The 72,089-nt window shown below is 34.2% G+C and overlaps 1 protein-coding gene and 1 long non-coding RNA gene across 2 annotated transcripts; one reads left to right on the top strand and one right to left on the bottom strand.

Annotated features, from left to right (window-relative positions):
- Positions 1-11,854: 11,854 nt before the first annotated feature.
- On the top strand, positions 11,855-13,636 carry LOC149491047 (uncharacterized). The gene is made up of 3 exons (XR_016316046.1): positions 11,855-12,400; positions 12,527-12,588; positions 12,663-13,636. It is a non-coding gene; the product is annotated as an uncharacterized LOC149491047 (long non-coding RNA).
- Positions 13,637-42,400: 28,764 nt separating this feature from the next.
- Positions 42,401-62,974, bottom strand: LOC149491046 (calaxin-like). The gene is made up of 5 exons (XM_089698862.1): positions 62,854-62,974; positions 59,479-59,548; positions 54,526-54,706; positions 53,424-53,534; positions 42,401-42,586 (listed from the first exon to the last, which is right to left on the bottom strand). Exons 1-5 carry the CDS (start codon positions 62,972-62,974, stop codon positions 42,401-42,403), a joined length of 669 nt encoding a protein of 222 aa, XP_089554988.1.
- Positions 62,975-72,089: the final 9,115 nt, after the last annotated feature.

Genomic DNA, 72,089 nt, shown 5'->3' with positions numbered 1-72,089 from the left:
TGCATTTCCACCTATAATGTGCGAGGATGTGTACGTACATTATTGGTGGAAAAGCACCCTAATGCCGTATGACATGCGTTGCAGAGCTTTATTTTTGAAGTGAAACTTCTTTATCGGGGTTGGAAAAAAATTTAGTGTAACATTTTTTCGTTACGCGCCATCTTGTTTTTATCCCTACCGCAAGTAATTGACGTATTTCTGTGATGTTGCATATAGTAAATTATTTTTTGAAAAATAAGGTCATAAAGAAGTTTCACTTCTTACGTGTGTACACTAGTACACGCACACATTTTTTCTTTCATACAAGTAAGACTGGCATGCATGACCGATTAGATTGGTTGCTGTCATGCAAAGGGTTGTTTGAGCACTATACTACAGGTTGTACCCGAACTGTATTAAATGCATGGTTTGATAATTTTCTCATGCAGCATGACAATTCACGTAAACGCATATTATCATGCTTGCATTACCGTCTTGGGACTACTTTAGCTCTCATTATTTATGTGTAGTAGAGCTAATAACATGTATGCGTCTTTAATATAGGTAAATATAGGTCTTATTATGTATAGGTAGATTAGTTCATTGCGTGAGGCTTGTTTTTTATATGTTATTTTTCTTTTTTTGTTTGTGAATTTTAGAACTTTTTATATGAAAGCATATACGATTATTATGTTCTTATATACAAACAAAAATAAAAAATAAATACAACAATCATGAGTATTATAAGATAAAGAATAATAAGTCCACGGTAAGACGTTATTTGGGAGTGTATAATACGTGTTTTATGGGAGAAAAATATGTTTATTTACCTACCTTCCATGGTTCGTCAGATGAAATTCCTTGTAATCTTCTCGGGAATAAATGTTTCTTTATCCCTCACAATATACTGACATTAGTATATTATATATAGATAACTAGCGGTCCGCCCCGGCTTCGCCCGTGGTACATATTTCTCAATTAAAGTTAGCCTATGTCCTTTCTCGGGTATCAAAATATCTCCATACCAAATTTCATGCAAATTGGTTCAGTAGTTTAGGCGTGATTGAGTAACAGACAGACAGACAGAGTTACTTTCGCATTTATAATATTATACTATGGATAGATAACTAGCGGTCCGCCCCGGCTTCGCCCGTGGTACTTGTCTACGTTTTCTCTCCATAAGAACTACCCTCGTACTTCAAGGAATATAAAAGAATTCAGGAAATCGGTTCAGCCGTTCTTGAGTTTTGCGCTTACCAATATTCGGCGATTCATTTCTTTTTTATATAAAAACTAGATTTCCGCCCGCGGCTTCGCCCGCGTTTTCAAAGGAAAACCCGCATAGTTCCTGTTCCCGTGGGATTTCCGGGATAAAACCTATCCTATGTGTTAATCCAAGTTACCCTCTATATGTGTGCTAAATTTCATTGTAATCGGTTCAGTAGTTTTTACGTGAAAGAGTAACAAACATCCATACAAACTTTCGCCTTTATAATAGTATTAAGATCTTGAATCCCTCTTACTATAATCTTATTGTAAATAAATGGGAAAAGTAGTAATATTAAAGGTACCTGCAGGATTATTCAAAACAATCTGCTTGCTGTAAATGCAAAACCCGATATCGTACACTTTCATTTGCTTGAAGAAAACAACATAGTTATAAGAAGCGACAATATCGTTAGGCTATTGGATTTTGATCTTTGTTACAATTATACAGGGTTACTTGTAAAACACCAGCAACCTCGCAGGACAAGATAGCTAACATAATAAGTAACAACATTTGTTCTACGACTATTGTCATAACGCAATAAATTATTTTTAAATGATTTTTTAAGCTTTTATTGCACTCTCCTAAACATTTGTAAGTCTATGTTCTATTCATTATCGAAAGGAAGACGCGCGGCTAAGTTCAAAGGCGCTAGCGCCGCTCCGCCCCTACCTTCCCCCTCTCGTTCGCTTCTTGTGTAATTTTTGGGATGCGCGTAGAGTTTATAATATTCAAACGGAAAATTAAATGAATATTTATTTTTGTATGAAAATAAAATCTAACAAATTATCAAAAGTCGTTGAACAAATGTTGTTACTTATGATGTTAGCTATCTTGTACTGCGAGGTTGCTGGTGTTTTACAAGTAACCCTGTTTAAGTCGCGAATTCAGTTATTATGTATTGCTATATATGTAGGTACATAATATGTATTGCTTCTAGAAAAACATTTTAATTTTAACATAATCTTCTTATATATAAAATTCTCGTGTCACAATGTTAGTCTGCATACTCCTCCGAAACGGGTGGACCGATTCTCATGAAATTTTCTGTGCATATCGGGTAAGTCTGAGAATCGGCCAACATCTATTTTTCATATGTACCACGGGCGAAGCCGGGGCGGACCGCTAGTATTTATATATTATTATGACATGTTATTATAACGGCCGTTGTTTTTATAATATACTAGCAATGCCCTGCGGTTTCACCCGCATAGATAGCGATATCGTTACAGTGAAAAGTCTACTATAGGTCGGACTATAGGTTTAATTTTTAATCACATGAAAATCACCTTTACCCCGTCCCGCACTACGGCCTTTCTTTTTTTTTGTTTTAGTGGGGAAATCTTTCATAGATACCCACGGCCTCCGGGGGAGGGGCCGTGGGTTATGTCGGATTCCTACCGACCAAAACCCCACTGTGTTCCGTCAAGACGCATATTGGTAGAATTCCTCCGTGACCCCCGCACTACGGCCTGCTCGAACAGTATGCCTACTATTTTCTGTAGATTGACACTTTTAAAAATTCGTTATATCTTTTGAATGGAATATCCAATTCTTTTCATTTAAAAAGTATTTTGCTGGTATTGAAACAGTCTATAATAAAACATCATTTAATGGGATAAGGATTAATATATGTGTATGGATAACATGGTTTGATTACTGTCGGCACTTCTATTTACTTTGAAAACGTAAAAAAGTTGTTGTAGTAACATAACTACTGAAGATGGACATATGGTATCGCGGACTTTCTTGTAGATATTGATCCATTCTATAATACCGTAGAACATTTTTTTGTTCTATCTTCAATAGATTCCGCAGCGCACGCGATGACAGAAGTTTTATTGAGGATTTTTTTACACCTTGGGTTACATTATTGCATTTTTGGTAAGGATCTCTAATTTTTTTGAAAATGCAATATAGCCTATGTTGCTCAGTAAAGATGCAGCTTTCTAATGGTGAAAGAATTTTTGAAATCGGTCCAGTAGTTTATGCGTGAAAACCATACATACATACATACATACATACATACTTACAAACTTTTCCTCTTTATAATATTAGTATAGATGTAATATAACAACATATTTGCTGCTCGCCCCGGCTCCACTCGAGTAGATGATATTTTTAAAAGTTTTAAATTCTTATAAGCTTTTATCCTTAACCCAGTGAAGATGAATCCAACTAACCAAAAATCATTAACATCCGCTCAACCGCCCTGGCTTCGCACGGGTTATAATCGGGCGTTAAAAGAAAACCTTTTAAGCTATTGCATAGCTTCTATCGCGGGCCTTGAGCGCGCGGACCGAATCCAGAAATTTAGTAACGAAAAACCTCACGCTCCCCACTCCGACGGGCACGGAGGTGTGGCTTGAAGGCATAGCATGCAATAGCTTAACCGCGGCAGTCCCCGAGTGCCACACGTCTTTTTTTATTTTACTTTGGTTTAAGATGTGGCTTCCTTATATTAAAGAGTTTTCAATAGCAATCGATTGGTTTTGACTCGTAAAAATAAACACAAGTATATATTTTCTTTTCATTAATGAGTATGTGGTAGAATAGATATACAAAGAGACATAATGAATAGTAACTAATTGAAAAGAAAACCGCTATAATAATATTGTGGCTTAAAATCTTTTAATCCAACTAAGAAAGTTTGGTTGTATAGAAGTTAGTTACTGTATCACACAACTTCCCGTCAATATGCAATAGTTACTGAGATATATTATAGTTAGAGAAATACTAGCCGTGCCGCTCGGTTTCGCCCGCGAACGAACCTGAAGATAAAATTTAATACTTTTATAGCTCGTCTGTTATTATTATGTCTAATCTATTTTATTCTAAAGTTTCATCTAAATCCGTTCAGCAGTTTTTGCGTGAAAGAGCAGCAAAGATATATACTATATGTATAGTCCTCACAAACTTTTGCATTTATAATATTAGTAGGATATATAGAGTGGATTATTATCTAAGTACCTATTTGCTTATACAAAATTATCCTTCATATCCTTAATGTTTCCAGACAAGAAGCGGTACATATTTCTGCAATCATAACTATTTGCATAACATATTTTTATATAACATATTTTTTTTTTACTTTCTCTGTTTTTTTTAATGTAATCTTTGTTTCGTACTGAACATGTTCTCTGGGAAGGAACTGTCTTCCTTAACACGGGATTTTCCTAGCTAGGAAGACAGAGCCACACTGTAATTGTACTGTATTAATTTTTGTACTCAATAAATATATTTTTATTTTATTTTTATAACTACAGCTAAGTGAAGTTTTTTACTTAAAACTCAGCCAGATAAAGTCCTATATATTCTAGTTGAAGAAACATAGGCATTTGCTGTGCATACACTGTACCATTTCTATGAAGGAAAAAGATATTACTTCCGTTTGAATGCAAGTAAAGGTTTTATTTAATGAGTTATCTATGAATTCAATCATTCGATCCTTATATCTAGCCTCTAACATAACATAATTTCTTTTATATTATAAGCATTTGTAACCTGTTGTGTAGACCAAAATAAAAAAAAGACGTGTGGCTCTCGGGGACTGCCGCGGTAAAGCTATTGCATGCTATGCCTTCAAGCCACACCTCCGTGCCCGTCGGAGTGGAGAGCGTGAGGTTTTTTCGTTACGGAATTTCTGGATTCGGTCCCCGCGCTCAAGGCCCGCGATAGAAGCTATGCAATAGCTTAAAAAAATATTGTGTAATACTGTGAAAACAGCAAATACAATATCAGCTTAACAGCATAAGCTGTACATGTACATTGTACAACCCTGAATAACTTCCACGAATGGAGACCAAAGCACAAAGGTCACACATGCTTGCCTTACAAGGCTCACATACCGTTACAATATTTTAGACTGGACTCCTCTGAAAAATGCTTGACATATTCAGTTATATTTGTGAAGGAATGGCAGAATATTCCAAATAGTCCATAAAATATATGGAAGAAAAAGCTTACTACGCTTTATACTTTATTTGTATGTAATTATATTTATATGAAAGCGTTAGAACATACTTTCGTGATTTTTTAGTGTAGGTAATCGAAAACTCGTATTCAGTTACACTAAAATAATTTGAAATACTATAATAATTAGAATGAGCATTTGCTCGTTTGATCTAAATACACCGTATCGCGATGACAAGCGTTTCTTTTTTTATGTACAATAATTATAGTGGTTGCCTATTTACTTACTTTAATATTACAATATAATATGTATTAGATTAATCATCATCTCTGTGACTATCGATCCGATTTTTTTTTTTTATCGCTTAAGCAGGCACACGAGCTGGCGGGTCACCTGATGGAAAGTGATGCCCGCCGCCCATAAGCATTCGCGATGTTAGGGCCACCGCGAATGTGCTGCCGGCCTTTGAGGTATAAATATGCCCTTTTCTTGAAGGTCTCCGTGTCGAATCCGTTTGGGAACACTGAGGATGGAAAATCGTTCCACAAGGTTGTCGTTCTTGGTAGAAAGTGTCTGAAAGTGTCTTGTCCGATTCTGAAAAATCTTTCACATAGAGAAATCTCCATACTCATAATGCAATATTAATCAACGACGCGAATTCACAACGAAATTAAGTTCTTAAAATATTTTAATATATCAGCTAAAGTTCAATCAGTATATTAAAAAACACATGAATATTGGTATCATATTCTGCCAAGTAGGTATATGATGAAAGGTCTCTGCAATTTTATTAATTGGTCCTGATATTTCGAGCTGTTCTAGATTAAATTTAAAAATACGTCCTTGTTTTATGCCTTGCCTTTTATGCTTTTGTCTTCACTACATAGTATAAAACAAAGTCGCTTTCACTGTCGCTATGTCCCTATGTCCCTATGTCCCTATGTATGCCTAAATCTTTAAAACTACGCAACGGATTTTGATGCGGTTTTTTTAAATAGATAGAGTGACAAAGCGGGCGAAGCCGCGGGTGGAAAGCTAGTTATTACGATAATAGACAAAATAAAATGAGGCACAACTGAAACATGAAGTTTATTTTAAGGAAATCCTTCTGTCGGCTAAAATAAAAATAAACATAACTCAACATATAAATAGGTATAAAAACATAATACCATACTTATTAGTGTAATAAATGTCGTTTAAGATATAACAAAACACTATATTTAAGAGTATATAATAGAAATGGAAACCAATCATATAGAATTATTATGTCATAGTCAATTGATAACAATATAATTATTTTATCACATTTTTCACTCCTTCAATATCGCAAAACCACAGTTTCTGAAGAGAACAAGCTCAAAATTAATCGAAACTTTGTGATTGCGTTCGCTTCATAGATTTACATACTTTTAAATGGGTTCGATAAGGAACTTTAAAAATATAGACTTTGTCGACGATCAATATTTAATTTTGAAGAAACTGAACTTATATCTTACTAGCTTTCCGCCCGCGGCTTCGCCCGCTTTGTCTAAAAAATAATAAATTATATACTAAAACCTTCCTCTTGAATCACTCTATTAAAAAAAACCGCATCAAAATCCGTTGCGTAGTTTAAAAGATTTAAGCATACATAGGGACATAGGGACATAGAGACAGAGAAAGCGACTTTGTTTTATACTATGTAGTGATGATGTATACTTTACAATCTTGAGAACATTTTTGGTGATCGTGATATATGAATTGATTTAATAACTGCGCTTGAAAAAGAGAGCCTTTAACAAAGCCGCCAAACACTGCAAAAAAGTACTCCGAAAGGCTCAATTCGACCGAATCCAGAGCGTTGGCAAAAGACTAATATCCTACCCATCAGGTAGTAAGGCCTTCTGGTCTCTTGCCAAGATTGTCGAATCGAACTTTTGTCGCCCTTCACTACCACCTTTACTAAAGTCCGATGGTTCACTGGCACATAGCGCTAAGGATAAAGCAGATTTACTAGCATCACTTTTCGCAGATAATTCACGACTAAATTGTGGGAACAAATCTCCACCCCTCATTCCCCATTGTGGCACATATATGTCTGATCTTCATCTCACTCAGAAGACACTTCTTAAAACCCTTCGCAATCTAGACGTGAACAAATCCAGTGGACCAGACGGTTTACCAGCGATAGTATTTAAGACTTGTGCACCAGAATTGTCTCCAGTGCTGACGCGCCTTTTCCGCCTTTCATTAAAATCAGGAATAGTACCCAAAAGCTGGAAGCTTGCCAATGTTCAGCCCGTGCCGAAGAAGGGTAGTCGTGCTGATCCTACGAACTATCGACCCATATCAATAACCTCCATACTCTCTAAGATTATGGAGCGTATATTGAACGATCAACTACTTGCATACCTAGAAGCCAACGACCTCCTAAGCGACCGACAGTATGGTTTCCGCAAAAAGAGGTCGACTGGCGATCTTCTAGCGCACGCTACGCACCTATGGGGGGAGGCCTTGGATAATCACGGTGAGGCACTTGCCGTCTCCCTAGACATCTCCAAGGCTTTCGACAAAGTTTGGCACGCGAGCCTTTTGAGCAAGCTTCCATCTTATGGAATCCCAAATGACCTGTGCGTCTGGATAGCTGATTTCCTGAGAGAACGTACGATTCGTGTCATTATTGACGGTTGTTCGTCAGATGAAATGACCATTAATGCCGGTGTTCCTCAGGGATCTGTTCTCTCAGCGACTTTATTTCTTCTGCACATAAACGACCTCCTCAAACCCAACATGTTCGGTTATGCAGATGATACTACTGTCGTAGAGAGGTACCTATCCAGCGCTCAAGCTTCTCAGGTCAGTATCAGATTTGAACGGGAGGCCATGATTTCGCGTATCAACTCAGCCCTGCTGGACGTCACGAATTGGGCCAATGATAATCTGGTTGAATTTAACGCTACCAAAACACAGGCATGTCTTTTTACTGCGAAGCGGAATCCACTTCACCTTTCTCCTTCTTTTCATGATGTACCGATAGCATTAACCCCCAACCTCGAATTACTGGGTATGTCGATTTCTGCAAATCTAAACTTCCGTCAATTCATTGAATCCAAAGCCCAAGTAGCTGCCAAAAAGCTTGGCATATTAGCAAAAGTGAGACATTTCTTCACACCGGCACAGCTCCTTCAACTCTACCAAGCTCAAATTCGGTCGTGTGTGGAGTATTGTAGTCATCTTTGGGCGGGTTCCACCAAAACTCACCTTGGTGCTTTGGAATCAATGGAGAGGCGTGCTTGCAGAATCATTGGCGATCCCTCATTAATTCGTCGTGGCCTCCAAAGTCTAGACCATCGCCGGCAAGTAGCATGCCTATCGGTGTTCTACAGAATTCATTTTGGTGAATGTGCGAATGAACTCCACCACCTAGTTCCATCTTCCCCATTTCTTCACCGCACATCTAGACGGGGAATGGGATTCCATCCCTTCACAGTCGACATTCCTCATGTACGTACGCAGCGTTATGCAAATTCTTTTTTCATCCGAACTGCGAAGGAATGGAATTCTCTTCCATCGTCGGTGTTCCCCGTAGACTACAATATCCAGCTCTTCAAGTCCAGAGTGAATAGGCTTCTTCTGGGTAGACGTGCTCCTAAATAGATCGCATCACTGCTTTATATCAGGCAGGATAGCGGTCAAACGTCTACCTATTTACGATAAAAAAAAAAAAATAACTGCATGGATTAGTGTGTGTGAATGTAACGCATTTACATAAACATGGTTATATTATTATACAATAGGGGTACGGTACAAAAACAAATTATTTGGACCCCAAAATACAGGCTGTCCTAGTTTGGGGTTCAAATGTGACATGTTGGTACCTAACCCACAAATTGTTCAATAAACGATTTTTATTTTTTTATTTTCATTTATTTAAATTGTGCAATGATTACAAAAAAAATGATAGTGAAGGTACTCTTACTATTTCTCTAAATAAGCTGAGAACACAAATAATTTTTTTACGCTATACATTTATAGAAGGTACAATTAGTATGCCTTGATATTGAATAAAGTAAAACAAGATATTTTCAATTCTGGAATGAAATGTTTTTATCACACCTACCTAATAATTATGAAAAAAACATTCTTTAAATTTTTCCTCGTACATGTTTCCTCTTTCGCTTCGATAAACTTTGTTTTATTATGTTCTTTAGGTTAAATATTTTAAATTATAATGTACTCAAACATTGTTTGAGTACTTGTTTTTATATGTATTCTTATTTTTCTTCCTTCTTTCTTGTAAATAAACACTTTCCTAAGAAAGCCTAGACAGAGTCCGATATATTTGTAATTTAATATTAAAATCATAATAATATCAATTTCAGTAAACAATGTTTTATTTTTCTACACAACTGGAATTCTTAAGCACACAAAATAATTATAAATAGTAATAATTGTACGAAGCGAAAATATGTTTTGGGAGAAACAAATGATCGTGCTATGTTTTAAATCGCAATGTTATTTTTTATGAAAACATAATACAAGCATTTTTACAATATTATGTATATAACAATACTAGCTTTCCGCCCGCGGCTTCTCCCGCGTTTTCAAGAAAAACCTGTTCCCGTAGGATTTCCGGGATAAAACCTATCCTATGTCCTTTCTCGGGTATCAAAATATCTCTTTACCAAATTTCATGCAAATTGGTTCAGTAGTTAAGGCGTGATTGAGTAACAGACAGACAGACAGAGTTACTTTCGCATTTATAATATATAGTATGGATTATTTCTATTATACAGACAACTAAACATGAGGAAGTGTGAATATTCCAATCTTAAGGGAAGATAATGTTATAGATAAAAAAAGGTGGCAAGTAAAGTAAAAAGTATTTATCACTTTGTCTGCATATTGTCATAGACATTATTAGATAGAAGTTGAAATCTCAATTAAACTTTTACACAGCTACAAACGCATACTTAACACATCAAATGAATTATAGCCCATTAAAGAGTGTACAATGTACATATACGTTTGAATTCTTTTAAATACTACTAGATTCTAATTAAAGTCTCAAGTATAACGAACGCTAGTTATGGTACGGGAGCTATTAACGTTAAAAAAAAAGTCATTTTAGTATAGTTGGTTTTTTGATATACTGTTCCTCTTGCTATTTCGGTTAGAGTCCGGGCTGTCTGGCTGGTCGCAGTGGTTGCGTTTTTTAGTGCGCATCTCATCTGCACAGGATAATTTCCTTAATTTAAAGTCATTTTTTAACGCGTAATTTTTAATATTTTGCCTTTAGATAGATCCATCAGACATAATTTTGAAGCTCTTATGGTATTATAAGTGATAATATTTTTAAGATGGATATTATTAAACTATGCATTGATGTTGAACATATTTTTAACATAACCCCCCTTACCATGTTTTATTTAAAATCAGTGCCGTTATTCCAATCTATTTTCAACGAAAAATAACCCAAAATGCCGGAACATCGTCAACAGTCACTAACAATCTTAATTCTATTTCATTGCTCAACTGCATTTCTTAAATATTTCTTTTTATTATTCTTTTTCTTACTGTTCTCGTCCCGCCAATAATTAGTGATCTTTTGCTTGTTTACCTTTTACCGTGGCTGCCTGGAAGAGACCACTACTAAGTGATAAGGCCGCCAAATAAGTTGTACTCTGTCTTTTTCTGTAATTAGTTCTTAGGTTTCCTGTCTGTACAACACTATTGAAGTGTTAAATAAATAAATAAAAATAAAATGAATAAAATATTCTAGCCTTATTATCTTGCACGTGTCAATAAAAAGCGGAATCAATAGCGCTTACAACAACGATTGCATATCTTCGGAATTCCTCTTTTCATTGAAATCACTTTATAATTGTATCTACGCCCGAGCTCAATTGAATCGTAACATTGGCTCCACTGAGCGATTTTTTACATTTTACTCCGAGTGAAGTGTTGCCTTTTTGACGTGAAGAGGCATTTTTACAGTTGCATTATATTTTACAGTTGATTAACTTTACGTCACATACATGATTTCAGATCCATATAAATCTTAAATGGTTTCATCTGATATGCATTCACAACTTTAAAAAAGGGATATCTCTAGAAGTATATAATAAGAGCAACTATGGAGATTCTTGCCGGTTCTTCTCCATAGATACTGCTTTTCGAATCGGTGGTAAATGTTAAAAATATTTAATGACTAATGACGATTCAAAAGTGCTTCTAAAAGAGGTCTAATTGAATAAATAAATGTTTGAGTTTGAGTTCAGGAAGTAGGTAGTAGTAATATAGTAGTAGTAAGCCTCCAGTAGGATCAAGAAATACTTTTTACAATCTAGTCTTTAATTACAAATTCTTACAATGTAAACTAATAGGTTAATTTTAAGAAGGAAACATTTGTAATATGTCATAGAATTATGTTGCATACGACTTCTGGGAATAGGGAGAAACTTTGGAACTCATGGAACGTCTGACTTTATTGGAATTATATTAACAACTAGCGGTCCGCCCCGGCTTCGCCCGTGGTACATATTTACGTTTTCTCTCCATAAAAACCACCCTCGTACTTCAAGGAATATAATAAAAAAAGAATTATCGAAATCGGTTCAGCCGTTCTCGAGTTATGCGCTTACCAACACATTTTGCGATTCATTTTTATATATAAGAATTATTGAAAACGTATTTAAGGGGATGAATTAATTTTTCTTACATTTACGGCCCTTTTCAAACCTTCGTAATTTTTATATTATTAAAGTTGTCGTGATGAAAATTCTTGACAAGAAAGTTCAATAGTAACACAATACGTCTACCGTTTTAGAAACATGATTCCATGATATTTTCTCGATAGAAAAAAAATACAAAGTTATCATTGTTATTTTTTTTTAATCTCTGGCATCTTCAAAATAACAAACGTAAAGTTACGACTTTTTGGATATTAACTATAAAATATACAACCTATACGTCTACCGTGTTAGAATTTTGAAATATGCGATGGTTTTGAAATAAACAAGAAATACTTGAAATTAGCGCGCGACCAGCCAATATAGCGAGAGCCGCCCTGTACCTTCCTACCCCGATCGCTGCACGAGTCATTCCCGCTACGGCCGTCACACGGGGAACTTGTGTCGCTCGCGCAATCGTAAAAAAGGGTGACAACACGATAAGACAAATGGGGACAATAAAGAAAATAAGAAGAAGAAACATAAAGGTTGGAGGTAAAAGAATGCTTACAATTCGAACAAATTAATGAAGTAAGTTGGTTTTATTTTAAATTTGATGATAATTGTATTATAGACGATGTTTGATATGTACCCCTGTTTTAAGTACATAACGAATGTGTAAGATTTTTTCATTTATAGCATAAATAATCTGTTCAGAAATCCGGAATCCAGAAGGAAAATAAACCCACTGATTGTTCACAATGTGAATCCACTCCTTCGTAAGTACCTTTATTCAGTCAAAAATGTATGTTATCAAAGCTCTACTGGTTTTATCGCATGATTCCATTTTTAGCAAAAAGCAACAAAGTGCAAAGAAATAAAAAATCATGGTGAACTTAGTGGAAGTATGGCGGACATAATATGGAACAGGAGCTCATTGGAGTAGTATTATATTTAAAAAAAATACGAAATAATTTCAAGAATTACATTTCTTAGAAGGTGGTAGATAAGTATGTTGTATAAATAATTTGATGTTGATATTTATTTCATTTATACTTACTACACCTGTGCGGGAAATTGCTTAGTAATAAAACAGGTTTATATTCATATTTACATATTAATGTGAGTTTTCATTTCTAAAAATTTTGTGTAAGTATATTAAATTGAGTTCCTGGGTGATCTGGAAACACAATTGGGCCCGGAAGATGGCGCTGCAGTCACTCCTCCTAATGACATGAACCGATTTGGATGAATATTTGTGTGCACATTTCATTTTTGTGGGATGATTGGTTGATTCGCTTTCACATTAGCTAATATTATGTATTTTTGTTGTTAGAAAGTAAACTTAATTTAATGTTTATAATACATTATTATTGGTATAAATAAGCCAGTGTTCGTCTCACATTGCTGTACCTGCCTACCTACCCTACCAGGGCCTAACTTTGTTCTGGCTATTTTATTTTGATTATTTGTAATGAATAATTACAATTATAATAGAGTGCAAAAAATAAATACATGCGTCAATATATTTTGTGTTTTTTTTAAACAATTTTTTTATTTAAAAAAATATCATTCCGACCGCGGCTTTGCCCGCGTGGAATTAGATTATATCGTGAATCCTGTCTTATCCCACAGAAGTGTTCAGTTCGGATAAAAAGTATCCTATGTGTAAATCCAGGCAATTAGCTATATTTTATCAAAATTGGTAATGTAGTCTTGACGTGATTAAGTAACAACTAACAAAAAAAATGTTGTGTGGTTTTATGAAACCACGGTAAAAGTGAAACTGTTCGAACGGTTCCGAACACTGCTTTGTGTAGCGCATGTCGCGTGACGGTCGGCTGCCGAGTAGGTATACCTACTCGGCAGCCGCGATACACGCGACATGCGCTACACAGACCAAAAAGTTTGAGACGATGTAATAAAAGTTTCACTTTAAAAATATACAAATTAACATCCAAAGTTTCGCATCAGTTTTACTGTATTAGTGATATCTTCCACTCTTGACTTTGACTGAGAAGAATTAGGGTTTATAACTTCTTTCAGAAATATTACCTTTCATTTCTGGGCATGACGTAATATCTACGTCAGCATCAAATTCTATCTAAATCCATTCAGTAGTCCGCGTTATTGAGTACCATTTCATTTTTTCAGAGTAACAATATTTTTTGTTATTTTAATGATTATTTATAACCTGTATTATTTTGTAATAAAGTAAACATTACGAAATAATAATAATTATTAATAATGTCTAAGTAGTTGTTAAAAAGATGTTATTTGTTTATAAGCAAGAAAATAAAACCAATAAATCAACAATTAAATATAATATGTATAAGAATATTATAACTGTATGACGACTCCATACATGTTTGTCCCGAGTCGGCCAGCGGCAGCGCGGCGAGTTTGCAAGAATGACTTCGCGCACACCCGCGTTCGCGATAGCGAGCTATTAGACTCCGCCCGCCAAGCAGTAGATTTTTTTTTGTGTATCGTCTTAATAAGCTAAAAGTGAAGTACCATGTCCCTTAGTGGGGTAAGGGCAGATGCATTATACATCTGTTTCACAGATGTAAAAGATGACAAGTAGGTGATCAGCCTTCTGTGTCCTACCAGACCAAGACATTTATTTTTCTTCGTCTCCACCGGGAATCGAACCCAGACTAAACCCAGAACCCAGGCTACGCTCACGCGTCAACCACTGTACCATGTGATATTTAAAGTTTAAATTGGTTGGGATCTATGCCCAACATGTCCTTCTTTAATTTATTGTTTAAAAACTGTTAAATTATTTTGATAATGTTATTAGCAAACATTGGATTTGTAAATTAAGCTGTAGAAATAAATGTATGAAGGTAATAGGTAATTATAATACTAATAGACCGGGAGATACTGACACAAAATTTCGAGTCATTTGTAACAAGGATGGCGGTTCTACAGGGGTCTTAGTACGCAATGACAAAAAGAAAAATGATGGTGTGAACGCTGGTACCGGTGGCTTAGTCGCGTGGGCGTTTGTCGAACTCGTCGGAAAAATAGCGAAAGTCAAACGATTTGTAACACAAAAATTTTAGAATTTACCGATAGCCCATAAAAAAGTAGTAGGCGGTAGTGTCATGCCATACTTTTCCGGTGTGACTTACAGCCCGCCATACCGACGCGAATGTGTTGATTTAAATAAAACAATTATTCAACCATTTGTACCAGGCTAACTTTTGCACAGGTAACTATCGTCATGCAGCCATTTACGAAAATCGCCATGCCATACTTTTCGGACGATTCCAAATGGTCGCCATACCGCCGAAAATCTGCAAAAAATTTTTATTTCGCCAAACGTTTTGTACCAGTATTGCATTTGGATTTTTGGAGAGTATTTGATAAAATGTGACCATTATTATATTTGCCATACTTCTAGTAGGGGGAAAAAGTGCTGTCATACTTGAAAACTTAATTTATTATTAATTTATATAAGTGAAGATTTCCAACACATAGATCTTTGAAATTTTGTATTTATATTTGTTGATCATCAAACTTACAGGAAAAATAAGTGCCATACTGTTACAAATCGTTTGACTTTCGCTATTTTCCGACGAGTTCGACTAACGCCCACGCGACTAAGCCGCCGGTACCAGCGTTCACGCCATCGTTTTTCTTTTTGTCATTGCGTACTAAGACCCCTGTAGAACCGCCATCCTGTTACAAATGACTCGAAATTTTGTGTCAGTATCTCCCGGTCTATAACACTAGAATAAGATTATTTTTACTAATAGGTACTATATGGGCCTTATGGGCTATGTGACCTGAAATAAATGAATATTATTTATTTATTTAGGTAAAAGACTGAAATGAAGAAGAAAAAATATTAATCAATCAAAAATGTAGAGTTATCATCCAGTAAAAATATATTTTAATCATAATTCAACATCAACGATAATTTTGTATCGATTAAAAGAATTATTCATAAGAAAAAATTCGATTTCGATTATTTTCCTCGAAGTTGTTATCTATTAAAATATAAATTTAATATTATAATATTCATTCCACATTTACCTACGCAACAGATTGTATCTGCAATAAAACCTTGACACGATAATATTTCTTAAAAGCACAAATGGTCTAAAACCCGGTATCAAAAAATAGCCATGAGCAGTTTTTGATAAACAAGTGATCATAGACTAGTTAATAAATTGTATATTTCATAAAAAAAATAAGTCTCATCTGGTTATTAGGGTTATCAGATGTGTGAAGGTCGATCTTAATTCGGATCTCGTACTAAAACTAAGATAGATTGACAAAGCATTTGCCCACTGGACGGCATGTTATTTTGTTGTAAGCAAATACACACTACGAGCTAAACAGCTTCACAAAAAGCTCAACCTGTTGCTTCGCTCACACGAATACGTAAACATATTTCGTGGAAACACGATTCTGTTTGCAATACGTGGATAATATTTGAACGGGATTTCATAAAGCACCGTTTAGTATGTTTGATATAGATATCAATGTTCAGTTGGTTTGTGGTTCAAACAAAACAAAAACAAAACACAATATTACAATTTATAGGGTTTGATTAAGGACGGCTGTACACGGACCGCTTCAAGCAGTTGAGACCGATGGCTTGAAGCAGTGACTGCGCGGTGAATTAAGGACATTCATTCGCTGCCGTACACAGACTGCTCGAGCCGTCGCGCTGCCGTCGGTCTCAACTGCTTGAAGCGGTCCGTGTACGGCCGCCCTAAGATTTTATTATATCATCTTTGGTCATGAAATTTTTTACTTTTACTATTGAATTGTCGACTTTAAAAGGTGGTAAAGATACAGGAGAGGATGGAAACGGACAAAGATGATGAGATACGGGCTTCTGGCTCCTCCATTCACCAAAAGAAATACACCAATTTGTATTTTAAAAAAATATCAAGATTCTAGAAAAAGCTTAAGATCATAAATAATAAAAAATATAACCCTACGTCTCATGTCGTGTAATTAATTGGTTTTTTTAAGTCTTTGCATATAAATAATATTTATTTTGCACGCGACGAAATTTTCTTTCTTACTTACATTATTACATTAAATATCTTCTTTATATATTTGTTTATATATTGTTAAATATACTCAACCAAGAACGTATGTTTTATGTTTTATAGTACGCTATCATGGCATTCCCTCATATGGGGCCTCATTCCCATAATGGTTCATTATTCGAGGCCATCATTAGAAAAACAAGCTGAATTTATTACCATGAGGCGGAAAATTTGTAAGTAACAATACTTATTTATTTATTTAGACATACCAACAGTATACACATAAAATTTTGAATTAAATCTAAACAATTATATGTATTTATTTATTTATTTGGTCAACCAACATTTGTTTACAATGATTCTTAAATATAATTATTATATAACATATAGTTCTTGCGATAAAGTAACTAATAATTAGAGGTTAACACAGCATGCGCCAATTATACAGAGCTATTTCTTAAGAGTACAATACAAAATTACTTTTATTATTAAAAGAATAAGAATTTATATTATAAAAATATTTTGTATTATAAAAACTCAGGTAGGTATACTGTTTATTTTATTAGTATAACCAGGAGAAGTAAAAGAATATCTTTAAAATTATTTTTCAGAATTATTAGAATCTAATAAGAAAAATATACCCATAAAAAGTTAAATAAATGTTCATAACACTATATAATTTTATATGTACAGATAATTAATTTGTCTCAAACTACGAAATAATAGCTTACTTTATCCGTACTTACTCTCTTTATTAGTACTTCTTACATTTCTTAGGGCTGATTAAATCTGACTCGACACAAGAACACTAATACAATTATTAGACTACTTGTAAAATAAGCTCTATTAGCTTTGTAACTAACTTTTTAAAGTAATAGAAAAAGTAACAATTTTTTCAATATATAGTTTTTTAATTATTTATTTATATTATGTATAAGTGAAACCTACAGTAATTACTATAAAAAATCTGGAAAACTTAAATCTAGAAATATTAAAAATTACGGTGTTACATATTCAAATCTATTTATTCTTACATGTACTTAGGTATTCATAGTCACATTAGTTAGAGATTCCATGTACAGAAAACGCAAGTATTACTTACATTAGTATAAAATGAATGCAAAAATGCGCGGGTAATACAGTGTGTTCCTAACCTACGGACTATTGAATTTTATAGCACCCTGTTGCGTTCAAATACTTGTTGCGTCAATCCGTATTTAATTTGCTCCAAGTTTGTAGTTCATTTCTGCTTTCACCGTTTATCATTTTGTTGGATACAATAAATAAAGTCTGGCTTACTGTGTTCTGGGAACTCGCTGTGGTTGGTACTTGATTTAAAGTACCTTTTACCAGATTTTAAACTTTATTCATGCACGTTATTTATACCTTTACATTAGATCGAATAGGTACTTTTTACGTTCGCGTTATAACTACGAGTTATAACTATGCATAAAACGTGGTTTACATTTTTTTAAAGTTTTACATGTATGAGAGTTTAGGCCCTATGAGGGTTTAGGCTCTTCGCTGGCCAAGTGCAACTTGGCTGAATTTGACTTTTTCTACTTGGACATATGGGTCACTCCTCAATTTTTCTTCTTGAAGTTTGGAACATTGGTCTTATTGATATAGAATAATTCAAATTCGAAATCTATACTAACTTATTACTATCTATAATAACAAGCCTAGCACATGTAAAAATTTTCGGTTATCTAAAGTGGATTCCATTATAATGTTGTTATGAAGTTAGTTTCTTTAAAAAAAATTATGTACTCGAACCGTAGCATTTAACAGCAACATTGCTCTACCAACAAAAACTTGTAACTAATTAAGGAGTTACCATATAAAGTGTATTTATCCAGACATGACAATTAAAACTAAGTAAACAATGGAGCAGAATTGCCGAGACACATGTAACATTCCTGGAGCGTTTCCGCTCTCTTGGTTCTGTATAGGAATTTAATATCTTCAAGTGCAAGAAGACCTCGTTTTCTTCGCTATTTTTATTTGTTAAATACATTTACCTACTTTAAAGATCATGTAATATTATAAGCAGGTAAATTTTAAATTCATATTGCAACTACTCGACAGACTAATTCTTCTAAAATTATTAAGCTACATTTAATATCATGTAATATTATAAGCAAGTAAATTTTAAACTCATATTGCAATACTCGACGGACTAATATTCCTCTAAAATTAGAAACATACATCTTTAAGATCATATAATTTTATAAGAATGTCATTTTAAACTAATATTAAAATTACTCGACAAACTAATATTCCTCTAAAATTAGAGCTACATTTTTACAAAACATGGGCTAAATTTATCCCACAAGAAAGCTGGATGAGCGGTTAGTGTAATTTAATCTCATACCGCAGTAATATTAATTCTATATTTAGAGGTTACACGTGGACATGGCAATTTCCCAGTATTTCAAATGTCATGGTTACCAAAATGTCATAAATTTAATTTCAAAGTAATAATACGCAGAATCGAGTGAATGCATTAATTCTGAGAACCCTTTTGGTTGAAGAGAACGACCTTCAATATACCAACGTCTTCATACTCTCGCATATTATTGAAGGCTCTATTAGAATATCACGTGTTTTGGATTAATCTTCGTTCTAAACATTTCTATGCATTTCTAGCTCTGTTCTTTATATATTTTAGTTCAAACATTCGAGAAGGTTAGTTAGTCGTCACTATTACTAATTAAATTTTAAGATGCTTAGTGTAAAGGTTTTTCGGATTTCAATCAATTGTAAAGTACTTTTGGAGCCATAGGTGTCCCTTCCATATTATATTAGCTATATGTTACCTTGTTAAAAGTTATAAAAAATGTTATATGCGTATAAAACTTGTTTAAAATAAAAACAATATTTTCAGTGTATTGTGTTTTGGGATGACTACCGTAAAAGAGCGCTTACTGCAGTTGTCGTACGCGAACTGGGTCGCATAAAATAAAGTATAACGTTTACTTGGCTAAGGGCCGATTTTTCAATGCTTGGATAAAACTTATCCGTCCAATAAAGTATTAACCGATAATATTAAAATGTCACGTAAACTGTCAAATACGGGCAATTAGAATACGTTTTTAAAATGGTAGTTTTATACATTATTCGACGAATAAGTTTTAAACAAGGATTGAAAAATCAGCCCTTAGTTTTCAATTGTCTTATTTCTCAATTAAGATAACGATATCTCATTATAAACTACATGATAACACCTATTATGATGTATATCTAATAGGACTATTATTCTATTAACTAAATGAGTTTATTATTAAATATTATTAAATAGTAATAAAAAATCATAAAGTTTGTTATCAATTACAATTATATTATTATTAACTATACAATACTTTATTATAACAATTGCATTTTAATGTTAATATATACGTATTAAAAAATTAAACGCCATTTAATGATATAATGGATGAAAGAAAAAAGATAAGCATGTAGGTAAAGTGTACTTAGGATCAACCATAGAGATCTAGAGAGATGCCAATCGCTTGCGCTGAGTACGAAACCTGTAGAGCAGGCTCCAAGGAGATGTTCGTTTGCAAAAATAGCGGACCTAAATCTGACTTCTGATATATATTGTATAGATCCCAGACATCCTATAGACAGATGTTGCCAACCAGTTTTTTGGTCCCCCTCCCCCCACCCCGGTAATTAAATATGGCATACAAAGAAAAAAATAAAAATTTCCAAAACATGCCGTGTGGGGTATCAAATGAAAGAACTTATTGAGTAGATCACGAATATATAGCATACTATAACATTTCTTACACTTTCTCTAAGATTTTTTAGAAAATTTACGAAAATGGTCCATTTTTGAGTTAACTTTAAACCACTATAGATTGAAAACTCATGAATATATTTTTTAAATTATTATTTTAAATAATTAACAATAGTCCATTGTTTACGATTCAATAGTTCGTACAGTGAAATAGTTGCATGGGGGAGTGGGGGGAGCATCCAAAGATGGCGAGTATCGTAATAGATCTTTCTTTCTTTCTGTAATCTATACAATATATATCAGAAGTCAGATTTAGGTCCGCTATTTTTGCAAACGAACATCTATTTGGAGCCTGCTCTACTGGTGTCTCATTACAAATTTACGCACACAACAGGAGTAAACAAAATCAAAACAATACTTCGCGTTGTGTGCGTGTCATCACACAAAAATATGAGAGCGACTATTCGTTCGCACACTAGATTGTAAGTGACGTACGTATACAGCACCACTACAGCTTGTTCTTTTTTTGGGCATATTGCTGCGACACCGGCCCCGCCCCCTAACCATATCTCCCTTTAGTTTCTGTGATCTGTGGGATCAACGCTACTAAATTAGCTTCTCCAATAAGAAGATTTATATTCCATATTAAATAAAACAGATATCATATTATTTCATGAAGCTCAATCCATGTATGTCTCTTTAATTAGTGATCTGTAGGTCTGTAGGCAGTAGAACATTTGAACGTGCTTGCCCGAGGTAAAATCAATGCAAAAACAGTAAACAGGGGATATCGCAGAAAGCCTACTTCGATTACTATAATATGTTTTGATTATTCTTGACAAGTTTTTGTTTACCATTTCTGTATTACCTGCGCATCAGTTGATATGTTTTTAATATCAAAATAAACGATACTGTTCCATGTTTGTCATAAACATAGAATTCCTTTTTAAAATACCGTTTAAAACCGGATTAGGTAATGATAAACAAACATAATATTAATGACTAATGCATTTTCCAGATCTTCAGTATCTTAAAATTATAGGTTTGGCATTGATTATAGGGTCCAGTTTGCGCCATGAGGGTGGGAAATTAGAGGAGGGCCTGGAATCAACTGCTGGAAGAGACAGGTTAGATTGCGAAGTAATCCCGCTGTCTTGTCTAAATCAGCGCGTTGGTACACGATGGTTTAGTCAGTAGGCATCCGACGTAAGCCTCGGGTTCTTTTTTGGAAGTAGGTATCTTATGCAAGATGTCACCACCTAAAAAAAACAGAAACTCTGTCAGAGTAATATCATATATGCCAATTTGTAACACTACCAATATTACATAATAAGTGTTAATATTCATTATTGCAAATCGGTTTCGAAAAAAAAGATTTCACTCGCAATAAAGGTATTCATTACTTGTTTTATTGTTTCGATAGTTCAGCTCAATTGCATTGCTTAAGGGTGCGTATAAAGCAAAATTACCAACCTTCTATTAGATGATACGTGTAATATTCAAGACCAAATCTAAAAAATAAAATATATATCAAACTAGATGATATGTTCAACGATTCTGTTTAATCAAAAACATAAAATATTAAAATTTACTCGATAAAAAAAAAATCACCAAGTTAGCTCTAATTTTCACACTTTTACGTTTTCTACTTGACATGGTAATACTTATTATGATTTTATTTTCATAAACAATTATATTAAAACATTTGCAAGATATTTGTCAGAGCATTTTGTGTAATTACTTTTAGTTTTGGTTTTATCTGCGATAAACCACTTTTGGCGCTCGTTTTTTCTCGAGATAAACGTTTGGTTTTGTCACGATAAAAGTGGTTTATCGCAGATAAAACCAAAACTAAAAGTAATTACACAAAATGCTCTGACAAATATCTTGCTAATGTTTTAATATAATTGTTTATGAAAAAAAAATCATAATAAGTATTACCATGTCAAGTAGAAAACGTAAAAGTGTGAAAATTAGAGCTAACTTGGTGATTTTTTTTTATCGAGTCAATTTTAATATTTTATGTTTTTGATTGAACAGAATCGTTGAACATATCATCTAGTTTGATATGTATTTTATTTTTTAGATTTGGTCTTGAATATTACACGTATCATCTAATAGAAGATTGGTAATTTTGCTTTATACGCACCCTTAATGAATTGGATTTTCATAACAGTACAGTTCGCATAACAATGAAGCGGTAAATATTGAATTACCAATCAAACAATTCTATGATGAAACTTAAGATTTGTTTTCAAGTTCAAGAGCAAATTAATTATGCAGTTGGCTGCAATATTTTTAGATCAAGCATTTCACCGTCTTATTTAAGTGATACAATATTCTGGTCTATTACCTATCAACAATTAATTAAATTATATTGAATTATTTACGCTAGCATTCACAAAACGTCTCTTAAATAATAGCAGGAAGAAGTCTACGCGCGTCAATTTACAAAATTTGTTCAAAGTTTCAAGTATTACCCATTAGTGGTATACACCCGCATGTGGGTATAGCGAGCTAACGAGTTCGCGCCAATGCCCCACTTTCGTGTCGATCCCTTATCCGAGCATGCGTGAACCTGTTGCGCTAACCTCCACCTTAAATGTGTCAAGTTCAACATCACTTTCTTTGTAACGGAGATTTTCGGTTGTACACGTTTTACTTTTATTTTTAGTACTCAATGGAGGAGTTAAGGCAGACTTGTGTTTTTAGCAGATTACGCCAGATGGAGCTGTGGTTTTGGTTGTATGTGTTGTATACATATTATGTATATAAATGTATGTGTTTCTTTGACACTCTCTGTAGCGTAAACGGCAAGTAAACGGTTTATTATGTTTTCACGCCTGAATCAGTGAACTGATTTAGATCGATTTTAATGTTTAATTTGATATAGAAGATAGATAAAGAACGGTAGATTTGGGACGAAACCAAAATACAACAGAAAAAAGCATTTGAAACGTCGAGATAAACCCAGTTTGTAAGTAAAAATAAAATTGCCAATCTTAAAAGAAAAATAACATCACTACCTACTGCTTAAAATGGTAAAGGAAAACATCTTGAAGAAACCGGTATGTCCAAGAACCATAACATTGACGAAATTTGACATCTAGCAACTCGAACTTGGCCAGCATGGTGGATTACGGCCTGAACCAAGGCAGGAACATCTCTTATCAGGGAAACATATACATGGGCTAATGATGATGGAAGAAAGCTATTAGAACGTAAATATATACAATTTTGATCTCTCTCTTTTTGATATAACAAATCAACCATTAGCGCCTGTTACACGTAATGTATTTACTGTGTTCCGACAATTAATACTGATGTATCTTGATATTTATTGTATGTGTAATCTCGCGTCAGAATTTACCATATAAGGCTCCTGTTACATTTAAAGTATATATCGTAATTCGTAAGTTTAGTTTTTATAGATAAACGTCTGCTTTTATTGATAGACCATAGTTATAGTTCAATAAAAGTACACTAAATATAAATATTACGATAAATACCGCGATACATAAGTATTTATTGGCAGAACACAATAAATACTTTACATGTACCAGGCGCCTTAAGTCAGCATTTGATGGAAAGATATTTTTAAGTTTACAGATATGGAAACGGAGAAATATTATAGCTTATCATTATATTAAGCTAATTATAGCTTGGCATGATAAACTTCTTTTAATCTATAGAAATCAATTTCTTCTAGGATTTTTTCATTCCCATTAATAATCTTAGTAGAATCACCACATCATTTGGTTTTTAACGTTCTTACTACGTCAGAATGACGTCACTATAAAACTCGTAGCGATTCCCTCAATTGGATGCTCGGTAATCATACGAATGTGCTTCATGCTACCATCGAACGTCTTACTGTAACCGTAGCGTAGCCTTGCTACGAATAGGCTACGAATACTGAACTAACACGTCACAATAAATACATAACGTGTAACATGCCTTAACATCTAGACATGGGTGACATGTTAAAAATATTTTCATATATTAAACTAAATTTATTTTTATATATTCGTTAAAGACGTTAGCAATGTCACAATATAAAAATAAACATACAAAAGGGAAAAATAAACGTGATTAATTACACACAAAGGGTTAATGTAAAATGTAATGGCAATACCTATCAAAGAGATAAATAAAAAATAGCATTAAATCCTACACACGTGCATCAAAATAATTATATATTCTGAGTAGAATAATTGTTAATGCAAAAAAATCGCGAGGATTTAATCTCGATTCATAAAGATTTAAGTGCTAAGCTGCACTCCGAAAAGGTCGAGCTTTATAAAATAATTTTCCCTAAAAACACGAATAAAAATAAAGAATTCATTTTCCTCTGTTAACTATTATAGAAAATTATTTTATAAAAAATCATTTATTGTTACTCAATAAATGATTTTTTATAAAATAATTTTCTCTAAAAACACGAATAAAAATAAAGAATTCATTTTCCTCTGTTAACTATAATTGTAGAGTGGGAGCTATTTGAATAGGGATAAATTCAAGAGGCCATAAAAACGTGGAGATGAAATCTCATATCTGTATTTTTCGAATTGAAAAAGGGCCTTACACCTTCACGGGGCATTGTAATTGTATTTCATACAACCAGCTTAAAAAATTATAAAGGTTTATAATTTAATTTACGTTTCGTTATATAGTACAATATAATTAATAATAATTCAAACTATAATAAATGGAATTATTATTATAGAGTATACGTAAATATACATAAATCACATAGGTACTAAGCATTTAACAAAATAAAAACTTCAATGAAACCGTAAATATAGATTAAAATTGAAATAAAATCTAATAGAAAAATAGTTGCATACACTATAATAAATATGTTCATTTTCTAAAAATATTCAAGCCACGGAAAATTTACAAATTACACAGGAGAAAATACACATTATATTTTAGTTCTAAATAGCGTTTCCTCATTAATTTACGGTGTTCCATAATACCCCAAGCATGGTAAAAGACTGCGAACATTATAATTTATCTTCATGCTGCAAAGCTAACTAGAAGGAATGTTCTAGAATACCTTGTAAGTCCTATAAAATACCCCTTGCGCGTAAAGCTTCGCGAAAGCTTGACCTATCATAATGAAAATAAGTTCATCACACTAAAAAGAAAAAAAATGTGTGCGTGTACTAGTGTAGTGTACACGTAAAAAGTGAAACTTATTTTTCAAAAAATAATTTATTATATGCAATTTTACAGAAATACGAATCACGCGTGTAGGGATAAGAAAAAGATGGCGCGTAACGGAAAAATGTCACGCGTAACGAAAAAATGTTACACTAAATTTTTTTCCAACCCCAATAAAGAAGTTTCACTTCAATACGCAAAAGAGACTGTATAATTGTCTATTACAGCTTTTTAATACGCGTTTATTAGCTTCACCTGTACGTTTGTATGTAACCGACTCCTTTAGAATCGATACTGGCCCACTTTAAACGGACTTTTATTCAAACTTTGCATAGTTATCAAGGATCGGTGACAATACAATAATTTCATGAGTTTGAACGTATTTTTTGAAGTGAAACTTCTTTATCGGGGTTGGACAAAAATTTTGTGTAACATTTTTGCGTTACGCTGTACGCGTGACATTTTTTCGTTACGCCGTACGCGTGACATTTTTGCGTTACGCCATACTCGTGACATTTTTAAGGTCATAAAGAAGTTTCACTTCTTACGTGTGTACTCTAGTACATGCATACATTTTTATTATTATGTTTCTCGATTCCATTATACTCGGGTACCATCAGAAGGAAGGTACCAAGACTTTTGGAAGGCTTACATGGGGACACGGATCCAACACGTAGAAGCCCGTTGAGAGTTTTAATGTGTTGTGGGACTAAATAACGTGGGAAGAAATATAGGATATCTAATGTCCAATATAAATCATTATTTAATCAATACTTTAGTTTTCCCATGAAAAAAAACACATAAAATTACCAAACGAGACCACCAAAACCGAACTCAATCAAAGCCAGTTGGCTATCACATTACGCGCCAAAATTAGAACGCTCAGCAATGGTAAGTTTATAGACGACACGTGCGAATTTACAAACTAGATTGAACCCTGGCCCCTTTAACAGCATTAGTTCAACCAACCAGGTTGATACAACATGTCAATGCGGTTAGCAGTTTCGTTTACATATTTTGCCGCTTGGAAAGTTTGTTGCCGCTGTATGACCCTGTATATACTTTAACATTCTTTAAAAAATGGTAATTATCTTTAGCCTGTCTGAAGATAATTACGATTTTGTCGATGTTAGTTGTTATTCTCGGTAATAATTACACTATGATAACCGAATTAAAGGGAAATCAAATAAAAAAGTTGGTTATAATAATCAGTGTAGAAGTAACAATTATTTTGGAATGAATTCATTTTAAATATATTTTTTTTTCTGTGCTCAGTCGTAGTTTCAATTCAAGCGTAAATTTCTTATAATCTACAAATTCTAACAAAGGAAGGGGCTTAGGTAAAGTTGGCGTCGTGAAGAACATTCGCGGCCAGTGGATGAAACTTGGATATTTTAAAAGAACAATATATTGTGAGCAAAAGTTATAATGGACGGTATACGGTATATCTTGAAACGTATTAGGATATTTGGTTTTGTATTATTCATTTACCTAGAATCTAGATGATTTATTATAAGATTTTTTTAGGTTTCTCCTTTATTTATTTAAGAATTCTAATCAACACGATGTATATGAACACTTCCTACGCAATATATTGCTCTTTTAAAATATCTAAGTTTCATCGCTGGCCGCGAAAGCCCGACGCCACTAGCACATAGAAAAGTACCCAAACCCCTTTAAGAATGTCACGTATCTGTTTATACTATTACTAATAACTACTAAGTATATCAATATATATAAAAATTTAAGAGATATCGATCAATCGGATGTTCAAGCTCAAAGGAAAATACACAAACCCTATGAATTCAAGCCGCAAACGAAATACTGGCTAATTCCAAGTCCTTTCAGTTAATTAAATGTTTAGCCTGAAACCAAGCAATGTTATTGTTCAGTGGGCGTTCCTAGACAATATCGCTCATTTGCTTCTATAACGTGACAAAGTCAAAATCTCAATTGTTGGGAAAACGCATTTGAAAGTTTAAAATTCCTGTAACTTTTTAATTATTATGCTTAGACTATTCAGCTCAATACAACATATTAAAACGTTCTCGTTTTTTTGAATCAAATTGTATTCAGAACAATAAGTCGGTTATTAAATTTATTATGATTATTTATTTCAGAAAGGGCCCTTCTTGTTGCGTTTTTCTTGTAAAAAGTGTGCAGTATTGCGTTACAAAAAGATATGTATCATTTTTCTTGAAAAAAAAATTGAATAAAAATCTAAAACTTTACAAGTTATGTCGTATTGTTACGTTTTATTGATAATCAGTAATCTAAATGTATGGGCAATTTTAATTAAAACGTGTTACTGTAGTAGAAATCTTTTTATTTTTGTACTTTGTTTTACAAAATGAAAGATATTTTTGCGAAATTATTGTGTAACTTTCTTTGAAATACAAGTAATATAAACATTAAAAAAAAATTTACAATTATAACCAGACATTAATATTTTTTTGTTTTACTTTTACTCACAAACGTTGGCAATTATAATATTACGACCCGCCCCGAATTCGCACGGGTGCAATCCTGATACCATCGATTTTTCTGAAGACTTTTTCATGTGTTAAATACTTAGTAGGTAAATTATTTTGATAAATCTCGTAGGGTTCAGAATGCGTTTGCAATGCAGGCGGAAAATAATGTAATTATTTACAACATCACATTAGAAACGTCAAAAATAACAGTTCATTCACCTATTTATGGATGCTATTATACAATATACATATAAACCTTCCTCTTGAATCACTTTATCTGTTAACAAAAACTGCATCAAAATTGCAAAACGCATTCGGCCGGGGAAAACGACTTTGTTTTATATTTTGCTTTTCTCAGTAATATTAGGAAACTAATCTTTATTGCGGGTCCCGGTCATACATAAATCAAATAAACATATTAGCAAAACAAATCACAGGTTCTTTTCTCGAGACAGCTTCTTGATCTCTCCTAAATTCCAGTAATCTTTCAGTATTTCACCGTGTTGTTCTTCGGAAAAAAAATTGACACTTGAAAATGCAGGTTTCCTTGCAGGATTCTCTTTTAGTTGACGGGGCGGCACAGTTTTTTTTGTGATGCTTTCGATTCGTAGGACTGTCTTGCATTTTTTAACTGATTTGTAATTTTTTTTTTCATATTTCTTTATTCAGTGGTATTTTTTACTCGTTTATGCTATAAAATAAATTGATTGTTTAATTCATTTGTATTTCGAGAATCGGTATGATCTTTTCGTTTTTCTAACTTAAGTGAATGTAAAATAAAATAATGAATATTTTCTCGTACAAGATTTACAAGCTTCCTAGACCATCTGAAAAATAAATTAAGTAATCAGACAACATTTTTATCATTTATAATGCAACATTGTAGCGTATTCGTTGTAAAAATGTATTATTTTTTATCAAGAATGTGTTAACTTGAGATAACCAACATAAATACCAAACATTTTGTACTTTTATTATCAACTGTAACGGAACATCTTAAATTAACCAACAAAAAACATTGTTTATTTCAGCATCAACGGGACAATCCTATGTAAACCGTAGCATGCGAATACTATTTTTACTACAATAATGACCCACATCCAAATGTCCCGTTATAGCTGCAAATATAAATCAGTAAAAAAAACAAAAAGCTGTACTTACCTTTCAGCAAAACCGTGATACAATAAGCTGTTACGTTTTTACCGCAATCGGGCAGCAGTTTCCTTCTCAAGGGAGCAGCGACAACTGACTTAAACCGTTCTTGCATTAAATTCAAGAGCAAAAAGAGATTTCGCTAAACCGATAGTCGCCGACCTTTTCCCTCATAACTCGGTCATTTTTGGAGCTAGAAATATCGCGTTTTAGCAGCAGGTAGAGCGCGATGCGACGGATTCTACTGTATCATTATTCCATAACGATACATATGCTCGTTAACACGTTCTTGTCGCAAATGAGCGATATATGAGGACGACTTAAAACAAACCCTAATAATAATATTGAACCCGAGCCTTGTAAGCACTAATGAAGCAGTTTTTTCTATAACAAAAAAGAAAAAGAAACATTTTACAAGCATATTAATTAATCATACAAGAATTATATCATAATGAGTCGTTATTTCATAATGGATTTATACCGCACTAATTCTCTCTCTATTTTGTATTTCTATTATTTAGATAATATTTTGCTTTTATTATCCTCTGATATTGAAGGTTAACGAATATATACGTTCTATACGAAGTTTTTCATACGTTATCTATATATTAGGCGCGGGTCAAACACAAGCGGCGCGGGCGCGGGCGTGCCATAAGCGCACCTCTTGAATCTGTTTTGCACCACGTCCTTCTTATACATTTTGTATGAAAGAATTTTGGAAAGGCGACGAGGCGGCACGCCACGGTTGCGCCGCGGGCGTACCGCAGGCGTACCGCAGGCGCGCTTCCCCCATCGCATCCAAATAGAGGTCAATTCACGGTCATACACAATCAAAAACAAATCGGGTGGTAGTAGACCGGGAGATACTGACACAAAATTTCGAGTCATTTGTCTGTTACAATTTTTACAAAAAAAAAATTTGCAGATTTTCGGCGGTATGGCGACCATTTGGAATCGTCCGAAAAGTATGGCATGGCGATTTTCGTAAATGGCTGCACGACGATGGTTACCTGTGCAAAAGTTAGCCTGGTACAAATGGTTGAATTGTTTTTTTTAAATCAACACATTCGCGTCGGTATGGCGGGCTGTAAGTCACACCGGAAAAGTGATGACACTACCGCCTACTTCTTTTTTATGGGCTATCGGTAAATTCTAAATTTTTTGTGTTACAAATCGTTTGACTTCGCTATTTTTCCGACGAGTTCGACTAACGCCCACGCGACTAAGCCGACGGTACCAGCGTTCACACCATCGTTTTTCTTTTTGTCATTGCGTACTAAGACCCCTGTAGAACCGCCATCCTGTTACAAATGACTCGAAATTTTGTGTCAGTATCTCCCGGTCTATAGGAGACGGTAGCCTGTCAGTCAAAAATGTGTTCTCTCTGTGTGGAATTATATAGAGCTGCTATTACATACCCTTCTTCGTTTTGTTTTTAAAGGTGAATTGAATTAATCGATGAAATGATTTACACAGGTGATGGCAGTAGGGAAAGTGAAAATGAAGAAGAGCATAATGAAAGTTCCCATGTATTTACAATGTCAGAAATAAAGATAATCCTGATTTTGATTGTGTTTTTTATTTATTTGTAATTGTAATAATATTGTGGAATGATCAGTACTGTAAATACTTTTGAACTGAGATTTTAATGATAAGATTTATATGGTTTAAATGTAAACCTGTGTTTGAAAACCATATTTTATCTATACTAATATTATAAAGAGGAAAGGTTTGTATGTATGTATGTATGTATGTATGTATGTATGTATGTATGGTTTTCACGCATAAACTAGGTACTGGACCGATTTTGATGAAATTTGGCACAGATAATCTTTAGACCCTGAGAAAGAACATAGGCTACCTTTTATTGCGAAATATGTACCACGGGCGAAGCCGGGGCGGACCGCTAGTACAATATAAATTTTGTGTTATTTTAACCTTCTTTTCTTCCATCATTACACCAGTACTACTTTAAAATTACTTTAAAAGTACTATAAAATTTTCCAAGTAAATTCCAACATTTCCAACAAAGATATATTTGCAATCGTGGGGTTATCCTCGCTATTTACTTACAAGGAATTATCAAAACAAAATCGTTACTTTCAAATTAACGTTACTTTCAAATCTCTTTTAGCACAAAAAACATAATTTTACTAAATTATGCATGAAGAAAATGCATTTAACCACTCTATATAAATATCATTTTCGGACGCCAACAGCGCGCCCGATGCGCGCCCGCGGCGCGCCGGCTGGCGCGCCCGCGGTGCGCCCGATGCGCGCCGCGCCGCTTGTATATGTCCCGCGCCTTACATATCATTTACATACCTATGATAAAATCGTTGGAAAGTCATAACTGTACATTGAATAGTTTTTTAAAAGGATACTTGGGGCGTGATCTACAATCTACATCGAAGGCAAATATAGTTGTTAGAATTTTTTTGGGTTTCTCTGTATGTATGCTCGGACTAAACTAAAAAGGACTGCACGGATTTACTTCAAATGGTACAGAGATGCTTGAGCCCTGAAAAAGGACATGGGATAGGTTTTATTCCGAAAATCCTACGAGAACGGGAGGATCCTTTCTTTGACTACGCGGGCGAAGCCACTGGCGGAAAGATAGCTTTATAATAAACTGCAATACATTAGCAAGCGTGGCTCAAATCCTATTACGGCACATATTTCGAATATTCCATGCAAACTTCGCAGAAAAGTCAGTATTTTTACGAATAATATTGAAGCAAGCTGCGACTTCCTACAAAATATAAAAATGACAATGAAAATTTTTCCGGAATATTCTTATTTCTTACTATGTCATGTTAAGATGTTTTGTGCAAAATATCATATTTTAAAGCGGACTTTCCGTACATTGAATCCCAGATCTCTGGGAAGCGATAAAAATACCTTTCGTTATTGTTTAGCTAGAACAAAAGTATTGTACGTAGGAATTTTCATAACTCAATTCCGCAAATTGCATTTGTACGTAAAAAGTTTTGTAAAAGTTTAACAACTTCTATGGTACCAAGAAATGCTTAAGACTTTGAAAACCTGGGATATAATATCTTATTCAAATTATTGTGAGATTATGTATAGTTAGCATTAGCTCATAATATGTTTACTGCAGCGATATAATAGGACTCAAGCCCTGGGAAATGTACCAACAAAAAAGTACCGTAAATAAAAGTACCAAGAAAATTTAAGAGTAACGATCACAGATCGACATTGAGGTGACGGTCAAAATAGATTTCTTAGAACCACTTTCTAACTTATCCTCAGCGAAAAGGTAAAACAAAATATTTTTAGCACGTCTTTAATGCTATTTCTAGTCATTTTGAATATACATCTAATGAAGAAAGAAATTTTTCTGTTTTCTAATTTAAAAGCTTGGGTAATTTTTAGATTTTCTTGTGAACGATATCTGCAATTTTGAATGTTACTTGAAATCGTATATTTTATTATGAAAAAGTTATAATATTGCTAGTGTTTCAGTTATAAATATATATTTTTTTTTCTCCCCTATTAAATAAAAATAAGACATCGAATTTTAAGTTTTTCTTTGTAAAGCCTTTAAATTTGAAGAGGATAAACTATTGAGTTTCTCGTCCATTCTTCCCAGTGGCAATAATGTCTTTTCTAACACTTAAATATTTCCTGAGCAAGTTAACAATAGCTCTTTTTTACAATCAGCCAATCATTAAAAACTTAGCAAGTATGAATGTATGTAAGTATGGAAACTACTACAATTAATATGTTATTATTTTCTCATCGACCATTAAAAGAGAAAGCCGATTAAGCTTTGCGACGAATCAAGGGCACAGATCAAAGTTTTACATCTTCGTGGCAAGCGCGCCTTGGCTTCAAACTGTTGCCGAGTTTAATCTAAATATCATGAGGAAATCGAAGTAGGCTAAGAGTGAAGTAAAGTAAATACAAGATACATGAATATCTATCATGAGATGTATTTAATTTCGTTTTTAATGAGCAAATGGGCTTCTCAAAGGGCAGCGTTGGCCCAACAAATGGTCGTCGATGTTTGCTGCTCTATCGAATAAACATCTACAATGACGCCGATTATGGACGAGCAGTCGGTTGTTGACTGCTCGAGCTGTCGCTACAAACCACGCAGTTGGCGGCTTGAAGCGGTCGCGACGGCTCGAGCAGTCCGCGTACGGCAGTGAATGAATGTCTATAGTTCACCGCAAGGTCGCGGCTTCAAGCCATCGGTCTCAACTGCTTGAAGCGGTCCGTGTACGACCGCCCTAAGCGTCATATCATTTAGACAATGTCCGATAAATAAAACCTTTGGTGGAAATTACAACTTTGGTGGAAGTACGCGGGAGTACTTCGGCACGAATAGGGCCAGCTCGTGCCAGAGACGCACTTACCACACAAATAAATAAATATAAAATGAAATAGCATGTTAATGTTACTGTGTTTCGTACAATAAGTGGGGGAGTCATAGACATAGCCTGTTACATATTCCTTCTCCACATTTATTTTCCTTAAAGCGAACAATGTATTATGCTCTTATGCTGAAAATGTTCATGAGTCGTGATCATCGTTTAACAGGCAAAGTACTAGTCTGTTTACTAGCACTTACATTTAAAAGAAAAATACAAAGAATGTCAAGAAAGTTCTACAGTACTCCAAAATAAATAACGCGCATGCAAATCTTCGCTAATTGTCGTATTTCCGAAAACACTCGAATCATTGAATCGTAAGAGCCCTAAACAATGCACTTGCATTTTACACCTTGTTCAAAAGAAATAGAAGTCAATTCACGGTAATACACAATCAAAAACAAATCGGGCGGTAGTTGACGGTAGCCTGTCAGTCAAAAAACTCAAAAATCCGTCAGTCGTTTTTAAATATTGGTGGTGACTGCACGCGTGTTCTCTCTGTGTGGAATTATATAGAGCTGCTATTACCTACATACTCTTCTTGGTTTTGTTTTTAAAGGTGTATTGAATTAATCGATGAAATTATTTACACAGGTGATGGCGTAGGGAAAGTGAAAATGAAGAAGAGCATAATGAAAGTTCCGATGTATCTAAAATGTCAGAAATAAAGATAATCCCTGATTTTGATTGTTTTTATTTTTTTGTAATTGTCATAATATTGAAGAATGATCATTACTGTAAATGCTTTTAAACTGAGATTTTAATGATTATATATTTTATATGGTTTAAATGTAAAACTGTGTTTGAAAACCATATTTGATACAATATAAATTTTGTTTTATTTTAACCTTCTTTTCTTCCATCATTACATCAGCTTCAGTAAGACACTTTAAGAGTACTATAAAATTTTCCAAGTAAATCAATCCAACAAAGATATATTCGCAATCGTGGGGTTATCCTCGCTATTTACTTACAAGGAGTTATCGAAACAAAATCGTTACTTACAAATAAATATTAATCTCTTTTAGCACAAAACACATAATTTGACTAAAATACGCATTAAGAAAATGCATTTAACCACTCTACTTAGATTACAAAATAAAAGACAGATGGAGCGTTGCCGAACTAAACCGAATGATTTATCGTCATTTTCAATAAAGCTATGTGTGCTGTCATTTCGCCGCTGCACTGTACGTACACGGTGCTTCTGTGTGCGTGTAATGTTACCAGATATTGAAAAATTTCCCAAATTTTTCCCCGACTACGGAAAAAAGAGGGTTATGTTTTTCGAGTTTATGTATGTATGTAATATGTATGTATAATATTTCTTTGACATGCCCTGCAGTATAAACCGTTGGACCGATTTTGAGTTGTGAGGTTTCATTGCAATCATCTGAATTATTATGTAAGTGGCGGTGACGTAGGCTATATACATAACGGCGGGGGCACACGATGCGTTGCGGTGGCGGTCCGGCGCCGGAGCGGTGTCGCTGCGTCGTCTTACATAGAAATATCTGTGGCATGTCACACGATGCGCTCCGGCGCCGCACCGGACTTGCAACCACCGAGACGAGGCGGGGAGGGGTGAATGCGGTGCGACGTCGGAGCGGCACCGCTCAGTTGTTTTGCGTCACAAGGAAGGAGACACGCTCGCTTTTCATTAACAGACTGTCCAACGCTGCTACGGCGCCGCTGCGACAAAACAACGTTACGGCGCCGCACCGCTCGTGTGCCCACTGACACGGTGAAATCTTTGCGGTGCGGCGCCGCAACGCATCGTGTGCCCCCACCGTAAATTAGCAGTCAATTTTTAATTTTTATTTTAATATAATTTCGGGTTAATGATATTCTTAATAATAATAATAAATACACTTTATTTAGCACCAAATAAAAACAGACAATATAACAAAAGAAAAAAAAAGACAATATAATATATAGCCAAAAAGGCGGCCTTATCGCTACTGAGCGATTTCTACCAGGCAACCTATGGGTAGGATTTTGAATTAAAAAGGGGAAAAACAATAGGTGGTGCAGTAATGAAAAATTTAATTATAATACATTTAAACCAAATAACTACTTATATTATAAATATATACATAATGAATATGATTTAAAAAAATACATATATAATTTATATATATTTATATATAAATACCAATATACTAATAATACATATATTTACAAAATAAATAAATAAATAAATAAATAGAAATAAACAAATACAGTGAAAATACTAACTATTTATCTGGGAGGAGAAATGATTGAAAATTAAATTTTTAAATATATTTAGCGATTTCGCACGTCTGATTTCTATAGGTAGAGCATTCCAAAGGACTATGGACTGTACATGGTAGGATTTGTGGTAAAATTTGGATTTGTGGGGAGGGATTTTCAATAGCAGGTTGCCAGTACATCGTAGATTTAACTCGACATTCGAACGGAATTCAAATTTTTCCTTAAGGTAAACAGGGGCTTGGGGATAGAATAGGATTTTGTACAATGATGTTAGGATATGCATGTTACGACGTAAACGTATAGGTAACCACTTCAGCCTGTTATGATACTCTGTGACGTGATCATACTTGCGGAGGCCAAATACGAACCGTATACATACATTTTGTAGCCGTTCGAGTTTGTCTAATTGTAATTCGGTAAGGTCTGGATAGCAAATGTCGGCATAATCGAGGATGGGAAGGAGGAGGGATTGTGCAAGAGAAATTTTTGTTGGAATGGGTAAGAAATTCCGAATACGTCTTAGAGAGTGTGATGCTGCAAATACTTTCTTATTCAGTTCATTAACTTGTTTGTGCCACGATAAAGTACGATCAAACATAACACCCAGATTTTTAACCGAATCGCTTAACGGTATTATTGTGTTGTCTAAGGTAATAGGTGGAAGACTTGACCAATCGATCTTCGAAATGAAAGCGGGACTGCCGATGATAATAGCTTGAGTTTTTGACGGATTGACTCCTAAGCCATATGATCTACTCCAAGCTACTATTGAAGCAAGATCCTTGTTCATCAAACGAATGGCAGATGGTAAATCTTCAAGAGATGAACGACTATAAATCTGGAGATCATCTGCATACATATGTGAGAGCGAAGTAAGGGAGACAGTGATATTATTTATAAATATAGAAAAGAGGAGAGGAGAAAGGACGCCACCTTGTGGAACGCCAGCAGTGTTGCTTGACCAAGTTGAGAAGGTGTTATCAGCTTTGATTCGCTGCCGACGCCCCAGCAAGTAACTTCGAAACCATGCAATCGCCGTTGGAGATATGTTAATTGAGCGAAGCAAGCTCACTAGGACATCAAAATCGACAGTGTTGAACGCATTACTGAAATCCAGTAAGGTAAGAATAGTGAGCTGCTTGTCATCGATTCCCGCTCGAATATCGTCAGTGATCTTAGTGAGAGCAGTAGCCGTACTATGTCCAGGACGGAAGCCGGATTGACAAGGATTTAAGATACAGTTTTTGTTGAGGAAGCGGGTTAACTGTTCGTGGACTAAACGTTCAAGAGCTTTGGATAAAAAAGGGAGGATGGAGATTGGGCGATAATCGGAAAAGGATGCAGGATGGATTTTTTTAGGTAACGGAAGAACGTCTGCATTTTTCCAGGCATCCGGAAATATGCCAGAGGAGATTGAAAAGTTAAATATAAAAGTAATTACAGGTATAAGGATATCAATGATGGGAAGGATCATACTACGGCTAATACTATCACCACCAACGGCTTTGGAAGAAATCGATGAAATGCTCTTCTTAACTTCACAACCGGAGAATTGCCTGAAATGGAACGGTTGATAGGTAGGAGTTGGATAAGAAGAAAGATTATGTAAAGTTTGTGATTTAAAATTTGAATCGAAGGTTACAAGATTTTTAGTGAAATGTTGGTTCATTCTTCTTTTATAATATTGTAAAAATTATTTTATTACATAAAGTACCTGCCTACTAAAGTTATAATATGTGGACAAAATAATTGTATTCAATTTTCAATTAAATAAATAACATAAAAAAAAGTTTCAATATTAACTATAATAATTTGTTATATTATTTTTTATTTTTCAAAATATATGAATGCGAATAGCGGTAGTTTTTAGTCGAGAATACGGGACATTTTATTTTCATCATATCCATCACGGAGTTCAAATGAATTAAATCGCGGGCGAAAACGACTCTGACGTTTTTAAGCTATATAAAAGTAACAAAAAAAAAGTATTATGCTTATTAAAATTATCTTATAATGATCATGAACCTTTATTGCACTATACAAATAATCACATTCACGATCGAAAAATCCAACAGCACTACCTCGAAGATCTTTTAACCATTTTACCGTTTTACCCATAAAAATGGCAAATTCATTTTCAAAATACTGGCAGCATACGTTGAAGTTTTGTATTCCTTCGTACATGTAAAATTATTATTTGTATACAAAATTAAATAAGCCAAATAATCTACAGAGAACCTGTAAAACGATGTTTTATCTTTTTGTTTGTTTTCGGGAAAATTTTTTACAGCGTTTTGATATCACAAGACAGCATTTTTTTACTAAAATAGCAAACCCCTTTTGACGTATTGCATGACACTAGAATCGCTATAGCACTAATGCAGCGACGTATTTGCTTTTGATTTCGTATTTTCTTTGACAAGGGCGACGGGCGGTTGTCATGCTCCATCTGTATTTTATTTTGTAATCTAAGCCACTCTATATACATATCATCTTCGGACGCTCCGGGAATATGACAGTTGCCGAACAGTGACGAAGATTTCTATGCGCATTACTTTTGGAGTACTGTACATAAAAGTGAAATCGAATGTCTTTTTGTTACTACCCATAAATACTTTTTTACCCAAATTTATTATTTTTAGGGCCGATTTTTCAATCCTTGGTTAAAACTTATTCTACCTACCTTTCTTTTCTACTGCCATTTAAAAAATATATTGATTATTGACAGTATACAGGTGACATTTTAAAATGTTCGTGTAATACTTTATTGGACGATTGAAAACTCGGCCCTAAATTGTATAATGATATCTTAGATTACAAAATAAAAGACAGATGGAGCGTTGCCGAACTAAACCGAATAATTTATCGTCATTTCCATAAAGCTATGTGTGCTGTCATTTCGCCGCTGCACTGTACGAACACGGTGCTTCTGTGTGCGTGTTATGTTACCAGATAATGAAAAATTTCCCAAATTTTTGCCCGACTACGGAAGAAAGAGGGTTATGTTTTTCGAGTGTAGGTATGTATGTATAATATTTCTTTGACACGCCCTGCAGTATAAACTGTTGGATCGATTTTGAGTTGTGACTTGTGAGGTGTCATTGCAATCATCTGAATTATGAAGGTAGCTGTGGTGGTAGTGACGTAGGCTACATAAATTATTAGCAGTCATGCTTTAATTTTTATTTTAATATAAATTCGGGTTTTTGATATTATTTTATAATATTGTAAAAATTATTTTGTTACATAAAGCACCTATCTACTAAAGTTATACATGGACAAAATAATTTTATTCAATTTTTATTAAATAAATTACATTAAATTTATATAAATTACATTAAATTTATTAAATAAATTACATTAAATTTATTAAATAAATTACATTAAATTTATTAAATAAATTACATTAAAAAAAGTTTTTATTTTTCAAAACATATGAATGCGAATTGCGAATAGCGGTAGTTTTTAGTCGAGAATGCGGGACATTTTATTTTCATCATATCCATCATGGAGTTCACATGAATTAAATCGCAAGCGAAAACGACGCTTTTTATAAAAATAACAAAAAAATGTATAATGCTTTTTAAAATAATCTAATAACGACCATGAACTTTTATTGCACTATACAAATAATCACATTCACGATCGAAAAATCCAACAGCACTACCCCGAATATCTTTTAACCATTTTACCCCTAAAAATGGCAAATTCATTTTCAAAATACTGGCAGCATACGTTGAAGTTTTGAATTCCTTCGTATTTGTAAAATTATTATTTGTATACAAAATTAAATAAGCCAAATAATCTACAGAAAATCTGTAAAACGATGTTTTATCTTTTTGTTTGTTTTCGGGAACAAGTTTTACAGCGTTTTAATATCACAAGACAGCATTTTTTTACTAAAATATCAAACCCCTTTTGACGTATTGCATGACACTAGAATCGCTATAGCACTAGCGGAGGAACGTATTCGTTTTTGATTTCGTATTTTCTTTGACAAGGGCGATGAATGATTGACATGCTCCATCTGTATTTTATTTTGTAATCTAAGAATGATATCCTCTCATTCCTCAAATCCCCAAATAATTAAATGTACTCCACCGCCATGGTCATAATTTTCTCTAACCCGCATATTTTAACAAAAACTCTTTCAAGAACGAAAGCGCTATATAATCAGAATACTCTTGTTACCTTTAAACAAATGCATCTCGCGATAAATCTTAGCAAACACATGCAATACGATTCTATGAAACGGGAGGATAAAATTTCCACTCACCGTCTTGTTTACTGCGTATTTGTCGTCTTAATGAAATAATTCCACGGAGATTTAGTACACAGCTAATTAGTTAGAGTAATTTTTTTATCTGTGACTTGTTTATTTATTTCTTCTTTTCTTGCCATTATATTAAGAACAAATTAGGGATAAAAATTAATCCAATTAATAGTTAATTTCAATCGTAATAACTACCTATTGAAATTAAATTTGAACCTATGTTTGTAAGGATTTATGTAGCTGTCCCAGCAAACGTTGTTCTGCCGTACTCTTATCACTTAGGGGTATGAAAAATAGATGTTGGCCGATTCTCAGATTAATACAATAGGCATATAAAATTTCATGAAAATCGGTCTAGTCGTTTCGGACGTTAACATTGTGACACGAGATTTTTATAATAGAAAAGATTTGACTACAAAACCAATATGTTAACCGTCTTACAATAAGGACAAATCCATCGACACCTTTAGCTGAAATCCATCAAGCGGTTTACGCTACAAGGCGTGCCAAAGAGATAAATGAATACATCCCTACATAAGTTACACGTGTTAAATCTAAACCTTCATGAAATTACACCAGATTGAAAAGCAGCTTAACAAAGAACATTCTTCTTCTTCCACTAAATCCACACAAATATGTACATATCTTTATTATCATAATGCATGAAGATTTTATTAATCTTTTCTAGAAAATTCAGTTGCAACATATTAAAATTGATCATTCCTACTCATAATTTTCCTACCACGCAGTAAAGAATACAATATGGATACATTTTTCTAATCTGTTGTGAAATGAAATTCCTGAAACTAATATGTTCATATCGCTGCCTACGCATTTTAGTAAGCAAATCGATAACCATCTCGATACAATTTCTTATAACTATATGCCTATAGACTTCTTTTTATGCAATTTTAATTAACTATAATATAACTAGCATACCGCCCGCGGCTTCGCCCGCTTTGTCTAAAAACCTAATAAATTATATACTAAAACCTTCCTCTTGAATCACTTTATCTATTAAAAAAAACCGCATCAAAATCCGTTGCGTAGGTATAGTTTTAAAGATTTAAGCATATAAAGGGACATAGGGACAGAGAAAGCGACTTTGTTTTATACTATATTGTAGTGATATCTCTGTTTGTCATAATCCAAATTATCAAATGAGTTTATTTTATGAAGTTAAAAAAAGCCTTATAATTTTATTGAAATCTATCTTCTACAATATAAAAATGAATCTCAAAATGTGTCCCTTTCACACCAACTTGCCAAGTTAGGTGTGAAAGGGATAAAAAAACATACAGGCGTCATTCAACGTCATATTTTCTTGTTACAAGTTAATGGTCATAGTGCAATCTCCAGTGTATTAGATATAAGCTTCTTGGTAAGCGCATAACTCGCGAACAGTTGAACCGATTTCGTAAATTATTTTGTTATAATATTCCTTGAAGCATGAGGGTGGTTCTTAAGGAGAGAAAACGTAAACATGTTCCACGGGGCCGACAGCTAGTGTAACAAAAATATAAGCTGTAATTTCCTGTAATTAAAGGTAACGTAGACCATGTATTTAAATAAGCTATATAAAACGTAATTTTTTATTTCAGGGTACCTCCAGATTAATAACAGATTGTCTATTTCATAGGCTGATGGGCTGATGTGTAAACTGTAAAGCAATATGGATTTGTCAAACAACTGTTGTTTAACCATGAGTATGTAATTACCCTTAAGCTCCGTTTTAATATAGATAAACGCAAACACAGTTGCGAATGTCAAACGATGAAATTCCTAAGCATTTGCTCATGTGTGCAAATGTTTGGTGTTTGTGGTCAGCTCTTCAGCAGTATGAAATCTATTTTTAAATTGTTACAGATGTAATATTATATATGTACTTTAAATAATAACGATAGAAAACTTATTCCGTATGCCCTACGACCTATTAAAGCTAGAGGACGTCACACGGCATTATACCTTCTAAAAAATATTAATGGACTACATCTTTCACATATTTTTGTATCATCTGTTGAAACACTAAAATTATCTATTTGTATTTTGTATGCAATTTTAAAGTCTGTAAGGGGTGCTACAATCTGTTTAAACGAAACAAGATCATATCTACTACTACATATATTTATTTCATCTACATTTTTCCCCAATTAGGACACCACGTGGCGAGAAACGCGTACACGGCCGGTCGCTCCGGCAGGCAGTAGCCAAGGCTCTCCAGGAGGGACGGGGTCTGAGTGACAGACTTGTGGAAGTCCTCGAAGCTGATGACACCGTCTACGTCCATGTCCATCCGCTTCAGCATTATATCCACAAATTCCTGGAAATGGAGAATAGTTTAAGTTTAGTGTTAATGGATCATGTTGTTATGAAAGAAATAAAGGAAGAAATACGTTTATCCTAGAATATATATAATACTAGCTTTCCGCCCGCGGCTTCGCCCGCGTTTTCAAAGAAAAACCCGTTCCCGTAGGATTTCCGGGATAAAACCTATCCTATGTCTTCTCGGGTATCAAAATATCTCTATACCAAATTTCATGCAAATTGGTTCAGTAGTTAAGGCGTGATTGAGTAACAGACAGACAGACAGAGTTACTTTCGCATTTATAATATTAGTATGGATATAGAATCTAGCGCGGTTAGCGTTCTACGCATTAGCTAATTTTGTTTACGCTACGCCAATCATTACGCTGCTATACTTATAATACACTAAAACAGATCACGATTCAGTCTTATTCAATAAATGTTCGTTTCAGTTAAATCTTTACTCTTAAGTATTTTAAGGTCACAAAATATCGTCTTATCGATCTCATAAGATCGTATCAAAGATTACTTTGTAAAAAATTCTGAATTACAGTCATTTTTATTTCAGTTCACTTTGAATGTGTTTCACCTTATTAAAATCAGAAGGCGCTCTATAAAACGTCAATTAACAATGAACAACGAATTATTATAACACAAATACATACAACACTCAAGCAACAATGCATCTATTAATATATTTCTATAAATTATAAAATATTTCCGATTTCACGCGCCAATTATTGTTCACCTGACCCTAACCTGTATACGCGGAGGTCAGTGTTACGCTACGACCGTAATCCTCAGCAGATTGCTTATTCATATTATGCTGGATTCAAAAATGAAAATATGCCATTCATTTATTGATTTTATTCCGGCAATTGAGTGAACAGGCTTCTTCTGGGTAGACGTGCTCCTAAATAGATCGCAACACTACATAACATGAGGCAGGATAGACGGTCAAACATCTACCCATTTAATATAGTATTGGTTCAATTATCATGTCGCTTACGAATACCCATACCCGCGGCCCTTAAAGTGGCTCGACAGAACAGTCAAGTTTTTGTTGGTAGACATCCGACATAACCCGCGGCTCCTTCCCCGGGAGCGGTGGGTACCTATGCAGGAATTTCCCACTAAAAGGTTTCAATTGTATTATTGTTAGTTTCAATATTAATGTAAGTACGTACATTATGTTATGGGAATCGATTTGATTTTTATTTGGCCTATCCGCTGTCCCATTTCAAAAAAACTATGAAAGATTTCGAAATAACTCACAGCTCGATCTATGGGGGCCTTGGGTTTGCGTGAATTTGTCCATGGCGATTTATTGTAAAATATTCATTATATGAGTTTATGTTATAGTAAAATAATTATTGTCAAGTAGTGAGATACAAACCAAGCTAAATATATATATAGCTATATAAGATTTATATCTTTAACTATAAATGCGAAATACCCGTATCTGTTTTCCGCTGAACTTCCCAAGAATTTGCTACAGACGGAACCTCGGATATCGAATAAGGCCACTTTTCTCGGAAACAAGACTTACAGTGGTTGAAATAAGAAATAGAAATATAGGCGACGAATATCTGGCAATACCACTAATGCACAAGCGAAGCCGTGGGTGGAAGCTATTTCTTTATAGAAATGACAAAACAAAGGCTAAGGTTTAGATACATTTAGGTATTGAACCGCAATCCAGATAAGTGTATCTTTCACAATATTAAGACATCTGGGAGATTATAACTGCAAAAATCGCTTTAGTGCGAGTCTGATTCGCGACTTTGAGGGTTCCGTACAAATAAGCTACGGTAGTTTAAGCTTCAAGCTTTAACAGACAGACATAATATGGATAGGGATGATAGACCGACAGACAAACATTTTACCTTTTAGGCACGGAACTCTAAAATTTACAGGTCATAAAACATTAAAACAAAGTGATGTGGAGTTTCACGGCCGCTATAAAATATAAAGTAGCCTAACTTTTTATAAGTTATGTTAGATGGATTTATGTAGTTTTTAATCTGGTTCACTGTTAAATGTTTTCATCACAGGGAATTTAACAAGGTTGTTTAATAAAATAAAAGATGATTAGTTTATTTATTATTTTTATAAATAACTAGCGGTCCGCCCCGGCTTCGCCCGTGGTACATATGAAAAATAGATGTTGGCCGATTCTCAGACTTACCCGATATGCACAGAAAATTTCATGAGAATCGGTCCACCCGTTTCGGAGGAGTATGCAGACTAACATTGTGACACGAGAATTTTATATATAAGATTTTCCCACAAAACCTATTAAAATGTTTTTCATATATTAATACTAGTGCTCCGCCCCGACTTCGCCCGTGGTACCTACATATGTTTAAACTATCCTATCTCTCAAGTTGGATCGTACTGCACATGGTGTGCGAATTTTATTATAATCGGTTAAGTGGTTTAGGAGTCCATTGAGGACTAACATTGTGACACGAGATTTATATATATAAGGATTGTATTATTTACGCTTTGTATAGGTGTGCAGAGACAAAGCTATAGATGAGACTAGTATAAAACAAAGTCGCTTTCTCTGTCCCGATATCCCTATGTAATTATGTATGCTTAAATCTTTAAAACTATGCAACGGATTTTGATGCGGTTTTTTTTAATAGATAGAGTGATTCAAGAGGAAGGTATTAGTATATAATTTATTAGGTTTGAGACAAAGTGGACAGACCGCGGGCAGAAAGCTAGTAATTTATAATTTGTAAGTTTCAAATACTTTACTACTCTTTTTAATAAAAGCTTCCAGAATTGGGTGTTGAAATTCTTTAAAAACACCAATGGCTCCGATTGAGCAATCTCGGTTGATTAAATGAAATTTTTTATAAGTTTAAAGGACTCTTGCTCAATTTTTTCTACTTTTAAGAAGAACCTTGGAGTTTGAAGGTAACGTTTTTCTCACTTCTAAATATTGTATCGCGAATCTAGTAAAGTTCGTAATACGTAACCTTTCCTTTTATTGACAAGGAGCCTTTTATTATTTGTAACTTTTATATATAAAAAAGAAATAGTTTCATCACTTATAACTCAAGAAAATATTTATACAAAACAACAACTGAAGGGACTTTTTGTTTAGATTTGAAAAACTACAATAATGGCAATAATGGACTACAAACTACAGTAATGGACGCGTCTTTCCAAACTATACAAGGCCAGTACGCAACGGTGTGAAACTAATCACGTATAGTTTGGAAATAACTTTTTTACAAAGTTCTTCTAATCTATACAACAGCAGTACGCAAATACTCGCGTATATTTTGTAGTGAAGTAAGTAAGAATAGCGCTCCAAAATATACAGCGCCAGTACGCATGCGGACTAATCGTGTATGTTTAGGAGTAGGTAAGCGCGGCGTCTTTCCATTGCTCGCGTTTATATTATTGTATTGCTGTTTTGAAATCTATTATTAAAATGCGTGTGTATTGTGTATATAATGTTGCATACTGATCGTATATTTTTTGTATCGAGGATGCTTGTGTCTTCGTTCCCGACTATACTGCACGACTTACAATAATTGACAATAGTGTTAAAATGTAAGAATCTAATAAGTCCAGAAGAAGACGGTTGCGAGGCGACGGAGCCCCGCGAAGCGGGGCTCCTATTTTTGTGTAGTTAAAAAAACACGAACCTAACCTAACCCATAGGTAACCCTTATATCTGTTACCTATTTATTTTTCTAAGTTTACCTAATAATATTTTTATTCCATATTTTACTGAATCAATCAAGAAGAATAAAAGTAGATAGATATAGCTGTACAAGTCTTTGATTGCCTATATATTTATTATTTCGCTCAAGCGTAATTTGTGTAGTAGCTTTATTTAGTTATACATATTTTGCGTACTGATCGTGTATAGTTTGGAACGAAGAAGCAAGCATCCGCGTTACAAAGTATACACGATCAGTACGCAAAATTCGTGTATATATTGTAATAACAAACTTAAAAACAGCATTACAAAGTATACACAAGCAGTTTCCTATGGTTGCGTTCTGGCTATGTATAGTTTGAAAATACGCGTAATGGACACAGGGGAGCATCGGAGCATCTAGTTATTATAATAAATAAACATTTCATGTTTCAATTAACCAATATAATTTGAAATTATTGTACTCTTTTATTTAGGTTGAGTTGTTCAAAAGGGAGTGGGAATACCGCTAGAGTAAGTAAAATATGTTTCACTTTATACCTTGACTGAATTTATGGAAATATATTAACTTAAAATACATTTCTCAACTATGCATGATTCACTTACTCCACTCACAATTATTTTAAAGTGAACTTCGTAATTTAATTAAATTATAAATTTCACATTTAATCTTTCCAACGCGAAGAACAGATAAGGAAAACTATATTAATTTTCAAAGTCTGAGATCAATGCATCTGGAACAGTTATCAAGAAAGTCTTTCATGAATCTTATATAATATTATAATCATTAAACTATTACATAATTGATTCATTCTATTTTACGAAACAAGTTATAAATTATAATATCGTAACAGAACTTCATTTCCTTGTTACGCACGCTATCTACAATCTCTGCGAAAAACACAAAATTAATATTAGCGCCATCTATTGGTCTTTATTTCAAACGTTGGGAAACTGAAAAGCTCTCGTTCGCAAATGTTCACGGACAAATTAAAAGGTGGCATTAATTTCTGGAGTAAATAGAGTAAGTAACAGATTTTAAATTATCCGGTATTATTCCTTTAGTATTATCTTAGGATCCCTCAAGAAATTATAATAACATACAAACCTACAAGGAATGAAACGAAAACTTTTCCGTACATAGATGAAAATATTATCATAATAATTATAAAGTGGCAACTCATCGTTTTATCTACAAAATGGCCGGCCTGTCAAATTTAGTTCATAGCTTCGCCGTAGGACTGATTTTATGGCGCATATTCTAGGTTTAAGCCTGTAATAGTACTGAAAATTCTACTCGGCACTAGATGGCATACAAGGAAAGGTTTTATACTTCCTAATTAGTTGGAGGTAGATTTATGTGTCCAAATATAATATGACTTTCATTATTCACAGTGAAACTGACTGTAGGGAAATTATGAAAAGGAGGGTACTTTTTTATAATACCTACATTAAAAAAGACGTTTGGCACTCGGGGACTGCCGCGGTAAAGCGTGAGGTTTTTTCGTTACGGAATTTCTAGATTTTCCCCCCTATTCGGTCCCCGCGCTCAAGGCCCGCGATAGAAGCTATGCAATATCTTAAAAATTCACAACCGATTATATTAACTAGTAATAATTAAAGACTGTGTATATCTGAGAATGAAACAGCTTGATATAATTTGAGGATTTGTTCCGACGTAAAGTATTTTCACCATCAAACTCAAACTTAAACTCAAACATTTATTTATTTTATTCAATGAGACTTCTTCTAGAAGCACTTTTGAAACGTCATTACAATATATTTTTAACATTTACCACCGATTCGGAAAGCGGTATCTACAAAGAAGAACCGGCAAGAAACTCCATAGTTGCTCTTTTAAATCATGTCAGTTTTACAATTTTATTTTACAAGATACATAATATTTAACATATACACAACGATACATATCACTACATGGTACTTATAAGACAAAGTCGCTTCCCACTGTCTCTATGTATCCTTAGGCGCGGGTCAAACACAAGCGGCGCGGGCGCGGGCGTGCCATAAGCGCACCTCTTGAATCTGTTTTGCACCACGTCCTTCTTATACATTCAGTGCCGGATTAGCCACGTAGCAAGAGTAGCAAATGCTACGGGCCCCGCGACTCGGGGGGCCCCGCGGTCTAATACCTGTCTCTGTCTGACCGTAAAAAATATCAATTTATAATACACGTACCGTAAAAAAAATACACGTACCTACCACGAGAAACGTTGGTATCAAAATCTACAACAATAATTTAAAATTTTACCACGTTTCTACAATTGAGCGCTGGCTACACCAAAAGTTGTGTTGTACTGCTTGCACTGCGCTACACGCAAGTTGGTAGCACGGCAAAACAAACAGGGGAATCCCCTGATATTGTCATCGAACGAGCTAGTCGTAACAACCCGATCAAATAAAATAGGATTCTATCGACTATCAAACCTTAGATTACAAAATAAAAGGCAGATGGAGCATGACAATCATCCATCGCCCTTATCAAAGAAAATACGAAATCAATAACGAATACGAAGGAACCTCCGCCAGTGCTATAGCGATTATAGTGTCATGCAATACGTCAAAAGGGGTTTGCTATTTTAGTAAAAAAATGCTGTCTTGTGATATTAAAACGCTGTAAAATTTGTTCCCGAAAACAAACAAAAAGATAAAACATCGTTTTACAGGTTCTCTGTAGATTATTTGGCTTATTTAATTTTGTATATGTTACCGGAAATGTATGAAATCAAGGAATTGTATACAATTCCTAGGAAATGTGTACAATTCCGATACCATTTAGGAAATGTATAAAATATTGTTTAAAAAACTATTTAATGCATGAATATCCTAGGAAATGTATAATCTTCCTAGGAATTGTATACAATTCCAATATCGTATTAGGAAATGTGTAAAGTAAATGCTTTCTGTAATAAAACACGTTGTTATTTTTTTTATTATAGCTCTTATTGATACAATCGGGTAACAGTCATACCGTAAAATTGTAATAATATTATGTTCATATTATTATCTTACTAATTAACATTTTAAAAATCAATTATCTAACATTTAACGTAAATATCACAAAATCTACTTATATTTATTCTTATAAAATCAAATTTTCAATTGGCAAGTAATCAGTCCCCTCGTCCCGCTGTCCCCGCGTATATTTGGCGCAGTCGGATTGTATAATCCGCCGTATTACATTACGGCTAGCTGTTTTAATATGCCGAAAATTCGTCTTTTTCCAAAATTCTACAAAAAGACGGTCGCGAGCCGACGAAGCCCCACTTCGTGGGGCTCCTATTTCTGTGTAGTTTTAAAAAACACGAACCTAACCTAACCCACCCCCTTATCCAAACCAAAAATTTCTGATTACGAATTATCGGCATAGTTACTACAAAATGCCGACCGTTTGTAAACGGCCAGATTATATACAATTTGCCTGCGACATATCAATATCTTAAATGTTTTACATTTCCGAGCTATTTAGGAAATGTATAGATTTCCTAGGAAATGTGTATAAAATAATTTATTTCACACATTTCCGTGCGATTTTAGGAATTATATACATTTCCTAGGAATTGTATACAATGACGGATTACATACATTTCCGGTAACATATACAAATAATAATTTTACATATACGAAGGAATACAAAACTTCAACGTATGACGTATGCTGCCAGTATTTTGAAAATGAATTTGCCATTTTTATGGGTAAAACGGTAAAATGGTTAAAAGATCTTCGAGGTAGTGCTGTTGGATTTATATAGGTAATCATTGTAATTTTGAAACATTTTTTTTATGTAATTTATTTAATTAAAAATTTATCGTTTATGTAACAAAAGAATTTTTACAATATTATAAAAAATTATCATAATACAAATATTTATATTTAAATCGCTGAACTGCTGAAAACAGATGTGGCTACTGTTATTGATAGCAAGAAACAAGAGTCTCTGGAACTGCAATTTTATAAACTTTTATGAAATAATTTCTTAGAATCGTGTTTCCCAAACGTAGAAATTGCCTTGCGCATTTACTTGTCTCTCATGATCACTAACTGCAGTGGCGAACGTTCTTTTTCAACTTTAAAACGTATTAAAAACGAGTTAAGAATGAATATAGAGTAATTTGCTTAAAGAAGTCGATAGTGAAAGTGTTATCTAAATTTGCCCATATTAAATGCAGAAAAGTTTATTTGTAATAGTTTTGTTTTATTTAATACCCTTTAACTTGAGAAACTATAGCAAACGAAGGGCCTCTTGACAGAATTTGCTACAGGCCCCGCGCTGGCTTAATCCGGCACTGTATACATTTTGTATGAAAGAATTTTGGAAAGGCGTCGAGACGGCACGCCACGGTTGTCCACGGTTGCGCCACCTTTCCAAAGTTATTTCATACAAAATGCCAATAGCGCACCCGATGCATGCCGGCAGTGCGCCCGATGCGCGCCCGCAGTGCGCCCGATGCGCGCCGCGCCGGTTGTATATGTCCCGCGCCTTAAATCTTTTTAACGCTACGAATTTTGGTGCGGTTTTCTAATAGATCGAGAGGACGGTTTTATTATATTATAATTTATTAAGCTTTTGTACATTTTGCCGTCTGGGAGCTTTCGACGAAAACATCGCCCTTTGAGATTTATCAAAATAATGTATGAATGTATTACAGTTGTAGTAATGAATTGTATCATATACAGGTCTACAGAAAAGTCCGGGACAGCAGATAGGATAACATACTTATATCCATTAAATACTTAGAAAAATATAAAATGATAATTGGAAAGCTGCTTCCACAAAAACAGTATTATAACTTAGCAAAATTAAAATAATGCGCAGCGAAATTTTAATTATTTTCTGTCCTCGTGTTTCGAACGGGCCTTGCCTCTCGTTCAAGAAGGGGTGGATGTACAATGTTGTTTTATTGTGAAATATCTACATTGTGGACACCTGACGAAATGAGCACGAGTCAGTCATGTAACAAAAGGGGTTTGGGTAAAGTTAGCGTCGTGATGAACTTTCGCGGCCAGTGATGAAACTTCGATATTTTGAAAGAGCAATATATTGTGAGCAAAAATTATTCTCGTCACAAATCTCTAACCAATGTCGGAACGGAGTTTTTGGTTTTGTATTTGTCATTTACCTAGAATCTAGATGATCTATTATAATATTCTTCTGAGTTTTTAAGTTTCTGTTTTATATATTTGAGAATTCGTAGCAATCTTGACTTGATTCAATGAATTAGATTAAGTTTAGGTTTGATGTTTATAGGCATTATGTAAGTAGTGTAGAGTCATTTAAGGAACCAAAAGAGTTTTTACTTTTCTATATTTGCCAATAGGCATATTCGCCAGTTGCTTAAGAAAGCGTGCAAAAATAGACAATTACATATTAAAGATATTTGTTTATTATTTAGTCACACTTTTTTTTATTTTTTTTTATTGTTTGATAGGAAAGCGCTTGACCACTATCTCGCCTGATGGAAAGCTGAGATGTGGCCTAAGATGGAGCGCGCTTTCCTAGAAGGTACCTGTTCACTCTTTTCTTGAAGACCTCCATATTGTACTCGTCGGGGAACACAGACTCAGGAAGCATGACTCCGAGATAAAAATTTAGCATAACATAGAACAAAAAAAAATTGTAAAATTACTTTTGTAAGTGATGCGTATCTAAGGGCGGCCGAACACGGACCGCTTCAAGCAGTTGAGACCGTCCGTGTACGACCGCCCTATAGGTTAGTTCATAATATTATCTGACGTAACTTAAAATAGGCCCTAAACTGACTCAATTTGGGTAATATGTCCGCAATTTGAGATAAATGCATGTAATCCGGGTTTCCACTTAGGTACTAATAACGCCTGCTAAAATGGATTATCGCTATTAAATAATTACGTAGGCTGAATATATAACCGAGAGAAGTGGTGAAATCTCGGACTTAAAATCGATGAGTCCGGGGTTCGAGACCAGGCGAGCGCGCAGGAAATAAATTGTTTTTCAATTTATCTGCGCATGTTGTAACATCACCACTGCTCGAACGGTGAAGGAAAACATCATGAGGAAACCGACATGTCGAAGAATCAAAAGTTCGACGATATACGTCATCCACTAACCCGCACTTGGCCAGCGTGGTGGATTATGGCCTGTACCCTCATAGGAGGACCGTGTCCCAGCAATGGGAACGTATATAAGCTGATGATGAAGATGATCATGATGATGAATATATAACCACTACCTGCTCCAATTTTCTCTTCGGAAGACGTTTTAAAAGTTTTCTAATTATAATATTGTACTTAATAATAAAAGCGGTGATAAATGCAGAAAATCATAAAAAATATAAATAAATACGTTTATAATAAAATACTTTTAAGTAAATGAACGTAGATTTCAACTTTAAATGTTTTCAAGCTCGATAAAAATAGACAATAATACAATCAGGTATCCATTTGGACCATACCACTTTACATGTAATAAAATCTCTAAAAGCGTATCAAATGTTTGCATACGGAGAAGGTTATTAATCCATTCAGTAAACCTAACGTGCGATCTGCTCAAATTCCATGTATCGATTAGGCTATTACGTATTCGATATTTACATATGCAAAGTGAACTATTAAATATTCTGTTTCCTTAGTACATCGGTTTGAGTATGCGTTACAATTTTTAGGATTCATTTTTTGACTGCCCCATGAGCACAAAAAATCTGACTCTGACATGTATAGTTCTCTGTACCCCCTGACTGACATAACCCTCTAAAGACATAAGTTCTCTGTACCCCCTGACTGACATAACCCTCTAAAGACATAGTAAACTTACCCGCACTATTTTTTATGAAAAAGTAACTGTAGGTTAAAAGCCGGCAGATGCGCAAATCATCCATTTTGAAAGAACTCTTGAGAAACAAGGAAGAAACCATTTATAAGTTACAATCAACCATTGCAAAATACATAACTGGCGCTTTTCCTCAAGTTACGAGGTTATATACGCGAACAGAATTTTTCAATAGGCAGGTTGTTACATAGCGAGCACCCTCGCTCGCAGCTTTCCTCGACCGAGTCACGTTGACCAAACGATTTCCTATTTACCTCGCGGACACGGCTTTTTAGGGTTCCGTAGCCAAAGGGTCAAAAAAAATCTCCCTTTATAAAATTATTTCTAAGCAAATATTATAAGCACCTTCACAGCTTCTTCCACGTCGTCATCCCGCGAAGCCTTAGAGATGCTTTTCTTCATACACTGATACATAGTCTCTCTCCGCAAATGGCCTTCACCCAAAAGGTCGTAACACTGCAAGACATGTAAAACATCAATGCAATCGACAAATCAATTAAATTACAGATTGTTGAAATCATAAAATTACCTTCGTGCAAGGTTCTTATTTAATAATTCACGCTAAAGAGCTTCAGGAAAGTCAAATGATCAACAATAAACGTCAATCGGTACGATTTAGGGTGCACTCACACACATCAGTCACCGTCACGGCACGTCACCGGACAGGATTAAAAAAAAATATGTATCAATAGTTCTAGTATGACTCTGTTCCCACACGACAGTCGCCGGCACGAAATCTATCAGTGACGTCCCCGGTCAGGCACGTCAAATAATCTTTCCATACATGTACCATACTTTTATCCCCACTCACCCGGTGCCGTCACGTCTCAGTTCAGTCAGCGTCGTGCTACCGTCAATTGCTACATGTTCTCTAGCGTGACACACGTCTAATCACTGACTAACCTGATGTATGTGTTCAATGATTCAGTCAAACCGGCGACGTGACTGACGGACAACATGACGGTGACTGGTGTTTGTGGATACGTACACAAACCGTCACCGATCAGTCATCGGTGACTTGACGGTGACTGATGTGTGTGAGTGCACCCTTAATGAGTACAAGAAAAAGGTCAGTCGGATAGAATATTAAGCATATTTGCTTTGACTAGTGTTATGGTTTCATTTTTTATGTAACTATTTCTGACGGTTTGTTATAATAAACTTTTCTTATATTATCTTTAAAGCAAATTGCTTTTTACGTTAAAATATTTAACACCTATTCATTTGAATAAGATGTAATTAATCATTTAAAAGCTCGTCTATCAAATTCGAAGCAATTTCATTGGACATTCCAGACCAAGTTCTAAAAGGTACGAAATAGGTTAAGACTCCAGTTGACTCGCCAAAGTTATGAATCATACTAATTAGTGCTTGAATTTTTAGTATTTAAGTAGGTCTTAACGTGATACTTTTAATTGTAAATTCAAAAGCATCAATACAAAATCACCGTAAATGCATAAGAAATGCGCTCCTCCAAATCGCCGCGTAGGTACAGAGACATTGCCTTCGCAAACGTTGCCATGGTAACGTAGGGAGAGGTCCCTCTGTCCAGGGCCACCATAACTCGCTCCATCATATAAGCGTCCGTCATCCCCAACCCGGTATGGAGAACATCCCTAAAGTGCGCTCTGAAAAAATTATCAATTAGCGATTGAATATTAGAACCGATACGGACATAATCCGATTTTAAAATATATAAATATAAAACGACAAAGAGTTATTCCATGATACATCTAATGTAATAGGAGCTTACAGAATGCAAATGCTAAAATTCATCCATTAGGATAATACCATTGTGCTGCCAGGTGAAATACGAGGAATCACAATGGACATGTTCACAAAATTCTATTTTTTAATACTCCATCTCAATTAATGGTCCGGGAGCCAGCAGCAGATTTTATGACCAAGTTCCTCTCAAGCGGTAATTAGTAAAATGCATCAAAGTATAGTATTATGAAGCCTCGTGAACGTCAGCTGGAGCTCGGTTGGGGGGAAGAGCGGTTGTAGCCTCCCGTATCAGCTGATGGTTTTTCCACCAAGATACAGCCAGCTGACATATATATTTATCCACAATTACATATAAGCTATCATCAGGTAAATTTTTGTTTGAGAGGAAATAACGGAAAATAAATTTTTCTTTAAATTTAACTTTCATGTTCGAGACACCAGCTGACGTATAATACACCATGTTGTAACCAGCTGACTATTTTTTTTCGTTGAGATATTGGGTTAGCTACAATTTGACAAATTTTTAGCTGAGAGGAAATGAATGTATGAATGTATTTTTTTTCCTATGTGCGTGGGAGGCTACAACCGCTCACCCCCCCCAACCGAGCGCCAGCTGACGTTCACGAGGCTTTATAATACTATACTCTCATGCGTCTGACGAATTATTATCTCTTGAGAGGAAATAGTTAACCAAATTTGCACCTGGCTCCCTAACCATAATCCGATATCCAACGTGATGCTAAAACGCATATTGCTAATGAAATAAACCAGTCGCAAAAAGCATACGGTCTAAGCTGATGGAACTAGATCCCGTATTCAGAGAATAATTAGATCAACAAATGGTATTGAGAATTGTAAACTCTTTCTGTTGAGATATAGGATATCTTTGTGGGAATAAATATCTAGTTTGAAATTACGGAAATTGACTTGCATAATATTATTGATAGATAGTTTATAAACTCAGGTAACTCTGTCAGTCTGTCTGTTACTCAATCACGCCTAAACTACTAAACCAATTTTCATAAAATTTGGTATGGAGATATTTTGATACCCGAGAAAGGACATAGGCTACTTAGGCCCACGGGAACGGGAACTATGCGGGTTTTTCTTTGACTGCGCGGGCGAAGCCGCGGGCGGAAACCTAGTATTATTATAACGTAGGGCGTTCTGTAGGTAGTACCTAAGTAGAAGAAAACAACAACAATATACCAATTAAAATTTTAACACGCTATAATATATAAGCGTGTTAAAATTTTAATTTTCCCTCGTCTCTTTAGTGACTTAATGAAACAAATATTATAATCCCCGGTATTTATATTTAGGCACTACGATAATTATCCCCGGACCAAGCCTTTGGGATAAATAATATTTGTATCAAAGTTTCACGACGAATCAATAATTGACAGATTTACCTGCACTAGCTCATGCGATCTGCTTGCGGGATTTACACAATTATCTCTTACACCTTTTTTATATTGAGTTTCACGTGAAACCCAATTTATTAGGTATAATTTTATACCGGCTTATAAACGTGCATTGATAAAATGTTGATCAACAATTTTTTCAGAAAAATAAGGGTTAAATTCATACTCTTTATTAAATATTAATAAATTTAGGTAATAAAAAGCATAGAGTGGGTACTGGATACCTACCTAAATAACTAAATTTTAAGTTATTTATGTAGGTAAGTAGGTACATTATGACGTCAATTATTATTTAAATACTAGCGGTCCGCCCCGGCTTCGCCCGTGGTACATATTTACGTTTTCTCTACATAAAAACCATCCTCGTACTTCAAGGAATATAATAAAAAAAGAATTATCGAAATCGGTTCAGCCGTTCTCGAGTTATGCGCTTACCAACACATTTTGCGATTCATTTTTATACAGGGTGTACCAAAAAGTAGTGATGAACGGAAGCTGAGAGGTAGAGGACCTAGAGGGCTATCCGAATCACCCCCATGTATGTAATGCGATTTTTCATATTTTCGGAGTTATGACGATTTTTTCAATTTTTCACCTATCGCCGAGTACGATGATATTTTCACTCATGCTGACGTCAATGATTGCGGAAGATGCTTGATTTTTTTTGTGTGCTAAGCTGAAAGATAGGCCAATTCAGTATGGTAACATTTACTATCGTTAGATCTTTGAATGGAATAAAAAAAAGAATGAAATGGCAAGAAAGATAAAATTACCCAGTATGTTCACCACTTCAAGGGCCCGTAAAAAAATAAAATCACATAAAAAAAGTTTTCCGTTTGACTTTTAAAAACTTGCTCTATCTATCAGATAGCTACCCTGAAAATTTCATTTTATTATTCAGAAGGCTTCAATCGAAAAATTTGAATCTAAATGTGGTAAGTGCAAAAATTGAATTAACATGATGATCATTAAAACCAATAAATAGGTGTTTAATTACCAGAAATTTTTAAAATAACCCCGCTGTTGCTCAATGCAAGTGCGACATCACCGTAAAAAGTAGTCTTTTAAATGTCTGAATGCCCTTTTATCATTTTTAATGGTTTCTTCTGCTACTATGAATTTCCGGGTTATTTCGTCCAAATTGTGGCAGTCTCTCGTCTTTGTAGTATCCCCACGGAAAATAATCAATAGGGTTTATGTCCGGGGACCGTGCAGGCCAGGCTAAAGGGCCAAGATACCCTGAAAGATGGATTGGTCGTTGCAGCCTGCGCATGCGCCGGTGAAGCCTGCCTTAAAGCCTGGCCTCCACGGTCCCTCGACCTAAACCCCATTGATTTGTTTCAATGGGAATATTAAAAAGACTTCGGCTACTTGAGAGAATGCCACAATTTAGACGAAATAACCCGGAAATTCATAGTAACAGAAGAAACCATTAAAAATGATAAAAGGGCATTCAGACATTTAAAAGACTACTTTTTACGGTGATGTCGCACTTGCATTGAGCAACAGCGGGGTTATTTTAAAAATTTCTGGTAATTAAACACCTATTTATTGGTTTTAATGATCATCATGTTAATTCAATTTTTGCACTTACCACATTTAGATTTAAATTATTCGATTGAAGCCTTCTGAATAATAAAATGAAATTTTCAGGGTAGCTATCTGATAGATAGAGCAAGTTTTTAAAAGTCAAACGGAAAATTTTTTTTATGTGATTTTATTTTTTTACGGGCCCTTGAAGTGGTGAACATACTGGGTAATTTTATCTTTCTTGCCATTTAATTATTTTTTTTATTCCATTCAAAGATCTAACGATAGTAAATGTTACCATACTGAATTGGCCTATCTTTCAGCTTAGCACACAAAAAAAATCAAGCATCTTCCGCAATCATTGACGTCAGCATGAGTGAAAATATCATCGTACTCGGCGATCGGTGAAAAATTGAAAAAATCGTCATAACTCCGAAAATACGAAAAATCGCATAACATACATGGGGGTGATTCGGATAGCCCTCTAGGTCCTCTACCTCTCAGCTTCCGTTCATCACTACTTTTTGGTACACCCTGTATATAAGATATAAAAAGATATATTATAATAAGTTTGAATCAATAGCACTCTGATATAATCATCTTCATCATCTATTCCTAAAAGCTCTATAAAAATGTCTGATGTCTGTTACAAAAGATCACGCATTCATTTTTCGATTATTTTTCAAGTTTTGGGAAATAAAGCGTATGGTATGGTAAGCGTAGCGTACACATTTTTTTGTTCTCGGATATAGATCCATTACTCGTAGTCCTCGTATGTTCTTTGTTTTTACATATCTTCCATGTAAATAATATTTAAATACTTTTATTTGTAGAATTATTGGGCAATGGGCATGTAGTTCAACGATTTCTTACTCAGAAATGAAAACTAAAAGCTCATGAATCCCGTCAAGCTTAAGGAAAGGAAAATAGGTAAGTTTGACCGCGTTTTCATGAGCTCGCCTTACATCAAATAAACTGAAATTCAATGCAAGTATAAATAATATTTTACTACTTATGTAGTTTATAAACAAAGTATGTTTATGAAAAGATTTATATAAACTAAATACACTAAATGTTTACAAATCTTTCTGCTTTGTTGTTGTCGTTTTTCATTATATTCATTAAAAAGAAATGTTGAAAATAGTGTAATAGGGTTCAGTAAATACAGAAATAGCTTAATTAATGTTTGAAAAACAACAATTAATTGGATTAGTGGAAAATAACAAACTGATTATAAGTAATGGCAGTTTTGTAAACAACTGATTTTCTATGTCGGAAAAATATTAAACATTACTCCCACTATCCATTAAGTATCTTAAATGATGAACTAGAAAATGTTTTGTCTTCGTATCTTGTAATCATAAGTATATTTTATATTTGAACAGTTTGAATTTTGAATCCACGAGGTTTAGGAAGCAATAAATTGTTCTATATTTTTAATGAACTTTAATAGTTGTAAAATCTTTGTAGTTAAAAATGTAATACCAATACAGTATTAATTTTTTTTATTTCCCCATACACAAGGGAGGGTTCTCAAGTCATAGCGCTTTTTTACATTTTATTCTATTAATCTGGAAACCTAATTGTAGTTGCAAATTTGTAATGCGGTTCACTCAAAATTGATCGAAAATGTTATAAGTAAATTTAGAAATTCTTTTATTTTTTATTTTAGTTAGTTTTTTATTTAGGTATTTAATTTTTAGAAACATTCCGTTTACCTTGATATTAAATCCGACCCCGCCGGTTTCTCGTCGCGCTTTTGTATTTTGAAAAATATCACCATTATTTCTGCGAACCAAAGAAGAACATATAATACATCATCATGCATAAAAGGAACAAAATTATGACCCAAACGAAGTTCTCCATCTATTTGCTTGTAAAGAGATGTTTAAATTTCAAAAGCATACAGTGAAATGAGGATCAATAGCTGTAATATGAAGCTTTATACGTAACTAGAAGGTCACAATATTTATGTATAATACTAGGCTTGCACTACGAATGCACTCATTTAATTAATTAATGGGGTGGAAAGACGGACTCTACATGTCCATACTCGGCAGCTTAGTGAGTTCTCCTTTTTAATTATCTCGTCAAAATTATTTATTCAAAATTGAATTGGACATTTCAAAGTATGGTTGTAAATGTGAAATGCAAATATGGTAAATGCATGTTAAGGAGGCATTAAGCTGTCAGCCCAAACCACCATTAGAGCGTTGTAGGACTTATTTAGTTCTTTGACGATTTACCTTCTTTAAATATACATTTGCTTAAATAGTAGGTGGGTATGGTGGGAAATATTGATGTTTATTTTTCGTCGAAGATACATTTTTGAATTATGCAAAATACGTGAAAATTATTTGAATTGTTTATTAAAGGTAGAGCTTCTCTTCCACTTTATTAATAAAAGTACCACAATAAAGGTTTTTTTTTATGAATTTAAGTCCTAAAGATACTGAAATATAACACATATAGGAAACATTAAATTTCCTTCGCGAAATATTACAGATTTTTAATTTAAGGAATTTTATTCAGGGTTAGTCAGATTTATTGCACTTTTTATATATATTCCTAAAATGATTATCTCACTTGAAAATAATAAACTTGAAATAAAACTTCAATTGTGTAGTCTCTAATTAATTGGATAAGTAAGTAGGTATTACGGCATGAGGGCATTTTAAATTTTATAGAAGGGAAAATTACTAAATTACCAAATGCTCATATATTATTCACCATGAAAAACTGCAACGTGTGAACTGAAGGTAACTTCGTAGTATGAGGTAAAAAGAATTGTTAAGTAGTTCAATATCCGTTTATTACATTCGGTTTGATGTCCGTCTTGTTATTTCTGTTTGGGAATAAATCTTACATTGAATATTTTCTTATTTTCTTTATATTTTCTTTATATAATAGAATATTTTCTTTATTGAATAAATCTTGATACAGGTAAAAACATGGGCTTAAGAATGTGGTATAATATACCTTATATTATGTCTTATCTTTTTTTTTTACTTTTAATTTTATACTTAATAATATTTTCCTTTCAGTATTTGTGAAAAACATCAAATATTCCTTTTGAAGGTCTTATCCAATGTGAAGCATAAATACATATAAGTTAGTTATCAACAGTTATGATAATACCTAAATTACTATCCGTTGACTGTCTTCAAAGTTGCAGGCAATTTTCTAATCAATAATGCCTTCTACTCCTTCATAATGGGGTTTGGTGCAAGAAAATATTATGATTATTCTTACAATTATAATATGATTTTATTTCAAAATTTACAACTTATTAAACTAATTTGAAAAGAAAGATGTTTACGAATTATTTTTTCCTTGATTAAATTTCAGCACATAAATGAAGATATGAACATTTTAACGGATTCATTCTATTTTAATCAAAACTTTGCATCAAACTTTGCAATATTTACCCGCATTGCTCCGCTCCTGTTGGTCTTAGCGTGTTACAACAACGAAGGAATTTTTCAAATCGGACCAGTACTTAATTTCTGAGTTTAGCGCGATCAAACAAACAAACTTTTCAGCTTTATAATTTTACTAGATTTCCGCGCGCGGCTTCGCCCGCGTTTCCAAAGGAAAACCCGCATAGTTCCCGTTCCCGTGGGATTTCTGGGATAAAACCTATCCTATGTGTTAATCCAGATTACCCTCTATATGTGTGCTAAATTTCATTGTAATTGATTCAGTAGTATTTGCGTGAATGAGCAACAAACACACACACATCCTCACAATGTCGCATTTATAATATTAGTAGGATAGGATAATAGATAGAGATAGAGATAGAGAAGTGATCCATTGAAATGTTACATTTTTTAGGCCTGACCTTGAGTTTTTTAGAGGACGCAATTTTATTTTTTTGATGTGTAGGGGGGGTCAGTGTGAAGCTAAAACCAAGTTTGTGGGGTCGCCACCCTTGTCCCATGGCCGCCATCTTGAAAATAGCGGTTGAAATGGTTTTAACGATATATCTCTTAAACTATTTATCTGATAATAAAACAATTTTAACATTATTTGTTGCAAATTAAATTCTCTACAACTTTGATTCAGTAACTTTTTGTCGTAGGACTATAAATAAAAAAGTTATAAGCGAAAATGTTCAGAAATTAGAGCTATATATTTTTCAATAAAACTTTTTTTTATCATTTTACGAAGAAATGATATAAGACTATTTTTGTAGATTGTTTTTCGAGGAACAACTTTTATATACAACATTTTTTCATTACGTCAATAGCTAAGGTTTAACAGCGCTCAGAAGTGAGTACTATTTTTCAGTAGTAACTATACATAATAAATTGGCTATTGGCTCTTTTCCCAGACTCCACAACAACGGAAGCACACTGCAGAACATTTCAGCCCTGCTTTTCGACGTAAAAAAAACACACTTCCAGACTCTACTTCCTGGGTTGTGGGGAAAAGATTCAATAATTAATTATTAATAATATTGTAAAATTAATTATTAAAAATATTATTATAACAAAAATAAAATAATTACTGGTGACAAATTATTATTAGTACACACATAATATATCGTATTCTGTATAGTAAAGAGTACTTAAAATAGTACTCACTTCGGATGGCTGTAAAACCTTAGCTATTTACTTAATGAAAAAATGTTGTAAATAAAAGTTGTTCTACGAAAAACAATCTACAAAAATGGTCTGATATAATTTCTTCGTAAACTTATAAAAAAAAGTTTTATTGAAAAATATAAACATCTCTAATTCCTGAACATTTTCGCTTATAACTTTTTTGTTTATAGTTCTACGACAAAAAGTTACTGAACCTAAGTTGTAGAGAATTTAATTTGCAACGAATAATGTTAACATTGTTTTATTATCAGATAAATAGTTTAAGAGATATATCGTAAAAACCATTTCAACCGCTATTTTCAAGATGGCGGCCGTGGGACAAGGGTGGCGACCCCACAAACTTGGTTATAGCTTCACACTGACCCCCCCTACACATCAAAAAAATAAAATTGCGTCCTCTAAAAAATGCGACCCCAAATGTAACTTTTCAATGGACCAAAGAGATAGAGACTATGCCTAATGTACAGAAGTTATAACCAAACATACGTTCCAACTCGTCAAAAGTAAAATGTGTGTCTTTCTGTATCTCCATCCAAATAGCTCCATGCTTTTTGCGAAATCGTATTTCTTCCATGGGGTCCAACGCTGAATCTAGTGAGGCCGACATTTCTGATTTTAATCTCAAAACGTTTTGAATGTTAAATTAATTTTGTTACAAAATAATGTTTGACAGATTGACTGTAATGTTTATGAATCGAAATCTATATAGTATGCATAGAGAAAAGTAATTATATTATGTCAAATTATTTATGGCTAGACGTATCATAGACATGGAGGTTTAATTATACTAGACAATATACTCGATTGGTTTTTAACTGTGGTTTTTAATTTATTTGTTACAGGCCCACTGACCTAGATGCTAGTATATTCTAGAAATGAATTAAATTGAAATATAGAGTGTTCCCGTGGTAATGAATACGATAAATTACCATATGAAAAAAAAAGTAAATATAATTTAGTTAAAAACTAGGCAACTACTGTAACTATTTCCTTAGTACAACTATTGGTTACCTACAAAACTTGTATCAAATTGAAATATTGGGTATTATTATTGAATAATATTCACTTTAGTTACATAAAATATAATTCCACATCCTGTATAAACTACAATGCAACTAAGGACTATTTCACTACACGTTTTAAAACGCTAAACTTGAAGCCACGTTCATAAAACGCTATCCGTCTCTATCTTGCGTGCTGCAAGCGCTATGAATCTGAGGAAATTAGAAGGTATCGATGCGATTAATAAAATATGTAAATAATAGTCCACGCTGTATGTAAAAGGACATATCTATAGCTAATAATTCGAAGCGTAGCGCGTCGGAGTTAGATGCATTGTGACGCCACAGTTTGCATGACCTACCCGACCAATTAGAATTGTTCCCGCCATAAAGTAACGGTTAAATCGCGAATTTAAATATTCCAAATGTATCGACGGCCCCTTTTTAACACTACAGATAGCTGTATCAAAATTGTGATTATCATTATCGTATTGCGTAAGTTTTTGGTGTTTTTTATTGCTTGTTTATTATAGATTATTATTTTGTTTGTATGCTTTTACATTTGAATGCATAATATTTTGCATATCAATATAAGCAAAATATTATGTATTATTATTAATTAGATTAATATTATATTTAAATAGATTTACAACACCGCCTAGAAACATAAAATCTAAGTTATGAATCACATTAGAGCTTAGAAACTTTATGTGTTGTTGTGTTTGATTTTACGCAAGTAAATATTAAAAACTTTTTAACAGATTGTAAACGCGATTTATTCATTTACAGCGAGCGTAGTCACGAGGAGACAGATCCACGTGACCACGCTCCTCGTAAAGCGTTCGAAATATTGGTTTGAAAAATATAATGAATAAATCGCGTTTAAAATCCGCTAAAATTGTTTAATTTCTTAGACTTTCTTAGAGCTAATTTTTATTAATATGTGAAGGTAGATAACAACAGTTCAATAATAAAATATCACTTTTTTGTATTAAATCAATTATGTTATAATGAAACCTTTCCTCTATTAGATTAATTAGAAATTTTTCATCGAAACTGATGTAACAGGAAAATTTGATTCATTTTAAAATTTATTAGTTCGCTAACTCCTTTGATAGCTTGATTTAATCAGATTCCCTGTTATCTTGAAGTCTGTAATAATAAAGATGCCTGTAAGATAAATTATTTTCCATCACAAAGTCTATGGAATTTCCCTTTAGATGTGGGTGCACTTATTTTTCCTATCTTGGGCGTATATTAATTGGATTTATTTGTATTTTGTACAAACAACTCTGATTTTTTCAGTGTAATCAACGAAATCGGGAGATTGTTAACGATGTTTATTTTCGTCTGAAAATAAATAATTATATCGAATCAAACTGTCAATAATTAATGTAAAAAATCTTCTTATTTTATCTTTGGCAATAGAAGTTTTTTTTTTAACTTCCTTTCATATTTAATAAATCTAACATAGCAATTCTAATCTCTGTCCATTACAAATTAGTCAATAGCTTTCTACATTTTTGTTTCTAGTTCCTTGTCCTTTTCACTACATAGTATAAAACAAAGTCGCTTTCTCTGCCCCTATATCTTGTATGCTTAAATCTTTAAAACCACACAACGGATTTTGATGCGGTTTTTTTAATAGATAGAGTGATTCAATAGGATGGTTTTAGTATATAAATATTTAGATTTTAGACAAAGCGGGCGAAGCCGCGGGCGGATGGCAAATTTTCCTTTATCCTGTCCGTATATGTAAAACAATGTTACGTATTGCATTTCACCATCATGTTCATGTTACAATGTTCAGAATATTTCATACTTCGTGATATTCACTTTTCATTGTGGACTTTCGGATTTCTGACAGTTGAATAAAATGTAGGAACGGTTGTCATTTATCGATATACGATATTGCTTCGATATTGTTATACAAATATCCAGTTTACCAACTTCCCAACGTCCTAATAATAGTCAAAAAATGCGAATTAGACTATAATTAGTGACTCTATCGGGAACGCGTAAAATCGGCCCAATTAAAATGTTGTGTTTTATTAGAAACTAGCGGGCCGCCCTTGCTTCGCCCGTGGTACATATTTACCTTTTCTCTACATAAGAACCATCCTCGTACTTCAAGGAATATAATAAAAAAAGAATTATCGAAATCGGTCCACCCGTTCACGCGTGATGCCGTGACCAAGGAAAACGGGTTTCATTTTTAACCGACTTCAAAAAAAAAATGAGGAGGTTATCAATTCGATCGGTATATATTTTTTTTTATGTATGTACACCGATTACTCCTAGGTTTCTTAACCGATTTACGTAATTCTTTTTTTGTTCGATGCGGGATGGTGTCGAATTGGTCCCATTATTCGGGTAGGCCCCGTAGTTTTTATTTTATGAGCATTTTTAGCAAGTAACTTTGATTCACTTCCCGGTAATTGATTGAGCTGAAATTTTGTATACGTATGTAAATTGGATAGCGATGAAACATTATCATGACATAGAGCTGATTTGATGATGGAATCGGAAGGTCATATTGGCTATGGCCATCTTCCGATTCCATCATCAAAAATGGAAAAAGTTCCTATGAACTCAGTAAATATATTGATCAATTTTATCGAGATTGGGCTCGTTTGATTCGTGTTGAAAAATACACTAAAAAGTATTAAATAAAAATAACTGCGTTAAAAACAACCGACTTCAAAAACAGAAAAGTAAAAAATAAAAAAGATTTGATATTATTAATTACTACACATTATTTAGATGTGCTATTCACTAAAAAGGTTTGATGTCGGTGTACGGGCTTAATACTAAGTGCTTAGTGTTTGGCACCGACTTCAAACTTATTTTCTATTTATGAAGTCGGTTGTTTTTAACGCAGTTATTTTTATTATATACTAGCGGTCCGCCCCGGCTTCGCCCGTGGTACATATTTACGTTTTCTCTACATAAGAACCATCCTCGTACTTCAAGGAATATAATAAAAAAAGAATTATCGAAATCGGTTCAGCCGTTCTCAAGTTATGCGCTTACCAACACATTTTGGGATTCATTTTTATATTATAAAAAGATATAGATTAGGTATCATTAATAATGCAATTGTAGATAATATATACTAAACATAACGACTAACATTTTCGCGATATAAATAGAACATGTGCTATTTTGATTCCCTCTTTGTCATTAAATTTGTATGCGTAAAATGAATCGACCAACCCTAAGGCCTGTTACCCTTACCTGTTATCTAAAGGGGTGAGACAGGGAGACTAGACGCGCAGGATACCTGTTAACTAAATTAGTATGTCGTAACATTATAAACAGTTTCTGTAGGGTAAATCTGATATTGACTTTCCAGTGTTTAGCTTATTTTTGTAAGCTTAGAGCTTTTATACTGTTTATGTATTCTTTTCCTGGAATCAGTTTATATGTAACAAACGTAGATATGTTTTGGGAATATCCAATAACTAAAATAATACCTTGATACCTAATAATTATTATGAATCTCTCTATAGATTTCTATTGAAGTAATAGTTTTTTTTTAATACGCTTTTATTAACTTCCCTTGTATGTAAGTCTCTGTTTGTATGTTACCATCTCCTGAATAGATTTTGAATCACTTTATGCGGACAGATTTAATTAAAATTCTGTACACTTAACAAGGATATGTGACAATACAATAATTTCATGAGTTCTTATTAAAACAATTCTTTATTGGACCTTTTTTGTACAATTTTAGATATTAAAGCGTGGTTTAAATTTTTTTTTTCAGGTATTCTCATAAAACGTGTGCTCGATATATGGAAGGAGCCAAAAAACTAGATGGCCTGCGAAAGGATACTGGGCTGGAATGTGATTATTTGTCTCTTTGGTAAGTGATAGATTATATTATTATACTAAAAACATTATTTGACTCTATCCACGCTATTGTTCTATAACATACATATTGATTATAGTTATATCTCGCTTTTTTAATAGTTATTAGTTGAAGTTACAATACGGTAAGGTAAGTTGATTATTATAACATTTTTTTTATTGAATATGGGTTATTAAACTGTCTGTCTTTAATCTATTAAATTAGATTTTATACCTATATTATACCTATTTTATATTAGGTTCTGAATAGTGACTATTTGATAATTTCGTGGCTTCGCCCGGTTAAATAAGAAAAATAAAACCAGTGTTTGTGTCCTGTGTGGAATAATGTAGCGATCATCTAAATTGATCCAGTAGTTTCAGAGGTTATATTTTTAATATCAGGTATTCGCAACCAAATAAAATTTATCAACTGAATAATCTTTAAACCAATCCAACCATGATGTATTTCTATAAAGATATGTTAACTACTATGTTTCTGAATATATATATATATATATATATCTATATAGTATAGAATATAGATATTCAGAAATTTGTAAGAAACCAACCAAACATAATAAACTGCGTTATACAAGAGAATACACACTCAAACAAAATGTATATAAAAAATTAAATGTTCACATTTTAAAATCAAAAACAAACGCTAAATATATAATTTGAAAGGTCGTCGTAATTTTAAAGAAATTTGTACTTCTTCACTTATTTAGAAAAGTTTTCCATTCAGTACAAACAACAATGTTTAACTTAAGTATTGCGAGAAATCTTAACAAAATAAATTCATTATACCGAAAAATATAAAGGGTGACTGATGAAAAAAATTGTACCTACTTATGTTTTGGTTTCGTCATTTCCCATTGTTTGAGGTGATTCTTTACAAATGTTCCAAGTCGTGGTTCCGAACACGCGTATTTTTCAAGGCGCTCCTGATAAACATTTTGTAAATTCAAAAAGTTATGGAAAACACGGGGGCCGAGACAAATGACATAAAAGCTAAGAAATAGAATCCGCTATCGATACAAATTAACATAAGCTTATGACGTTTTGCTAAGATTCGGTCACACTACCAAGTAAGTACCAACCATTACTAAAATGTCATGAGCTTATGTCAATAATTAGAGACAGCAGTTTCTATTCCTTGGCCACTTGTCTAAAGGCTCAGCTGTGCCACGCGTGTAAAATTAAGTAGTTCTATAGCTCATGTGTTATTCTGGTACATGAACTACATTACATCTATCAAAGCAAAGTATCATCAAATCAATATGCGTTGAGCGGTTTAGGCGTTAAAGAGTACCTAACAAACATACTTAACCCTTAGCAGGTATCGTGGGTCAAATTTGACCCAGAAGCGAACATTTTCGGTTATAATTCTTTTAATATTTATGCAACGACTGTGCGCTTATACGTATTCTCAGTGCGTCGCTAGCTGCGGCAGGGGGTGCAAGTGCAGCGCTGGGACTATCTTAGGAGCGGAGGTAAGTAGCTGTCTGGGTCACGTTTGACCCACGACACCAAATAAGTAACTTTTTTCACTGAGTATAATTACGTACTTTTTTTGTTTAAGTGTTTATTGGTACTACAATGGAGGCTTTTTGAACGACAGACAAATCGAGGAGTTGATATAGACGACTTAAGTGATGATTTGGAATCGGAAAATGAAAGGACACCAAATATAACCCAACTTTGTGACGACGAAATCATCGACGACGATCGAGACAGTCCCTAACCTGTTAGTTGCTCAGAAGACAGTATTTTGGAGTCCTAAGTTCTGACGACAGTGAAAACGAAGAGGAGAGTACAATAATAAGAGAAAATACGAGAGATGAGAGCGAAGAAGATGAGGATGATGGTTGATGGTAGAAGTCATTTTGGTTTTGGTTGTCATTTTTTTTATTTTATGCTGATCTCAGAAGTAATTTATTTTTTTGTTATTATAAAGATATGAGAAGTGCCATAAATATCTTTTAGTTAAATTTTTTCTTACATTTCTATTTTTTTTTTACGTTTTAAGTTCACCCTTACCAAAAAGTGCCAAAAAATAAGGTTAGTTACAAATGCGTGTAAAACATGATATTTTTTTTTATATTCTAAAATTAAACAAAGTCAATTTTGTAAAAAAATATTTGTTTATTTCATAGCTAACCATATTTTATACAAATTATAAAAAATCAACGTTTTACAACAGATTGTTTGGTGTGGGTAAAATTTGACCCACGATACCGGTAGTGTTGCCAAAAAAGGCGATACCAGCTAAGGGTTAAATACAGCATGGTTTCTCCCACGGATGCAACCGCGGGCAAACTCAAGTACTTCTGGCTCTTGTGTTATTTTAATGTATAAACTGCTATAAAACTGTAAAGTTTCATCCAAATCCGTCCGAAGGATTTTTTTGTGAAAGAGACATACATTCATACATAAACACATCCTCACAATGTAAGTAGGATTATGCGTTTTTATACATTTGCAAAAATGAAAGATTATTCCAAAAAACAATAATTTTTTAATTGTCTATTTGTATGTTGGGAATTTTCCTTCTTGTTCAGATCGCAACTTTGGCTTCATGTTCAAGACAAAAATCGTATTTAGAAATCAAAATTGCATTTTAAATAAAATTAAACAATGATAGATAAAAATAACGCGTAGGACGCCCTGCTACAAGGTGGAATGACGACATCCGCAGGGTTGCTGGGCATAACTGGCGTCAACGAGCGAATCACCGGGCTCCGTGGCGTGCCATGACTGAGGCCTATGTCCAGCAGTGGACAAACATGGGCTGATAATGATGATGATGGTGATGAGATAAAAATATGAGTAACATGAAAGGAATAAGTACTATGCAATTTCGTTAGTTAGATACTTTTGTTACAGTCTTCATGTAATATGCGCTAACATAAGACTCAATATATTTTGTTCGAAACGATATTCCGTTTACAGTTTCAATATCAACTTTAATAAGATATTTTCTAGACAAACACTGTTTAAAATGTCTAGCATGGCCTGTACATCATAGGAGGCCCATGTCCCAGCAGTGGGAACATATATGGGCTGATGATGATGATGATGATGATGATTCATTAAAGTGGGCCCACACTTGCATCAAATAATCGTATTCGTATCGTATCGTATCAAGTAGGTATGCATAATTTCTCCACTGTGTTTACGCTCACATTCAAAGTACGTGTATAGACGCAATACACACAAATTGGTCTGCCTCATTGGTCGTTCAGTCCTCCAGTCCAGTCCATGCCCGAACGACAGGACCAGTTGGCCAACTAGTGCATAAATGACGCGATGCACGACAGAACGGACGTGTCATTCCGTACATTCTTTTGGTGTACCTCACTCACAGATGGGCGGAGGCGGTTGAGAGTAAAGGGGAGGCATTGGCTGTAAGTTTGGATGTAGCGAAAGCCTTCGATCGGGTCTGGCACAGGGCACTTCTAGCGAAATTACCATCTTTCGGACTTCCTGCGAAGTTATGCGATTGGGTTGCCAGCTTCCTGGAAGAGAGGAGCATTAAGGTCGTTATCGACGGTTCTTGCTCTAAGCCTCTTCATGTGAATGCTGGTGTCCCACAAGGCTGCGTGCTATCTCCTACACTGTTTCTTCTGCATATCAATGATTTGTTACAAATCAGTAACATTCATTGCTATGCAGACGACAGTACGGGGGATGCTCTTTATCCCGGCCGTGCAAACACTTCAAAGGAAAGCCTTAATGAGAGCCGAAACAAACTTGTGTCTGAAGTCGAGTCTTCTCTTCAAGAAGTCTCGGATTGGGGCGAACTTAATCTTGTCGAGTTCAATCCCCAAAAGACACAGGTTTGCGCGTTCACCGCTAAAAAGACCCCATTTGTCGTAGAACCTCGGTTTAAGAGTACTCCCCTTAGTATATCGCCGAAAATCGGAATCCTCGGAGTTGAAATCTCGAGTGACGTTCAATTCCGCAGTCATTTGGAAGCGAAGGCTAAATTAGCCTCGAAAAAGCTTGGTGTGCTCAGTAGATCGAGACAGTACTTCAAGCCGGCCCACCGTCTTCAGCTGTACAAGGCTCAGGTGCGACCGCATATGGAGTACTGTTCTCATCTCTGGGCCGGAGCTCCATAGTACCAACTCCTTCCTCTTGACCGCATCCAACGTCGAGCAGCTCGAATTGTCGATGACCGTAGGCTTTCCGATAGGCTCGATCCTCTGTCAGTGCGAAGAGACGTTGCGTCTCTCTGTATACTGTACAGAATCTACTATGGGGAGTGCTCTGAGGAATTGTTCCATCTACTACCAGCCGCACAGTTCCACCACCGGACCACACGCCGTAAAAATCTGTTCCATCCGCACCATCTGGATGGTTGGCGCTCCACCACTGTCCGCTTCACCCGCAACTTCCTTCCGCGTACGGTGAAACTGTGGAACAATTTGCCACCTGCGGTGTTTCCGAACAACTACGACATTGGGGCCTTCAAGAAAAGAGCTTATTTGTCCATAAAAGGCCGGCAAAGCACCTGCAACACTTCTAGTGTTGCAAGTGTTTATGGGCGGTGGTGACCACTTACCATCAGGTGGCCCACCTGCCCCTTTGCTTGCTCTGACATAAAAAAAAAAAAAAAAAAAAAACATAGCGCGCTCTCCCCGCCATACAATGCTAGGCACCTGAACTGATCGCCCGATTAGTTGACAAATCAGTGCGCGAGAGAGTCAAAGTTTGCAGTAGAATCGCCGCGCGCACACATATAAAGTGGTTCAATAATTATTTGTCCTCACACATTGAAACAATTAAGTTTAGTGGGGGGGCGTTCATTTTTAGATTAGACAATCTTTACCATGTTTAACTACACAAATCGTAAAATTATAA

The sequence above is a fragment of the Colias philodice genome, chromosome 1, assembly GCF_061535455.1.
Source record: "Colias philodice isolate Cphi_HAF_F1 chromosome 1, ilColPhil1 Martin Lab GWU primary, whole genome shotgun sequence".
Lineage (NCBI taxonomy): Eukaryota > Metazoa > Arthropoda > Insecta > Lepidoptera > Pieridae > Colias > Colias philodice.
This window is presented reverse-complemented; position numbering and strand designations above follow the sequence as displayed.

Coding starts and splice junctions, on each gene's coding strand:
- LOC149491046 (XM_089698862.1), bottom strand. CDS start 62,974: ATGTCGGCCTCACTAGATTCAGCGTTGGACCCCATGGAAGAAATACGA. Junction 59,549..62,853: donor TACTTTTGACGAGTTGGAAC/GTATGTTTGGTT, acceptor TTTGGTTCGCAG/AAATAATGGTGATATTTTTC. Junction 54,707..59,478: donor GGGTCGGATTTAATATCAAG/GTAAACGGAATG, acceptor TAATTTTTTCAG/AGCGCACTTTAGGGATGTTC.